Source organism: Euprymna scolopes, chromosome 1 (genome assembly GCF_053919585.1).
Source record: "Euprymna scolopes isolate OS-2025 chromosome 1, ASM5391958v1, whole genome shotgun sequence".
Lineage (NCBI taxonomy): Eukaryota > Metazoa > Mollusca > Cephalopoda > Sepiida > Sepiolidae > Euprymna > Euprymna scolopes.
In genome coordinates this window covers 170,734,787-170,790,678 of record NC_136482.1, presented here as the reverse complement: position 1 = coordinate 170,790,678, position 55,892 = coordinate 170,734,787, and the positions used below count along the sequence as shown (strand labels likewise).

General features: G+C 35.3%; 1 protein-coding gene across 1 annotated transcript; it reads left to right on the top strand.

Annotated features, from left to right (window-relative positions):
* The first annotated feature begins 39,340 nt into the window (after positions 1–39,340).
* LOC145277462 (uncharacterized) lies at positions 39,341–44,990 on the top strand. Its single transcript, XM_080128825.1, has 2 exons — positions 39,341–39,474; positions 43,618–44,990. The coding sequence occupies exon 2, from the start codon at positions 43,756–43,758 to the stop codon at positions 44,839–44,841; it is 1,086 nt and encodes a 361-aa protein (XP_079984951.1). The 5' UTR covers positions 39,341–39,474; positions 43,618–43,755; the 3' UTR covers positions 44,842–44,990.
* Positions 44,991–55,892: the final 10,902 nt, after the last annotated feature.

The following is a 55,892-nucleotide window of genomic DNA, read 5'->3' as shown; positions in this document are numbered from 1 at the left end:
AAATTATTTATGACAAGAAATGGAAGTACATAACAATTAAACGATCCAGATATAAGCGTGACACGGAAAATAACACATGCTATCATATTGATATATAGATTGGTTGTTTGTTTTTCATAATAATGAGGGGTAATGTCGCTAAATAGGGTTTAGGGTGATATGAGAAAAATAAGACATTAAAAATGTTTCTTATCTTAAAAATTATTACATGAGGAGTCATTTTGTGTAAAAAGTTAAATTAATTTTATCCATCGAAACCCGAGAAATGCACGATTAAATATGTGTAAACATTGAATGAGTAAAAAATCAACATGGCTGTCACTTGCAATTTCGTGGACCAAGTAGTAGCCTTGACCTTGTGACTAAAAACTAAGATCAAGTGAAATAGAACGAACCGAGGCAAAGCTGACTAGTCGGAACATGATAATTTAAATAACGTTTATTTTTATTTACGTAAAAAAATAAAACATGAAAAATAAGTTAAACATCTGTTAAACAATTTTTATTTTAAATTACATTTTTTTTCTATATTTTTAGAATGACAAATAATTTAAGCAACTTTTATTTTTAAGTAAAATTTAGTTTTAATTTAAAATAAAAAATAATTTACGTAAAATAAATGAACGTGATGCCGCAAAGGATTTCGCCAAAACTATTTGTGCCACTCGCTCTCTTCACATAAATTCATAAAGATATGAACTAAACAGATTCATCAAAGCCCCGTCAGTTTGTTCTGTTTCACTCGATCTTGGTTCTTGATCGTAAGTTCAAGGATGTTACTTGGTCTACGAAGTTGCAAGTGACAGCCATGTTGATAATTTTACTCATTCAATGTAATAATGTTTAAGATAAGAACCATTTTGAATGCTTTATTTTTTCCCATATCACCCGCAAACCCTATTTACTACCTAATCAAGGGCCTTATCTAGAATTCCTCTTATATCAAAAAACAAAAATAAATAAAATACAATATTTTTTTTTTCGTCACGGGTATGTACATCATACAGAATTTTCCTTATTTATTTATTTTTTTTTAATATAGGAGAAATTCTAGACAAGCACCCAATTAGTTAATTCAGTAATATGGACTTTCGTAGGTTGAACAGATAACATGGCCGACCGATGCTGACGTCTCGTTAAAATTGTGAAATGTGGATATAGGAACGAAATGCATTTTACTAATGCAATACATGAAATAAAGTATATGAAATGTAATTTAAAATAAATAAAATTAAAATAATATTTAAATGAATGAATCTCTTTTGAAAGACAGGTACTAAATGTAAAAACGAAGACGAAAAAAAAAAAAGATTTAGGTAATAAATTGTCGGTAAAATGAAAAGAACGAATCACTTTCTAAAGATTTCGGTAAAAAAATTGTTTGAAAAAGAGAAGACCAAAAAAAAGTCGATATTATTATTTTTTTTTTAAATTTATTTTTCTTTTTACTTATTTTTGTTAAAAATTGTTAAAACGCATTTTGTTCCTTTATCCATATTTCACAATTTTAATTTTCCACGTGACATCAGCATCGGTCGGTCATATTGCCTATTCAACCTTCAAAAACCCATATTGCTGTTAATTCATTTAAAGGTACTTGTTTAGCTTAATCAAGCCATTAAAAAATGAAAATATTTGAAATATATATATATATATTGTACGTACCTGTTATGGAATTAAGTTCTCATAAAAAAATTTCATTTAATTTGATCAAGTAGGTTTTCATATTTATTTTTTTTTTTTTTTTTACAGAGGAAAATCAAATTTTAATGAGATTGATCGTATCCCACCATCTTGCCTATTTTGCAGAGGAGGAGGGGGCGCCAAAGGAGATAACTCCAATCATCGCTTAAAGTTTGTCAAAATTTAACGAGATTATTTTGACACATGAGCAGAAAAAATACCTAGATAAATATTTTAGTTTTTTTTTTCACTGTCCTTTTTTTAATGCCTTTTTCATTTTGTCCTTTATTAAATTAATCCCTTTTTCATTTAAAGGCACCCGCTTCTTCGCCCGCAGAATAAGCAAGATGGTGGCATACGATCGATTTCATTAAAATTTGATTTTTCTCTGTAAAAAAAAAATCTACTTGATCAAATTGAGTGAAAGTTTTTTGTGAAAACTTAATACCATAACGGGTCCGTACAATATATATATATTTTTTCAATAGTTTCATTTATAATGTCTTGACGAGTACCCATTTAAAAATTTAAAAAAAAATACAAATTAAATTTAAATTAATATCTCCATGTTTCTTCTTTGCCCTTCAACCACTGATGACCCAGTCAGTTTGTGCTAATCCAAAAAAAGGGTTAGTTTATTGCTAATCGCCTGAGACGCCCTTACTAGGGAATGTCTACAGTATCGGAATTTTGTGGTCGTTAACAAAATTTGACTTTTGTATAACAAAGTTAAAGAAATGAAGGAAAGGGAAAAAATAAATGCAGACAAGAATGAGCGACAAATGGAAGTCAGGTTGTGATTCAATTCGGTCTTATTAACATAAAAGGGCTAGCTGCTTTTATGTCCCTAAGCAGAGTTAACAATATTAACCAAAGTAACACAAATTAAGTAAAAAACACAATTAAAAAACATAGAAGGGTTGCAAAGGAGTCCTTGAAAAAATATACCATTGTACATAACAAAAGGGGAATTATTCTTTTTTCCATTAACAAGTCCTTTGGGGCTTACTCAGCAAAGCTAAGACGATAGGTGGGGCAAACGAACAAGAAATAAAAAAGTTACATACATTAAAATTCCTTTTTTTTTATTTTTAGACGAAATCTTTCTCTCAGGACATCTATATCAGTCTTCTTCTTCACTCTTTTCTTAGAGAGTTTCCCTTTCGTTTCCGACTCTTCGACTTCTCTTCTTTAAAAGGGGTTTCTCGGAATCTTCTAGAGTTTTCCTTTGAAGTAAAAATGGTCCTTTAAAGGGTATTTTAACATAAGACTTCACCTTCTGTATAACCTTCTTGCTATTTAATTGAAGATCCCCTTCCGAAGGATAGTTTTTCTGACACTTTTAATTCTACATTTGGTTAAGACCTTTAACCTTTTAATGAAAGGGGAATAATACATTGATATTTCAACAGAGCACCCAACATCACGGCTGGTCGGCGAGGTTACCGTTCTAGGTACTGAAGAAATTGTAGTAGCAGGAATTGGAAAAAATAAAAGTGACGAGTAAAGGGAGGAAGGGGGCATGCAAAGGTCCCTCAAGTACATTATCGTCAAAAACCCCCACCTTTCCCTCACGAGAAAATGTACAAGATCCGGATAGCTAATCCCAATATTGGCAACATGTTGACCTCACCCCACCTCCGCCCAGCTTCATAAAGGAGTTAAAAGGGAATAAAACTCAAAATGGGGATGCCCAGACATTTTTTTGCAGGTCAGAGTGCCCCTCCTCAGGGGATGCTGACTTCTCAATCCCACTTTCTGACCCTGGTGTCACAGTTCTTGCAGTGGGAGAGAGCTAAATACCTTCAGTGCCTTTCTTGAGAGATCTGGATTTCCGCATTAAAAAAACGACCTTCTCTCTAATTTTGCCAAGTCATCATGGATTGTTAAAATGATCTGCAAATTACATGAAAAAAAAGTTGTATTTTTTTTTTGTTTATGCTTTTTAAAGAAATGCTCCCGACTCTTAAAAGGCAAAAATTAAATGCTCATTCCTTTATTTACATTTATTGTAAGATAAACAGGTTAAATGGCAGCGTTAAAAATGTTAATGGTGATTTATTTATTTGCAGAAATAACAAAAAAACACTCCACATTTGACATGATTATTTTTCTCGACACTCTCAGTAAGAGAAATGTTATATAATTATTACAAGGTGGAACGATAAAATTGTCATCCTAGAAAACACAACATGATTCCATTTCCATTTAATGAAAACCGTTTTTTTTTTTTTTTGTGTTGCAGACCATCTACTAGTTGGCCAGTTGTGTACAAATCCCAAGAGCGATAGGAGTACATGACACAATGTTCAACGAGCAAGATCAGAAATACCACCACTGTACAGCATGCTCTCTACTGATCCAAATTATGACAACAGGACCTGTTAAATGTTTTTGACTATAATGGGTGTATGACACCAATGATTTCGACGATTGTTTTTATAACCACCAGCTGTGCTAACCAATGAATAAAAATCTTCCAAAGTTATTATAAAAATTGTTGAATTTTGGATTCAATCAGTTTGCCATTAACTGCGTCACGTACCGCATTTGATTCTTGGTCGCCATCTTTGTTACTGGCAATTACTTTACACTCAGTATCAGGACTGCACTGCTTCTCCACCGCCATCTTTGTTCAACATAATGTCTCAACACTTAACAGGACCATTGCTAGCACTCTCAAAATGCAAATCCAGGCTTGAAGACACAGCGCAACGAAATCTCTGGCCACAGTTATGGTCTTTGGTGTAGTTTCAAGTGAGGGCCACATCATGCCACCTCACATCTTTGAAGTCGGCTTGAAAGTCAGCATCAAAGTGTACCTGGCTGTGCTGAAGAGTGTAGTGATCCCCTGGTGGAATCAGGTGGTCACTGGCAGATCCTGGGTGTGGCAGCAGGACTTCGCACCAGCCCACAAGTCCAAAGAGACACAGGTTTGGCTTCAACTTTGTACCCTTCTCTCATTGGCACCCCCTCCTTCCCTAACATGAACCCACTGGACTACTTTCTTTGGTCGTATGTCGAGAACATCACCAGCATGACCTCCCACAACACCAAAGCTAGCCTGATCGCTGTTATCCGCTGAGTATTTGCCAAGCTCCCGCTTCCAGTTCTGGACCCGTATTGAGGCGGTGATTGAGGCTGAAGGTGGCTAAATTGAATAGATGTCAGCTCTACTACATAATTAAGTTACTGAATTGATTTTTCGATAAAAGTTTTAAAATAAATATAGAATAAAATTAAAATAAAGCTTTAGTGTTGTTTTCTTTAGGGCGACAAATTTATCGTTCCACCTTATATTATCAATTGATATCAATTGTTATATTGCATCATAAAATGTTGTATCTCAACGCTTGATGTCGACAATTATAACAACAGAGGAACATATGTTAGCAAGAAAGACAGACAAGAATATTAAGTTTAAATATTTATTTAAAAAAAAAACGAAATGGTTAAGATTGTCTCTTGTTATCAGAAGGTTCCGTAAGAAAATGAAATTAGTAATGTCTCTTGTTGTGAGAGTGTGCTAGAAATAAAAGATGGAATACTGTTGCCACATCTGGGCAGGAGCTGCTAGAAAGGACTTGTCCTGCCTTGATAGAGTTCAAAATAGACTTCGTAGCCTCGTAGGAGATGTCCTTTTCTCTTCCTTGCAACCTCTATCTCACAGAAGAGATGTTGCGAGTTTGTCTCTGATGTATCGTTATTTTCATTGAAAGTGTTCGACTTAGCTTCAATCTATGGTCCCCTCTTGCCAAACTTTCACAAGAAACACTCGTCTAGCTGTACACACTATCAATAATTCCCCCCACTCTTTATCTGTGCCTAAACCTAAACGTAGATTCCATGAACAAAGTTTCTTTCTTAGAACTGCACGCCTGTGGAATTGTCTTCCGTTTTCCTGCTTTCCGGCTGACTACAATTTGGTTGTGTTCAAGTCTAACGTAAATAAGTTCTTGATGAGCCGTTCTATATAAGTTACCAAATTTTCATTACTAATGATTACTATGTTGTCCAATTTGTACTGTACACTCTTTAACCCTTATCCTTGAGTGGCCTCTTGGCCTTGATAAGTGGTGATGCCTATGTAAAAAAAAAAAAAAAAAAAGAAAATTAGTAATGTCTTTTACTTTAAGAAGCATCGAAGCCCTAAAAGAATGGAGGGTTAAAATTGTCCTTGTTGCTGTATCCTTATTGTGTATTAACCTTAGATGTCAAGTCCAGCACAAACAAGAAGAAAGTAGTATAACATGGTGATTATATGAGTCGTATACTGGTGTTGCAAGTTAGTGAGCTGCTCTTGCTATGGCATTAATGATGAAGAGAGAAAAGATAATTCACAAGACACTTTTGGTTTCCTCACTCACCGGCTGCTGCAGTCAGCTGTTAGCATCAGTATTTATACGCTTGTGCACGGATGTAGTTGCAGACAGATTGGCTTGATGGAGTGAATGCTTATCCTTATTTTCAGCGTCTTCGTTCTGTCATGTTTGACCCAATCTACATTTCCCGGAGCCTGCATTTAGCTGTATCAAATCAAACTTGTTATATCTGTGAATAGATTCAAACTAAGTTTGTCAGCCACAATATTTTTCTTTAAATTATTTTGTCAATATATGTCGTGGTCTTTTGACGAAATTGAAATGTTTTCTTTCTCGAGCTTGATTATTTTCTTGGTTATGTTGAATATTTTTTTTTTTCACCTCAAACAATTTTCACCCCAAACAAGGCACAGTGCCACTTTGAAGTAGGGGGCTACTATTGGGGACATAATTTGCGGGGGCATTATGAAGGGAGATGTTTGTTCACATTACACTTGAACTTCTGCATATCAGTACAGTTGGGAAACCAGAATCCTGGAAGGGAGTTCCACAGACTTGCAGTCCTGGGGAAGAAACTATTGGAGTAAAAGGCTTTCTTACAACTAGAGATCTCTACTGTAAAGGGGTGGGACTTAGTTGCTTGTCGGGTTTGTCAGAGGTAGTCATGTCGAGGAGGTACAAGTGCTTGCAGTTTCCTCGCTGGAATGAACTGGATATTGTAATAAAGAAGATAGTTCCTGATACTTTGACGTGTCATTAATATCCAATCCAACCGTGACTAGTCAGCACGACGATCGCCATTACTGTTAGTAATTCGTAATGTTTTTGTGTGGTTGCTGCTGCTATCATCTGCGTTTATGTTATGTTGCATCTAAGGATGAGATTTGCTATAATCTGCATTCATTAAGTTGTTTACATGGAGATATACGTCTGATAGAGATCTTATATTTCGCAATATAACAATTAGTGATGGGACGATTCCGATATAATTACCGATTCTGATTTTTTTATAAATCTCTAAATATTTAACTATATAGTTGTATTTTTTTCTCTGATTACCATAAAAACACACATGTTAAATATGCAAATATTTTCCTAAACATAAAATATACTTGTGGGGGGATGGTCTTTCGATTTTTGCTTCACTGGTGGTTTAAAATCAATCAATATTTATTATTTTATCATTATTACCAACAATGGCAGATTTAGCTTTAAACAAAATCAAATAAAAAAGACAATTATAAGAATCGGTTTTGCATCAGCAGATCGGTACAAAATCTTCCGAGTCCGATACCCTGAAATATTCTGATTTTTCTGATCCCAATTCTGATTCCGATTAATCGTCCCAACACTAATAACAATGCTACCTCAGCTCAGATCTCGATCAGGACTATAAAATGAAATCTTTGAAGCATGAGGAGAGTTGACCTCTGGTACGTTTTGCTGGTATCTTCCTGATTTTGTCAACTTGTGAGGATTGTTGAAGTTTCTCTTCGGAGTCATTTGTTGGAAGTTCCAATGGTTGTTGCTTGCAGTCATCACATAGCGGAAGTGGAAGGTCTGTTAAAGATAGGTGAGATGGACGCGGGACCAAGTGTCTGATGTGTGCCTGGTGAACCCAGGCTGTAATGCCACTCACATCCTGCATCTAACACATCATATTCTTTGATGATGATTGTATGTTCCCTACCCATGGTAGGTGAGATGATAGGGCAGTTGTTGATCGTGGCCGATTAAGTAACACCTGGTCTCCTATTTGTAACGGATCTTTGTATGACAGGCGAGTAGCTTTATTTTCCATTTTATGGTCACCTTCGTCATCGGCCAAGGTAACATCGTGACGGATTTGTCTCAACAGGGCATTGATTTGCATGTCATATGTCCCAGGATCATTGCTCCTGATATCCTATTAGATGGAGTGTCGGCAGTCCAATATTAGAGTAGCAACCTTTGATCGCATAATGTGGGAAGATGCCTGTCGCTGCATTTGTTGTGGTATTCATAGACAAAATGACACATTCGATTTGAGAACGTCTGTCCACTTACAGTGTCTGTCTTCACAAAGCATGTCTAGCGCGTTTTTTATAGTCTGGTGTTGTCTCTCGATATTTCCTGAGCTTTGTTGTCATCAGGGACAGTGGAGTTCTTGTTTAATAGATGTCTGGTTGCAGCATTGTCTGTAGATCTCTCCCGTGAAGTGTGTTCCTCTGCCTGAAGATATGATTCTTGGATGAAGGAAGAATTTATATAACCCATGAGCAGTGTCAATAGCACTGTCTTTTTGCACAGTACGGCTGTGAAGTACTGGCTGAAGCTGTCCAGTATTGTAAGGATGTATTGTTTCCCTTTTGAGTTTGGCATTGTAATGAAGTTTGGCATTGTAATGAAGTCTATGAAAATGAGTTTGAAGCATCTCATTCCTCTCTTGCAGTGGCCAATGAGCCAGTAGGTGCATCTGCCATAATTTCCCTTACACTTTTGCACAAATGTTACAAGAATTCACATAGACCAGGATGCCATGATTATTGGGCTCTCACCAATAGATGGAAAGAAGCTCTTGCATACAGGTTATGCCTGAATGGTTGCTGCCATCATGTGCTTCATATAGGTATATGGCGCTGAGCTTGTATGGCATGACCAATTTTGGTAAATGTTGTCTCATATCATTAAAATGGAGGTTCCTGGCTCCAGAAAAAAAAATGATGTGGCTTCTCCATGTACAATTTGGCTCGGTGGTCATTGGGATTGATGTGGACCGTAAGGTTTAGATGCCTGGAGGGGGCGTATGATCTTAACTAAAGTCTTGTCTTGTTGTTCATTCGCGATGGTGAGATGGTTGCAAATTCTATCCATCGGGATGGTAGAGGCGAAGTGATAAGCAAAGAATGCATCACTGATGCACTTTTGTTTCAAGAGCATTTTGTGATGTGTATGTGTTATTGACGAGTTGCAAATTTTCGTCCTGACCGAAGTGGAAATTTCAGTCCTCTATCTTCGAGGTATTATCCTCCGTGGTTGCGACTTGAACCTGTGTTTGAGTGCATGAGGAGTACTAGAATTTGCAGCTGCATCCGTAAAGACAGGGTTTACTCTTGAGGTATCTTTGGCATACTTGGCAACTTGGTGATTGCTGGCAAACTTTTTGATGCCAGCGATAGTCTCGCTTGGAGTGGCTGTTGATTCTCATCTGGTTTGGATGATGACGTCCGTTGTGATGATTATGCTAATGCAATGTTTGTGGTGTTTTTCTCTGGTTGGGCCTATGTTGTTTTGGGGAGAAAAATGTGTTGCTTCATTGCCATTTTCTGAATTGCCAATTTTGCCTATATTCATTCCGTTTCACTATATATTGATTTTTGATCGCAGGGTCAAGGCTGCTACTTGCTCTATGAAATTGCTGGTGGCAGTTATCTTGATTTTTACTCAGTGAGTGTTTACACATTTTAATCGTGCATTTTTTTTTTGACTCGAAATGATTCCTCATGTTAATGTTTAAGATAAGAAACCTTTTTAATGCCTACACAGATTTATTTTCTTATATCCCCCTCAAACCCTATTTAGTGACATTACCCATCTTTGTTCTGTAACAAATACATACATCATAATGACTTTTTTATTTTTTCTTTACTTTTAATTTAATTTAAAGAGTTACTTGAGCCAAATCACAGAGAAAAAAAAATCGTTTGTCTCAAAGTTGATTCAAGAAATAAAAGTAACTCTAAATCTTTAGTCAACGTTACCTGTAAAACAAACTTGAACTTACACACACACACACACACACACGCACACACACACACATACACACATGCAAAAATAAGTTTCATATGAATATTTCCTGTGAAGTCTCAGTAATCACTTCTAAAAAAGAAATAAATCAAAATGTAGAAAGCCACCCACTAAATGTTACCGTGGCATTTATTGGGTGGTGTCTACCACCATTTTGTTTTATTTCTTTTTTGAAGTGATTATCAAGACTTCAAAAACGTATCGAGACATCGCTGCCATTTTTTTTTTCTTGTTCTCTGGTAGCGCTGAATATTACTCATTTTCCAAACCGAATAAACATTTTACATTAAATAAAAACACTAAAAACTTATTCAGATAGGTAGAAAACTAACTTATCTTGCCTTTGATAACATTTATTTGTTATATATTTGTTTTTGACAACATTTTCATACCTCTGTGGATTGTAAAAAAAACCCATATTTTCTTTACTACTAAATTTTAAATTGCAATAGAATGGCGTCTTCTGGAAATTGAATTTCTGACTGAAAATGTGCACATATTTAAAGAATTATGAACTTTTACACAATGCTTAAAAAAGTGTCTTTACAATAATCAAAGAAATCTAATTTATAAAACTCATTATGTCTGTCTGTTTGTCTGTCTGTCTCCATATTTTCAAACTAAGCAAAGGGTCAAAATTATCGTCAAGAAACGGTTGTATGCATCAACCATTGAAAGCAGTGATTTCAAAAACAAATGAGTTCGTTTTCAAAGCCAAACTGGAAGAATGCGAAAATGAGTGGGAAGAATAATTTTAGCTAACGAGGGTGCGGGGGGGGGGGGGGTCGAAAAATAGTTTTAATTGTTGTGTAGATACTGTTGAAATATTGTTTGGGTTTTCACTCACCCAACAGGTTTTACCCAGAACTGTCATTTGCAAAATCAAATGAGGTTTTTGTTTTGAAAAAAAAAAATGGAAAAAAAATTGTTTCGTATTGTAGATGACAGCTCCGAGCAAAACCTATTGGGTGACGGAACTTGAAGATAACTCATATTTTACTATAAATATATATACTAAACATTAAAAACAATACGTTTAATCGTTTACGTGAAACTCGATAAAACATGTTGATAAGGGTGAAAAAAATAAAAAATAAAAGTGGTAGATAACTCCTTTTAAACAAAAAGGTAACATTTTGTAATGTATTGCAAATTGCTATAACCCTGAGGTAACCGAAAGCAAGGGAAAAGTTTAACAGTTTTTTTTTAAGGTAAATATAGAGTTTTGATTTATTTATATATGTGCTTGTTAAGAAAGAATCGACAGATTGATTTTTCTAAATATGTTGTTTCAAGCAGAAACAACAGTACTTACTCGTCATGTCGAAAATAGTAATATATCCAAAACTTACACAAATTCATTGAGTAGAAAATTATTTATAGTTAAAAGTAATGTTTACAGAAAATTTGGGGGAAATTGCATTTTTACTAGATGTAAACACCTTGAGGATTGCAAATAGAAGGGGCATACTTATCTCCCTTTTTGGCGCTTTAATGGCGGACTTTTTTTGAGACCATACTGATGAGCTTTATTTTAGTAAACCACGATAGCAGTTCTTCTATTCAATGAATCTCTTTGTTTGATTACCAGCCCTGAAGACCTGTCTTGCTTGATCAACTATCTTTTGTTCCATTGCATGTATTTGGCAACATCAGATTCAAATTTATCTGTGATTCTGTCAGGAGTTGTGTTTATCACTTATTTTCATGGGTGATGATATGCACTATCACACATGCATGAAGGAGGAACAATACAGCAGACAATAAAAAAATAAGTATATACTTAGTATAAGTTTTCTGAAATAATTGACCATACATTCCACTTCAATTGCCAAAACCAACATAAAGTAACATTTTGGAGGTTTTTTTTTTTTTACACAGTGATCACCACTTATCAAGGCACTGAAGCCACTCAGGGATAAGGGTTATTGCAAGTACATTACGTTAGTGTGGAGATTTGATGAAGTGTTTACTTAAGGGGGCGGTTCATTAGGAATTTGTTAACATTGGACTTGAAGACATCCAAGTTGTAGTCCGGTGGGAAGCAGGCAGACGGAACAGAGTTCCACAGGCGTGCAGTTCTAAGAAAGAACCTTTGTTCATGGAATCCACGTTTTGATCTAGGCACAGATAAAGAGTGGGGGAAATTTTTCACAGTGGATTCGGCTAGACGGGTGTTTTTCGTGAAAGATTGGCGAGGGGGGACCAGAGATTGGAGTTCAGACGAACACCTGCCATGGAAATAACGATAAAACAAGGATAGGCTCGCAACATCTCTCCTGTGGGAGAGAGGTTGCAGGGTAGAGAAAAGGGCATCCCCCACTAAGCCACGAAGTCTATTTTGTACTCTGTCAAGGCAGGATAGGCTGTTTTTTGCAGCTCCTGCCCAGATATGGCAACAGTATTCCATCCTTGGACGTACTTGGCTTTTATATAGATAGAGAATTGCATCAGTAGTGAGATATCTTCTGGAGCGGTAGTATGGAAAGAGAAGTAGGAGGTTTTATATTTTTCTTTTCTAAACTTTTTAGTTCTATGAAAAACATGGTATACATTTAAGCATATTGATAAACTGTTAATATTAGTTGGCTTTGATTTAAACATTGCTTCTCAGAGCTGAAGCAAGAACTAAAACAAAAAATGTTAGTTTATGTGAAGGTGATTAAAAACAAAGTGACAGTTTGGAAATGTGTGAGGAATAAATGTACAAACTGACTCATAGTAAGGAAAAGTTAAGCTAATTATTATTATTATTTTTTTTTTTTTTAGTGGGGATAGCAATAGTGGGACAAAAGTGTTATGACAACCAACCAATTGGAACATAATCGTCTGGATTTGGTAGTCATTGACAAGGTTTAAAAAAAAAATGGCAAATCATAGACTTTTCGGTGCTTTGGGATATGAATGTGATTAACAAGAGGAATAAGAAGTGTGGCAATTATATCCGACATTGGCCTTGGAGGTAAGACATAAGCATGAAGTTAAAACCCAAGTAGTCCAGGTGATAGTAGACATGCTAGGTGTGGTATCAAGTCGTCTGGCAGGACATTTGAAAAAACTAAGAATCCCTGATGTATTTGGTAATCTTCAGACCTCTGCTATTGTTGGTACCACCAATATCCTTAGGGAAACCCTTGATCTTTGAAGCCCCTGATTTGGAGTCTGGATTGAGTGAGAATCCTTTGAGGATGAATCCTGTCTCTTTTTAGGGTTTCGTTATCAAACGAAATCAGAATTATTTAAAGTAAACAATGATAATATAAACCAACGTTCTTTAACATAAATTAATAATAAATTAATTAATGGTTATACGATTGTGAATTACCTGCTTGCAATGATTGTTTTTTTTTTTTTAATTCAATTTTCACCCCAAACAAGGCACAGGGCTACTATCGGGGACATAAGTTGCACGGATATTATGAAGGGAGATGAGCAGCAAGATGTCTGTTCACATTGGACTTGAACTTCTGCATGTCTGTACAGTTGGGAAAGGCAGAATACCGGAAGGGAGTTCCAAAGTCTAGCAGTTCTGGGGAAGAAACTATTGGAGTAGAAGGCTTTCTTACACCTAGGGATTTCTATTGTGTAGGGGTGGGATTTAGCTGCTTGTCAGATTTATCGGTATTTACGTCGAGGGGGTACAAGTGTTTGTAGTTCGTCAGAGCATTCACCATTAAAATACTTGTAGAACAGGCAGAGGGATGCAACATTTCATTGATGGGACAGAGGCCGAATCTTAGATGGCAGTTCAGGACCTATCAGGTTGGTGACTCTCTTTTGAACCTTATCCAGGAGATAGAGACTAGTAGCAGATGCATGAGCCCAAATATGACAACAACACTCCATACATGGGCGAATGGTAGCCTTATAGAGGTACAGGATACTTTCAGGCGTAAGTAGCTTTCTAACACGGTAGAGAGAGCCCACCTTCTTCACAGCGGCCTGAGCAATGCTCTCAATGTATCTGTTCCAACTCTTTCTCACAGAAGAGATATTGCTAGTCTGTCTCTGCTTTATCGTTACTTACATGGCAAGTGCTCGTCTGAGCTCCAGTCTATGGTCCACCCTTGCCAAACTTTCATGGGAAACACTCGTCTAGCTGAAAACACTATTTATCTGTGCTTAAACCTAAACATAGATTCCATGAACAAGCTTCTTTCTTAGAACTGCACGCCTGTGGAACTGTCTTCCATTTGCCTGCTTTCCAGCTGACTACAATATGGTTGTCTTCAAGTCCAACGTAAACAAGTTCTTGATAAGCCGTTCCACTTAAGTTAACAAATTTACCGAATTTCCATTATTAACGATTACTCTATTTTCCAATTGACTACTGTTCACTCTTTAACCCTTATCCTTGAGTGGCCTCTGGGCCTTGATAAATGGTGATGCCTATGTAAAAAAAAAAAAAAAAAAAGTTACCTGATTTAGATAAAAAAAATAGTATGTACAGACATTTGTTATAAATATGCAATATATTGTAATGCTGGGACTACCGGCTATTCCAGTGTTTTATTTTAAGGAAGCATAATTATAATTATAAAACACTTGTCCCTTTGAGTTTAGCTGTATTGAAAACAAATAATAAAAAAACATCTACAATTCACTTTTCAAATAAGTTTTTCAAGTTTATTTTATTTATTTATTTTTTTCATTTGCTTTCAGAGATTTGTAGGAAAGGTTTGATAAAATTATAAAACGCTATCTCTTTGTTCATGTATATTTATAAAGATGGCACCCATCTACAATCAGAAATTATCTGCTCACAACTTTTGGGGGTAATTTACTAGAAGAATGGTTGTTAGTTATTTACCATGAAATGAATTTCCACAAACAACTTATTAAAGTAAAAAAAAATTTTTTTTTTAATTATTTTTGCTTAAAGTAAAAAAAAAAAAAAAAAAACATAAATAAGTTAGTAAGTTAACTAGTACAAGCAAAATAGTGATTAAAAACTGTTCTGAATTGAGCATTTTAATGCAGATTCCTAAATTTCTCTGAGGTGACAAAGGAGATGATATGAAATCACAATTATATAACCAAGGAGACACACACACTTTATTTTTAAAAAATCATAAAACCCATTTCACTATAAATAATTTACAACTTTAAACTATGAAATTACCTTTTGAATCTCTTAATGGCAACATGGATTGGGGTCATAAAGTATTTCTCAACATGACGTTTAGTGTCGATGTTATTTAGTTTATCTATTTTAAAGCACATAAAGTCTTCTTTTTTTCAGTTGAAAGGCAACACCTACAAAATAATTGTTCATTGAACTCAAATATCCTATGTTATCATTAAGATGGAAAAGAGTCAAGGATTCATATTTTCCTCAACAATTTTAATAAATATGTGATTATAATGGGCTTTCACATGATTTGTTAACCCCATATAATCGGATATAAAAACAAATGCATTTTAAATAAAAATACTATTTTGTAATTATGTGTCATGTTGAAATTAGTAAAAAAAAAGTAAGTAGTAAAGAAATTGTCATTTTTTTGTGCATATTTTTTGTCAATTTAGTTTTTAGTAGTAGTAGTAGTAGTAGTAGTAGTAGAATATTGCTTGTTGTCTCATACTTATTTTAATGTCAAGGGTGCTTCATGCAAAATTAGAAGCAATTCTGTTTTGGAGCTTATAGTTTGTTTTAGTTTGTTTTTAATATTGATGGGACGATTCTAAAATTCTGTCCAATCCATATACAATTATCGATTCTGTTATAAATTCTCGATACTGATACAACTACTGATTCTGATTCTTTTAACCTTTCTTAATATTCAATTAGTTTTGTTGCTTGAAAATTTTTGTTTAATTATTGTAAAAACCCCGTATGATGCCAGTATTTATTTTTGCAAAACATAAAATGGACATTGGTGAACGTATATTACATGAGTAAATCTTTCTAAATATTTTTCTCAAATGTTTTCCTTGCAATCGATTGAAAGTTGTGTGACATATAAAGATTTTTATTTCTTTTAAAACAAAGCTGGTCTGCAAGTTTTTTTTTGTTTTTCTTTTACACGGTGGTCACCACTTATCAAGGCCCGGAAGCCACTCAGAGATAAGGGTTATTGCAAGTGCAGTACGTTAGTGTGGAGATTTAATGAAGTGTTTACTTAAGAGGGCGGTTCATTAGGAATTTGTTAACGTTGGACTTGAAGACATCCAAGTTGTAGTCAGGTGGGAAGCAGGCAGATGGAACAGAGTTCCACAGACGTACAGTTCTAAGAAAGAAGCTTTGTTCATGGAATCCACGTTTTGATTTAGGCACAGATAAAGAGTGGGGGAAATTTTTCACAGTGGATTCAGCTAGACGGGTGTTTTTCGTGAAAGATTGGCGAGGGGGGACCAGAAATTGGAGTTCAGACGAGCACTCGTCATTAATAGTTAAACTAACAATTTCCGGGATAAACTCTACATCCTGTTGTCAAAACTTCCAACTCCAAAACTCAATACTCTTTTAGGTTGACTTACACATTATTACATACATAGCACACCTTCTTCCAACTCATACTGTTCACTTCATGTCCGTTTTTATTCACTTGTCTCATTTGCATAGAAACAGTGACAGTTTGTGTCGCTCATGTGTCATCAACCATAAACCCAACTGGATGTCACTATTTTAGCCTTTCATCTTGCCTTTTTTTTTTTTTTTTTTTTTTTTTTTGTACGACATGCTAGCCAAGCAAGTTACTATTTTCCCTAATTTGAATTTTTTCAATAAACAATGGAAAATACAGGTGTAGAAAGAGAATAGATTACAATGTCCTCCTCTCCATATTAAGATAATTTTCTAAATAATTATTTAGAAAACCATTATAAACATGAGAATTTCAGAGGGAGGGGAGTGAACTATTTGAACATTCCTCTGTCAAAGAATATTCATATTTTTTATTCTAATTTCTGATTAAGATTTGATTGGCTATTAGATTGATTTGTTTTATGGTAAAAAAGAAAACCATAAATCAAAGGTTTTGATAAACGCATTATGAGATTTTCATCTATGTTTTTTACTTATGCTAACAAAAATAAATAAATAAACTATGAGAAAAATGCAATAAACATGAGACCAAGCCGACGCCAGAAAAATTAAAAATAAAACTTGACTGTGAATTCTTGAAAGGTATCATATTGACTTAGGTTCTAAAATAAGAGCATTCCTAATGGAATATGGTTAAATGAACTCTTGACTATTCATATAAAATAAAATATGCATCGTGAAAAAGAAGAAAAGAAAAAAGAAAAAAAAACAACATACTGAAGATGGAGTATAGCTCTGAAATATATTTATGTTATAAATTTCAAACAAGTAAAATATTTGTTTATTTTTCTAATATTACGTTGTGATTTGTCTTTCAACGCACTGGATGCGTATTTTATTTTATTCAAATTAAATAAACATTTCTACATGGAGTTCACACCCTTGATGTCTTGATTAGTTACTTTCTTTGCCATAATTTCCCAATAAAATAATTAAATTGGACTCAGAAAGTCAATGTTAAATCTGGGAATGAAATTCCTGGTTCTGTGTCCTTTAGTTTTATGTTATAAATAAACAATCTTTTGATAAGTAAATAAAAGCATCCGTGTTTGTTTTTTGATAATTGTCAGCAAAAAAATAAAAAAATAAAATAAAAGAATCGTTTTGGAATCGAAAATGAGGTTTAAGTTTTCCTGATTCTGATACTGTCCAAAAGTTTTGATTTTTCCAATTCCCGATTCTGATTAATCATCCTAACATTAGTTTTTAATAGCAGTAGAAGTAAGATTTGTAACCCTTTATGACAAACCCGACCCCTTGAAGGGTACTTTATGCCACATTTGTTACAATTATCCTCATTAATTTTCAAAAAAGTTCAGGATAATTTATGACACCATGTTTTCTAAGAATTCTACACTCTCAAAAAGTAAAAAAAAAAAAAATCAATTGTTAACCATAAAACTAACTGGGTGTCACCATTTTAGCCTTTTGTCTTTCTTTTTTTTTTTTTTTGTTATATGACTGACCCTTTGAAGCACACACACATGCTAACCAAGCAAGTTACGATTTTCCCTAATTATTTAAATTTTTTCAATAAACAATGGAAAATACAGGTGTAGAAAGAGTCCTCTTCTCCATATTAAAATAATTTTATTTTTTGCTTGATTTTTTTTTGTTTGTTTAATGGATTTGTTGATATAAAAATAAGTATAAGGTTCTAAACTATCTTTTTTTTTTTTTAATTTTTCTTATTACTAATGGATCATCGCTTGTCAAGGCTTGCAGGTCACTCAAAAGTAAGGGTTAATGAAATTCTCAGTTGAACGATGAACAACATCATGAGAGGATTAAAAACGATAGATCAAATGGCTAGAATTTTATTATGTAAGAGGAGAGCTCAACAAGTATTTGTTAACATTGGATTTGAAAACGACCATATTGCAATCATCTAGGAAACAACCAATTTTTAGGAAAGAAACTTTGTTCATGGAAGTTTTGTTTGATTCTTATTAGAAAGAAATTGCCATTTTTGTGTATATTTTTTGTCCTTTTGGTCTTCAGTAATAGTATTAGAATGTTAGCTGCTGTTTCGCACTTATTTTAATGTCAAGAGTGCTTCATGCAAAATTAGAAACAATTCTGTTTTGGAGCTTATAGTTTGTTTTATTTAGTTTTTAATAGCAGTAGAAGAAGTAAAATTTGGATTCCTTTTATGACACACCCGGCCCTCGAAGGGTGCTTTATGCCACATTTGTTGCAATTATCCCGTTAGTTTTCAGAAAAAGATCAGGATTATTTGATTTTCTTTCCCCAAACATATATTTTTCAGAGCATAAAAAATAATACTATATGGTGCTGTGTTTTCTAAGAATTCTACACTTAAAAATTTTTTAAAAATCAAGTTTTGCTTTCTTTCTTTTTGTTTAATGGATTTGTATATAAAAATAAGCATTAAACTAACATTAAAAAAAAAAAATTATTAGTCACTAGGGCTAGGACAACAGCATATTCTTTTCAATGTTTTGACTCTCGAGTATGTATCCGTTGATATATGCTTTTATATAGAGTGATGTGGTTCTCGGTTGATTAACTGTGTCGGATATATATTCGAGAGTCAAAAACGATGAAAAGAATATGCTGTTGTCATAGTCCTAGTCATCACTTATCAAGACTTGCAGGTCACTCGAAAATAATGGTTAATGAGATTTTCAGTTGAACGATAAACATGAAGATTGAAAACGATGCATGGAATGGCTAGAATTTTATTATGTAAGAGGACGTCTGAACAAGTATTTGTTAACATTGAACTTGAAAGCCATCATGTTGTTGTCAGATGGGAAGCAGTCCTAAGATATTTCATTTTACAGATGGAAAGTTCAAGGAAAGAAACAGGAATAACCTAGATTCAAAATATCGTTTTTGCCTTCTTTTATAGCTTAGGCCATATTAACTATCAAGCATTCATCTGCATTGTCTTGTTGCTGTTGTTTTTATCTTGCAAGGTCAATCAATTAAATGAATGTTTGTATGTGGAGGTTTTATTACCAACTTGACCGATTATCCTCAAGGAAGAAAAGGAAATATGTAAATAGGTTTGAAGATCATGAGATTTAAAAAAATGCTAGTAGACCTGGTGTGCCCAGTATTCTGTAGGCAACAGCAGATGTTTTGATTAATGAGTGAAATGAAGAAATCCATTATGAAATAACTTTGAGTCTTCAATTTAAAATTATTCAGTTTTTTAAATTTATTTTCATGAGGTAAGCTGATCTACTCATTTTCTTCGTAATAATGGACTCATCCAGAAACTATAAATAAATAACTATAAATATACTTGCATTTAACATAGCACTGTAACGTCGTTGTTACATGTTAACATGCAGAGGCGGTCACAAAGGAACAAAATAAACAAAGGAAAGAAATTCAACTCAGCATTTTTTTTGAAAGTTGAAATAAAAGGCGTTTATTTATGGTACTTTCCAAATATGCCTGTATCTTGGTTAAAAGTTCCTATCAAGCTCAATGGGGTCACACGTCCATCACACGCCGGCATGCACTCTTTGTCACTCTCTCACTGCAAACATGCTTCACCGTCGCTTGCCGCCACATGCATCCTTTTTTTCTTTCTGCTTTTCTGTTCCTTCTTTTCCTTGGTTGTGACGTAAGCTCGTATACTGACAAGGTCATTTGCGTACATATCATACGGTTGCTGCTGCTAAAAATACACGTCAGCGGCTCTGTTGCATTACTAGGTAAAAAAAAAATCACAAAAGTTTGAGCATCGGCAGTGTTATGAGGTTAGCTGATATAACTATTTTAGGAATAATGAACTTGAAACATAGTATACGTTTACATATGTAGACCCAAGACATTTTGGCAGAGTATGCTGCAAGGAACATAAGACAAGTAATAACTCGACTCCATTTTTTTTTTTTGTCACAACGACATTTATTTTTCCATTCTCCTACCAGGCATGACTTCTCATTATGGGCATGACGTCACCCACGTCTCTAACTCTACAACACTAATACTTATCAAGAAACATGTTGAAAATGTTTTTTTATTTAAATGCATGTATTTTGTATATTTTTAATTACTGTCTATATTAATAAAATTATAAGACAAATTTATGTGTGTATTTTTCTTATGACTAAGTGATTTTGATAATTACACGTTGAATTATTTTTTTTTTTTAATTGTTGAAGGAAAGGATCTTGTCTTAATGAAATTCAATGTAAGCATCTATTTTTGGTTATATTCTACTACAAATTGGAGGCCACTTTCTAGGGATTCAGCCATTTCCTGTACCATCCTTGTGCCTGTTTTACAAGTATTTCAACGGCAAGTGCTCCGATGAACTACAAGCCCTTATGCCCCCTTGACGTAAATACACTCAACAAACCCGACAAGCGACAAAATCCCACTCTACACAGTAAAGATCTCTAGATCTAAGAAACCCTTCTACTCTACTCATTTCTTCCCTTGCACTGCTGCACTTTGTAATTCCCTTCCAGACCCCGGCTTCCCTGATTGTACTGACATGCAGAAATTCAAGTGTAATGTGAATAGACATCTTGCTGCCCAACTCTATAAATAGTATCTCTGCAGATCTGGTTCTAAATAGTAGCCCCTCACAACTAAGTGGCTCTGTGCCTTGTTTGGAGTGAAATAACAATAAAAAATAAAAATAATAAAAATAAATGTATGTGCAATCGCTTTGTCTGCATATTGATAATAGAGCATGTTGTTGTTAACAAATAAATCCATCTCAGACACAATTGCATCAGGGATGTTGTTTGTGAAAAGCAGGAATAATAAAGACCTAAATATCAACCCCTGGAGTATATCCCCATTAATGTGATGTTTCGATGTAGAGCCATCAAAAAGGTTTTTCATTTTCTTTTAACTGAGAAAGATCTAATTATATTAACTATATTATTATATATATTATAAAATTATATCATTTAATGAGAGTACAAAGTGGACCCTGGGGTTTACTTTCATCAGCCTCATAACTTTTGCTTCCCTTATTTTGTCCTTTAGTCCTCACATTCCATGAATGATGTTTCTGACAAAGGGATAAGAATTGTTGTGGTCGAAGTCTGTCCATTTAACACTTATCGTTGGTAAAAGTTTTTGACCTTGAACTTCAGAAATAGATTTTAGTTTTTGACCTTGAACTTCATGAAATAGATTACTGTTATTGTGAGATGTATTCAAAATGTATTGAGACTGAACTTGTATTTTCACAGACAGAAATTAACAAAATTTTAATCTTCAAAACACAAGCTGTTTAAAATATTCCGGATATTGTCTTTTGAATTATTATGGCATTACCTTTTTATCTTCTTTTGCTTATGATTATTGTTGCATTGTATTTCAATTTATAACTCTTTCTCAGGTCAGATACTCTTAAGAGGGACCACGTAAGGGTTGGCAACTTTCATAAATGAAAGTGGCGCTATAGGACCAACTGAATTCAAACTTGGTGCATCCAGATCGTCAGACTGATATCTACTTCACCATCCTTGCAATGTCAGTAAAATATTCAAAAAAGAATTCATCCTCTGCTTTCTGATGAATCTTTCACTGAGTAACCTGCACTTGGATTCAAAATAAATAGGAGAGTAGAAAATGGACACCGATTTTACTTTCAGCAGCCTCACAACTCTCGCTTTCCATATTTTGTCCTTTAGTCCTCACATTCCACAATTTTTCTGACAAATGGGGAAGAATTGCTGTTTTTTTGAGTCAAAGTTTATCCATCTAACACTTATCGTTGGCTAGTTTTTGACATTTAAGTAGTTTTTTTTTTTTTCTTGTTTAGCTCTTTACATCAAGTGCTGAGGATGTGCCAGGAATTACCTCCACTATCACATGAAAGAAGAAATAAAAAAAACTGTCTCTAGTTTCTAAATAAAAATATGAATATTTTACAATTTAAAAAGAGAGAAAAAAAAATTCAATTTAATTGTAATAAATAGAGATGTTTATCAAAATCTCTTGTGAATAAGATCGGCTCTCTCTACCGTGCTAGAAAGTTACTTACACCTGAACGTATACTGTGCCGCTACAAGGCCACCATTCGCCCATGTATTGAGTATTGTTGTCACACCTGGGTTGCTGCATCTGCTACTAGTCTCTCCCTCCTGGACAGGGCTCAATAGGGAATCGCCCACCTGATAGGTCCTGAACTGTCATCTAAGCTTCAACCTCTGTCCCATCGACGAAATGTTGCATCCCTCTGCCTGTTTTACAAGTATTTTAATGGTGAATGCTCTGACAAACTACAAGCCCTTGTATCCCCTCTACGTAAATACACACAACAAACCCGACAAGCAGCAAAATCCCACCCCTCCACAGTAAGAATCCCTAGATGTAAGAAAGCCTTCTACTCTAATAGTTTTTTTCCCCGAACTGTTAAACTTCTGGAATTCCCTTCTTGGCTCCTGCTTCCTCAACTGTACTGACGTGCAGAAGTTCAAGTGTAATGTAAAGACATCTTACTGCTCAACTCCCTACATAGTATCTCTGCAACCTTGATAGTAGCCCCTACATCAAAGTGGCACTGTCCCTTGTTTGGGGTGAAAATATAATTAAAAAAATTTTTTTTTTTAAATCAATTTTGCATTTGTCTGGTCTTTTCAACTGTTAAATTTTAAATTCTTAATATCAAGTGCTTCTCAAACAGTGGATTTCCTATTATTATTTTGAGCCATGCGTACAACCAACGCTCCACACAGTTAGCGGATATTTAAACCTCTTTCAGCCTCAATTTCCAATTTCTGACGATGTGGCAGGAGTTAAATCCACCATGATACAAAAGAGAAAAAAAAAAACTGTCTTTCTTGAAGAAAAATATTTTACTAATCGTAAATTTGAAAATATATATATATATATTCAGTTTAATTTTACTAAATAGATATGTTTTATTAAAATCAATTTTTCACTTGTCTGGCCTTTTCAACCATTAAATTCTTAATATCGAGTGCTTCTCAAACAGTAGATTTCCTGTTATTATGTATATGTTTATTTTTGTGAGAAGACCTTATCAATTGGATATATCAAATACTACCATCCTAGCTTCACTTGCCTTATTCAGTGTTTGGTATATGTGTTTTAGAGGTGACTGTTATGATATCCCAAATAGAATAGAGTTGCCGGTACACGTATACAAACGATACCCACCTCTGTATTTTTTTGTTCCAATTTTTTTCAGTCGATTATTATCAAATGGACACTAGTTTACTAGATTATCAAAAAAAAATTTTTAATATTTGTAGGGTGCTCAGTTTCTAATACAACGTTCTAGTAAATCGATCACCTATTTTAGAACCACTCAACATTTTTAAGCCAGATTTTGCAAAGTTAGCCATTTTTAAGCAGTTTAGCCTTTTTTTTTCTCTCTCTTTTTTTTAAATTTGCATTTTAATCTCAAAAAAAGGTTAAACTCGCGAAATTTGGCCTAAAAACGAATGGTTCTAAAATGGGTGGTCGATTTGCTAGAAGGTTAGAAACTGAACACTCCCTAGAAATATTTAAATATTGATTTAAAAAAAAAATTTTTTTTTGATAATCTGGATGTCTAGTGGCCATTCGATAATAATCTGCTGAAAAATAAAAATGTACAGAGGCGTACAGACATGTGCCAAATTGCCTTAATCCACACACTATTGGACAGAAAAAAGTGAATTCTGTGTTTTGATAACTTCTCATTGTTTTTAGTTTACCATATAAGGGCAATATCAGCTATGAATTTTTTCAAAGGCTAATGTAGCATCGCTTTTATTTTTTAACATGTAAATTATTATTAGGGCAATGACAACAGCATATTCTTTTCATTGTTTTGATTCAAGAGTATATATGTAGCAGAAACAAATAGAACTCTTTTCTTGTGCGTCAGTGCCTCCCCTGACTGTGCGATATGGCACATACTGACCAATCAGAGGCATAGCGCAGGGATCTTCCTTAACCCCTTAAGGAACTATAACTGCTTCCGTTCCGGAAGAGAAAAGCTCCTCCTTTTCCAGCCAGATGCCAAAGAGAGTGGACCTGTTTCCTCACTCTCTCTCTCTCTCTCTGCTTACACCGGTATTGACGATTCCCACTTGGGAATAACTACCAGGCAAAGGCAGACCTGTTTTATCCAAGTTATATCTTTTTGCCATCTTACCCTGACTCGCTTCAATAAACCTTTTCCTTGTTAAGTTTTACGAAGTTGTTTGTTCGTTTATTCAGTAGCTTGTGTCGAATAATTTATTTTATTAGGGAGTGCCTGAAAAGCACTAACTCAACTCCCTAAAATAGTGACTCGACGTGTACACAAGTTTACTGAATGGCGAGCCTGACTTCTTCCCCATTTAAACAAGGAAAAGGCGGCAAACAGAAATTCCTGTGAAATACTTTTCTCAAGAAAAGTAATACTATACGGAAAAACTTCACACCTCTGAGAAGTATATATATATATATATATAAAAAAAAAAAAATTTGTCACGGAAACATTTTTTTTCGTCACCGTATAAAAAAAAAAAAACTTTTCTCAAGGAAAGTGTAAGACGATACCGAGAGACTTCACAAAGGCATATTTAAAAAAAAAAAAAAACGAAAAAAGAAGACATTATTTCCTTCACCAGACTCTTTTGACCCGCGTGGTGGATATCCTAGGAAAAAGTACGCGAGAGACATGGATAGCAGTTCGTCGTAAATGACTTGAAAACCAAAACAAAAAAATAAATAAAAAATAAGTGACTAAAAGTTTTTTTTCCCCTCTTCATGGGGAAAACAACGCCAGAACGCACACACATGCGAACAGGAGACAAGTAATTCAAAGGACAGTTAATTCCGCAAAACAAAAGAGAGAACTTTTACTAAAACAAAAAAAAAAATTGCTTTCTTGTATCTGCCAAAATGTAAGTACCCGTTTATAGAATTCATTTACTTCCAGAAAGTCACGGCACCAATTGTAACGCCTCCCTCGAGGAGGTGGTTAGGACTCTTATTTCTCTGGATTCTCGGCACATATCGTCTAGTCTCCTCTGAGGCTGTTGCATAAAATCTGGCATGCTGAAAGCAAATATCGAAGCGGCAGGCAGGAAGAAAGACAAACGATTGTAGTCTATCTACAAAAGCTTAATTCTTATAAAATTATGTACAAAATGTTTTACAATTCTCATTCAGATTTTGTAAGTTCTTTTCAAAGTCTCAACTCTCTTCACAGACAGCGACCTATAGATGGATGAGGTGGGGAGGGGTCCTCTCTCCAGGGAACGGCGGGTTTATACGACCTGTTCTCCCCGAATTGAACGAGCAATCTGTTCAATTTTAGAGCGCATCGACCCGATGTGGGTGGGGTGGAAGTCTCCCCAGCCAATCAAATCACACTAAGCCCCAACGATCTGAGACCCCATTCATTACTAAAAATCACATAACCTCGAGGTCACCAACCATCACTCAACCAGTACAATATGTTCGTCTAACATCCTTGCATTTCCTGTTGTTGAGTTTTTCCCAAATAACAAAATGTCTCAGGTCTTCCAACCCAAAAAAAGCAAATATATCCATTTTGACAGTGAATTAAAATATATCTATATTTATCTTCTCTATCTTAATCCTTGGGTTATCTGGCATCACCCAGGAATACAAAGCTACCTCAGCGTAGTTCTAACGCTCCTCAATGGGGGATTACATTACAATAACAACTCCATTCAGAGCGTTTGAATTTTTAACTATGCGTTTCGGTTTACGTAATGCCGCTAGTACTTTTCAGCGCTTCATGGACAAAGTAGTGCGTGATTTGGACTTCGACTTTAACTATATAGACGACATTCTTGTGGCAAGTGCCTCACCTGAGGAACACATCACTCACCTCCGCCTACTGTTCGAATGGTTTCAACAATACCAGGTGAGAATTAGCCCTGGTAAATGCGTTTTCGGTGTTTCGTCACTAGTTTTCCTGGGTCACATTATCGACCCAGACGGTATATCTCTATTACCGGAAAAGGTGAAGACCTGCAACCACCTACTTCACTTTGCCAACTAAGGCACTTCCTCGGTCTGTTGAACTACTACAGACGCTTTATCCCACACTGTGTGGATCTTCTAGCTCCTCTTTCTGACCTGTTACATAACAGGAAGAAGAAAAATGAGCAATTCTCACTTAATGAGGTCCAGCTCAAAGCTTTCAATGAAGTGAAAACAAAACTAGCAACAACATCTCCATTTGCACATCCTGTACCCGATGCCCAGTTTTCACTGGTCGTTGACGCATCAGGCACAGCTATAGGTGCAGTGTTGCAACAGCAGCACCAACAACTGTTACAACCTCTCGCATACTTTTCGAGACAATTGAAACCGGCAGAACAACATTACAGCACGTTTGGCAATGAACTACTGGCAATGTACCTCGCAGTGAAACACTTCCAACATTCACTCGAGAGTCGTCAATTTGTGATCTATACTGATCACCGTTTTCTTACATACGCACTTCGTTCTAAGCCGGTCAAATATTCTCCCCACGAAACACGCCACTTGGATTTTGTTTCGCAATTTACCAGCGATATCCGACATATCTCGAGTGAGCAGAATGCAGCAGCAGACGCCTTGTCTCGCCTTCCCATTAATTCTCTGTCCTCACCATCGGATATCGATTTACAGCAGATGGCCTTAGACCAGCCTAGTCTGGACACGTTGGATCCATCGTCACCTGAATTTGCGACTTGCAAATTCACATACTTGCCTATACCTACCTCAGACACGCAGATCATCTGTGACACCTCAACGGATTCACCTCGACCATTTGTTCCAAAGACTCATCGTAGAGTTGTTTTTGATACTTTACACAACCTGGCACACCCCGGATGCAAGGCCATAGTGAAGCTAATTACAGCTAGATTTTTCTGGCTAAATATGAGGCGTGATATCACTGCCTGGACACGTTCCTGTGTATCCTGCCAAAAGTCAAAGGTACGCGAGCATATCCATGCACCCCTTGAAACATTCAGCACCCCAGACGCTCGGTTTAACCATGTTCACATAGACTTGGTTGGACCATGGCCGGTCAGTCAGGGATTTACTTATCTCCTGACCTGCATAGACCGTTTCACACGGTGGCCTGAATCTATTCCCCTAAATGACATTTCGGCTGAATCTGTAGCGCGAGCCCTTATATCAGGCTGGACATCACGTTATGGAGTTCCCACCACGATCACCACTGATCGTGGTGAACAATTCAAATCCCACCTATTCCGGGAACTGTCCAGGATCCTAGGGATCACATGCATTCGGACAACGAGCTATCACCCAGCTTCTAACAGGATGATAGAACGCTTCCATCGCCAATTGAAAGCAGCATCACGCGCTTACTCTGACTAACAGCGATGGAGTGAGTACTTACCGGTCGTCCTTCTTGGCTGACGTGCCTCAATCAAAAGGGACTTCGGATATTCTGCAGCCGAACTAGTCTATGGAGCACCTCTATCGTTGCCAGGTCAGATGCTGACTCTGATAGAGGATACGACAACTGACCCAGCTCTGTATGTCAACAGACTACGAGCATATCTCAGTAAGCTACCACCGATGCACCCTAGAGAACAGACCATAAAATCTTTGGTCCCGAAGGACATATCAACATGGACTCACGTGTTCCTTAGAAAGGACGCAGTAAAAGCTCCCCTAACTCCACCCTACACTGGCCCTTATCGCGTGCTTTCATGCACTGATAAAACTTTTATCCTTGACATTAGTGGTAAAAAAGAGAGTTTCCATAGATAGGGTAAAAAGAGCCTTTCTGGACACATTAATACATGAGCCACACATTCCTCCAACATACACACAGCATCATCATACACATGAGGACAGTTATGTGACCACTACATGTAGTGGCCGATGTGTACATTGGCCAAAGAAACTGTAAAACTGTATATTTCTGTTAAAAGAGAAACTTTTCTTTCTCTCCTTTCTACAAAAAAGAACATTTTTTTTTTCGTAAAAATAAAAAAATAACTTAAATAAATTGACATTTTTATTTAATTTTATTTTTTTTGCTATTTGTTCCGCTACCTTTTTCTCTGTCGGCTTTCAGCCTAAGCAGGGGGTTATGTAGCAGAAACAAATAGAACTCTTTTCTTGTGCGTCAGTGCCTCCCCTGACTGTGCGATATGGCACATACTGACCAATCAGAGGCATAGCGCAGAGACCTTCCTTACCCCCTAAGGAACTCTAACTGCTTCCGTTCTGAACGAGAAAAACTTCTGCTTTTCCAGCCAGACGCCAAAGAGAGAGGACCTGTTTCCTCACTCTCTCTCTCTCTCTCTCTCTCTCTGCCTACACCGGTATCAACGATTCCCACTTGGGAATAACTACCGGGTAAAAGCAGACAAGTTTTATCCTAGTTATAACTTTTGGGCATCTTACCCTGACTTGCTTCAATAAACCTTTTCCTTGTTAAGTTTTATGAAGTTGTTTGTTCGTTTATTCAGTAGCTTGTGTCGGAGAATTTATTTTATTAGGGAGTGCCCGAAAAGCACTAACTCAACTCCCTAAATATATCTGACACAGTTAATCAACTGAGAACCACATCACTCTATATAAAAGCATATAAGATATCAACAGACACGCACTCAAGAGTCAAAACAATGAAAAGAATATGCTGTTTTTCTAGCCCTAATTAATATTAAATCAAAATATTTGTCTTTACATTCCAATATATACTGAAAGTCATCATATCTGGCACTACTGGTGATTCTATATTATACAAATAATAAAAAGATACTGAATTTCAAGTGAAACAAATCGTACTTATGTAATTGCTATGTCTCAAACAGTAGCATATCCAAACATTACGAAAAATGATAGGGTAGAAAAATAATTATTAATGAAAAGCTCTTTTCGATAAAGTTTATACGGGGAATAAATTTTGTCTAGCATTTTGAATTACGTTCGTCACGTGACGTAAGCAACAGAACATAATTATCTCCCCTGTCAACTTATCTCTTTTTTTTAGAAAGCATAATACAGTGATTTTTTTTTTTTTTTTTTTTTTTTTACAAAAGAATCACCACATATCCAGGTCCAGAGGCCACTCAAGGATAAGAGTTAAAGAGTGTACAGTAGTCAATGGGAAAATATCGTAGAATTCATTAATAGTGGAAATTTGGTAAATTGGATTAGTTAAAGGGATTGCTCATCAAGAACTTGTTCACGTTGGACTTGAAGATGACCATATATTGCAGTCAGTTGCAAAGCAAGAAAACAAAACAGTTTCACAGGCGTGTACAAATTTATTTATGTTTTCATTAATAATTATTTTTCTACCTTATCGTTTTTTTGTAATTTCTGGATATGCTACTATTTGAGACCTGACAATTTTGTAGATACCATTTTTTTCACTTTAAATTTTTTTTTTTTTTCGTTTGTATAATATAGAAGCAACAGAGCTTGAATAGGTGGCTGTACCAGTCAGGAATACATTCTTAGCAATCAGCCTGACAGTGGCTCCGTTGCTGTCAGTATGAGGCATGTTTCTCTTCAGTTCTAGGAGGACCATCAACCATCCGAGGCTTTGTCTTCTTTCTGAGAAATGATTACTTTATTGCTAATCGCCTGAGACGCCCTTACCAAGAAATTCCAGTGAGGCTGCCCAGGCAAATTTTTTAAGTCAAAAAACTTTTCAAAACCAGAGCTGACCTTGTGTCTACCATCTCGGCGGGAAAGTAATAAAATACTTAGTCATCTTTTGCGATGGGTCTTATTAGTTTTGCAAGGTCAATGTAAATTAAGTCGAGTGTTTGCATTGCTTGCTTGTCAGCTAACCTATTTATAAATTGGGTCAGTTTTGCCCGTGGCCGTATCTCAATTAAATTGTTTTCTCTTTGTCACTAATTTGCATATTATAAAAATATTTTCTTTTAATTTAAGAATATCACTGACATTGCAGTGTCCCATTATGGTTTGCTAATATTTTTGTGAAAGATTTATTTTTCTTGTACAAGTTAATGTGATTAAATAACAAATTGCCAACTATTCTGTACATATGGACTTTCTCCTAAGAACATTTTTTCTAATATTAATTCTTTTCCATTCTCTGGTTAAAAAATAAATTGTTAAATTCGACACATTATTGCCAAAAACTCGCTACTCCAAATCTTGATGCTCTGCTGTCAAAACTCAACCTTAGAACACAATGCACTACTGACAACACTTGCTATTCTGGCATTCAAAGTGTAGTATCTGTTTTTCAGATGTTGCATTTCAATTTCTTGTTCTCTCTCAGTGGAGGAGAAATCCTTCACGACTGAGCCAATTTTTATTTTTGTTCCTTTTCTCCACATTAAAAAACGATCCTGGTGTCTAACTCTGTTCCATAGGGAGGCATTGTAAATAGGTACTCTGGCATCCAAATTCAAAATCAACGCAATCTCTAAAAAATCAGGCTTTTTATATCCAAGCTGAAGAATCTCATTTGCATGTTAGATGATGATATCACAAGAATATAAAGAGAAAAGGCGGACATTTTTTTTCTTTTTTCCTTCATTCTTTTTGTCTACACAAAACTCTACAGATTGGATGCAAACAGGTTTGTACTAATTTCTTTAAGTGCTTAATCACAAAAAGCAGCCTCTCTTGTCTATGGTAGCATTTTAGACCGCACCTTATTTTATTAAAAGACTCAAATCAGCAACCTTTCACGTAAAGATCCTGATATAGCCAGAAAGGTCAGCAATAAAACTGAAGAATTAGACAGTGGAAAATCAGACTGATTATTTCAATTGATGTAGTCGTATGTTTTTCTCATTAAGCACACTTTTCATATTAAAATTTTTAAATTTTCTTCATAGTTCAATTTAAAAACCAAAAATAAATACACACAATGCAATCTCTAAAAAAAAAAAAAAAAAAGAAGCAAGCTTTTCATATCCAACCGGAAGCATCTCATTTGCATGTTAGATGATAATATAACAAGCATGTAAAGAGAAAAGGCAGCCATTTTTTTTTTCTTCATTTCTTTTTTTTTTTTTTTACACAAAACTCTATAGAGAGCACACACACACACAGGTTTGTACTAATTTTTTAAGTGCTTAATTACAAAAGAGCAATTTATTTTGCCATTGGTAGCATTTTAGACCACATATTTCCCATAACCATGACATTCCTCCTTCATATTTATGGACTCTCTAACCTTTTTTTTTCTTTCAGACTCCTGGATATATTCTATTACCAACGCCTTCTCTATTATTACATGTTAATGAAGATAGTCTAATAAAGTTGTTATAAATATTAAAAATGGACTTTGTTATTTTTCTATATACATACAGCATAGTGAACTTCACTACATATGGTGGCAAGGTTAACAGCTTGTGACAAGTGTACTATTTTCAATGGATAATTCAACACACATCTTCGTATGTAAATGGTATATGTTTAATGAATTAAATATACAAATACAGTAGAACTCCGGGATACGACATTAAAAGTTAGTAACAAAATATGCATGTATATAATCAAATCATATTATAAATAACACTGTAAGGCAGGGCAAATACCGTAACCAGGGGCTGGGAAAACATTGTATTCCACATCATAACCTGAAAAAAACGTATCCTTGGGCCATCATATCCTGGAGTTCTACTGTAAATAACAAACGAACCTGATGAAACCAACGTTTTCAATTATCTTTATGATTCGTGTCTCCACTTCCATTTGTTCCTCACCGTGTTAAAAAAAGGCTTTTCTAAATAATAACGTCATTATTTAATAAAACAATTCTTAACATATGGAAGGGGGCGGGGCTTAAAAAATACTCTGTATTTTCACCTAATCTCTATTATATAAAAGGCATTTTGTCCGTGTGTCTGTGTCTATGAGATTTTGTTCCCTATGGACTCCGAAACAGCTGGGCTGATTTTATGAAATTTCACAAAAATGTACTTTATGTACCTGGCAGTGTTCTTAGATGGGTTTTGTATCAGAATGTGCTCAATAAGTATCGGTAATCGATGATCAAAAAATCCGATGCAGAAGTTATGGCTCACTTCCAAGAGTTATTAAAGAACAAAGAACAGAAAATTCTATTCAGACAAAATACTGGAGCACATATTCAAAGAATCAAAGAGAGTGAAAGTGAAAAGGATTGAGAAAGGTATCCAAACGTTCAAAATGAACACGGTAACAGGACTTGTGATAGACTTTAGTAAACTCTGCAGATGTGAGGATGAGTTGTGGGGATGGTTACTGGAAATTCATTTTGGCTGGATCCCATTTTACAACTGACATGGAATCACGATATGCATTGGTGGATGAAGAAGCTTTAATCCTGGTCTATAGGCTAGAATCACGCCGGATGTTCATACTTGAATGCCCAGACTTGTTGACAACAGTGGATCACTTACCACTAATAAAGATATTTTTAAACCAAGCCTTGGAGAATATCAAAAACTCCTGCTTGTTAAATTTCAAGCAAAAGGCACTGATGTACCAATTGTAGCCCCTGATTGTGCATCTGGAGACCCAACAGGTACCTCACCAAAAGACCAGGACCAAACGATTGACACTGCAGTTAAAGCTGCTTTCACATCGATGTACAAGTATGACCCTACATTGAAAGCTATCACATGGGAAAGAATTGTGGCTGCGACAGCCACAGATGAAGAATGCAGGACTTTGAGAGGTCTAATTCAAAATGGCTTCCCTCAATCATGCAACAATATCTCACCCATAGCTTGAGTCTTCTGGATTGTGTATGAAGAGTTATACTGCCTGGAAGGAGTTATCATCAAAAACAATAAAATCATGATACCGCAATAACTTTGCGCAGAGGTATTAGAATCCCTTCACTCAACACATCAAGGCATAACTGGTATGCTAGCAAATGCAAGACAACAATTGTTCTGGCCAGGTTTAGATGCTAACATCAGGCAAACCAGATCCCAGTGCTGCATTTGCAACGCAATCACACCATTTCAGCTTAGGGAACCTTTAATGTCCCCAAAAGACCCGGAATTTCCATTCCAATAAGTGGTGATCAACTTCATCAATATACAAGATAGAAACTGCATGGTGTATGCGAATCGATATAATGGATGGGTTGAAGTGGCCCTAATATCGTTGGGAAGTGCCAAAACAGTATGCGATACCTTGATTGTTCTTGGTTCTGTACTTATGATGCACCTGAAGAAATTTCTTTGGATGGTGGACCATTGTTTGAGTCCCAGGAGTACGAATCCTTTTTGAGGAACTGGGCTATGCAGAAATGTACCTCATCAGCCTATTATGCTCAAAGCAATGGTTCGGCAGAGTTAGCTGTTAAAACTGCAAACCGCATGCTAGCTGACCACATGGACAATTATGGACACCTATGCTACAATCGGGCTGCTCGGGCATTACTAACCCATCGAAACACTCCTGTCCAAGACCTTGATATGTCCCCAGCTGTAATGTCCCCAGCTGTAATACTATATGGTCAGGTCATTAAAGACCACCTTCCTATTTTACAGGATAAATGCCAAACTCAGAAACAGTGGAAAGAAATAGGCGAATTAAGAGAGGTGGCAATGGCTAAAAGGAATATACAAAATGAAGAATTCTACAACCAGCACTGTTGTCCACTCAGGGAACTCCAAGTAGGACATTTTTCCCAGATTCAGAACCAGAATGGTAACTACCCACATCGATGGACAAAGACTGGGAGGATTGTAGACACATGAGAACTGATGGTATCAAGTATGAGTAGATGGAACCAATAGAGTAACATTGCACAACCATCGGTTTCTCTGTGAAATATATCCAATTGTGGATGGCCCATATTACGCCACACCAAAAACTTAAACCCTGATCCCCCACAGAAACAACTTTCTGAGGAAGCAATGGAGGTTGAACAGCACATCAACATTGAATCACCCAGCGAACATGAAGAAGAAATGGAAGTTGATGATACCACGGGAGAATATACACACCCAGTAAGTCCTCTTCTGTTAAGGAAACCTTCACGTCAGAAAACTAGAGCACCAAGGAATTTATCACCACAAATGTGTGGAATGTCACAAATTTTTTTACTGCGCCAATTCGTCTTGTGGTCATGAGGGGGAAGGGCATGTATAGACTTATCTTCCCTGACAATAAGAGGCAACCAGTGATCTCCCTGGAACAGGAAGAAACTAGAATGACCTCCCCTGATTTCTATAAATACCATCATCATTTATCCTGTAAAATAGGAAGGTGGTCTTTAATGACCTGACCATATAACATTACAGCTGGGGACATTACAGCTGGGGACATATCAAGGTCTTGGACAGGAGTGTTTCGATGGGTTAGTAATGCCCGAGCAGCCCGATTGTAGCATAGGTGTCCATAATTGTCCATGTGGTCAGCTAGCATGCGGTTTGCAGTTTTAACAGCTAACTCTGCCGAAACATTGCTTTGAGCATTGAGCATAATAGGCTGATGAGGTACATTTCTGTATAGACATTGGTATTTTGTATTGAGCTCACCACAAGCCAGAAGGATACAATATCCCACTTTACTCAACTCTTATGCATACAAGCAGAAAGGCTTGCCATATAAAATCAGCAGTAGGTTCTTTGATATGGCAGGGGTGCATTCAAAATAAATGTGCTTGTTTAGAGCACAATTCAACCATGATATTTGACTTTTGCATTTATAACTTGAATTCAAGCTATTATATAAGTTTTTTTTTTATAAAATTAATAGTAGATTATCTACAGTACAACGTAGACTATAATGTATTATGGACTAAATTAGTGCAGGGAGTAATGTGAAGCTTCCTCCCCGTGTACCACAGTGAATCCCTAACTGGAGAAGACAATCAATCAATTTGATTGAAAATGAGCGATTTCACTGATTTCGATGGCAATAAACATATGGGAAGGTGAAATATTTTTTGATTCTCATTCAATCCCGGGAAACGTCAGTTCTCCTTTCTAGTAATTTAAGGAACAAAGGATACTATAAAAATTCAGTTGAAAACAAAGAAGCAACCGGAAGTGAAGTAGAGACACAAATTGTAAAAGAAACATTTTCTTTAAATTATATTCTTACCATTTTTTTTTTAAATATTTGTAGTTTAAACGTGGATAAAATTGAACCTTTATGTCAATTATTAATTGACATAAAAGTTCTTATTGTAGCCATTTTTCTTATTGACAATTTATTTTTAACTATTGTTCATTTTTTTTTTAATATTTGTAGTTTAAACGTGGATAAAATTGAACTTTTTTTTTCTTGTTGACAATTTATTTTTAATTATTGTTCATTTTTTTTATTTTAAGTTTGTTAAATTCTGCTATTAAATAAATGTTTAAGTATTAATTTGCATATGAGGGGAATATCTGCGTTAAGAAGGATGCATTGGGGAAGGGCAGCAAGTTGAGTTTTTGAACTGTTGTTCTGTTCAACATGAACTTTTGTTGACCAAGCGCACAGAATTCCTATGTTCTCAGTTTTATTTTATGTGATTGAGTGTCAGATGCTCGGCCTCTGGTACAAAGTTAAAGTGAGTCTCTCTCTTTCAGTTTCCTTGTTTAGCCTATTTTGTGGATTTTATTTTCTCTCCCTTTTAGGTGACTAGCTTTGTAGCCAGTCTTGAGCACTGTTTTTTCGTTATGATTTATTTCAGGTGTCCAACCACAAGGGTAGTCTTAAGCAGCTGGCAGGTTTAAGAGGAACTGATACTTTGATGATGGACCCTCGGACTCCAAATCTGCATGTCTTCAGCTGGGTGTTGGATGAGCGATGTGAGGAAGACCAAGCTGGGTTCTGGTTCCCAGATGAAGCTTCAGTTGAATTTGGAGGCTAGAGCAGACCAAGAAAATACGCAGAAAGGCGGAGAAAGAGGAGGACCAGTTAGAGTTCTGGTGAAAGTGCAAAGCTTGACTTGGCCTCTATGTACCAGAGTGGAGCAGGTCAGAAGATGAAGGAGCACGGTGGTTTCTCCCTAATTGGCACCTCCAGTAGTTCTAGCTCTGCTGTCCCTAGTAGCATAGGTAGTTCATGGTGAGATGTTAAAGGTAGTGTAGATAAAAGGAGGGTTAGTTCAACTAGCTCGACCCCTACACCTACAGTCTTAAAAAACACAGGCAAATATAGGTTTCTTTATTGCAATGTCCAATAAACCTTAATCTATTAAACTTTTTTCTTCCTTAGAAGGATGCTTCTAAAGAGCAGAGAAGAAGAGTGGCGATCCTGTCAGATGTGGAAAACACATCTTCTGAAGAAGAACACTGTCAGCCAACAGGAGAGTCCACTTGAAAATCCAGGCCTAGGAGAAACAAGAGAGTTGCTTACCCGATTCCAAAGGAAAAAGCAGTTGGTACCACTACCTCTGAAGGGTCACCAGCATCTCCAGCACATTGGTCAGCATTAACAACATAGTTCATGAAGTCTGGAAAACTCAGTGAATCCATTCTCACAACGCTGAAATCAGTGCCAACGATTCCTAAGTTGTTAGAGCCTGCCATTCACAAATTGAGGAGGGGGGGGGATAACTGGGCTGGCCCTGTTCGGAATTACTCTCTGGTGATGCATGAGCCAGGGTTTCAGCATATGCAGATGATGTGACAGTGCCGTAGAGAAATTCATGCAGTTATCAATGCACTGAATTGGTACGAAGAAGTGACAGGGGCTGTAGTCGACCTTAGCAAATCCAACAGCCTATGGTTGGCTGCCTGGAGGAGTGCAGCTGCACTGTGAAACCATTTCAATTAGATAGATGGCCTGGTCTGGATCCTTAGTATTTGGTTTGGCCTGAGTCTTCAGTTCGACAGCAATTGGTCAAAAGTACAGTTGAAATTCAAAGCCTCTGTGAGGATTTTGCTTTGAAGGAGACTTTTCCTTAAAGGTAAAGCGGAGACGTGTGCCGCTTCTGTCTTTCCTCTTATCCTTTAACAATTGGCTGTACTACCTCTCCATGCGAACTGCTTGGTGACCTTAATGCGTCCTCTCTTCTCGCTTCTTTGGAATGAGAGGAGGCTGCTAGTCCATAGAGAGATCTGTACCCAACCATGAGGATGTGGGAATGCAAATATGCCTAAAGATTAACTTTGATTGATAAATCTGCATGGGGCCCTGCAGTTGAAGGGGCTTTTTCCCAACCTCATCCCTGACCACTTGGTCAAATGCCATTGTAGGCCAAGAGGTTTTTCGACAGTTCTTCAATGAATGTCGAATGGTGCTTAGAGTGCTACCGGGGTCTAATAACCTTGCCTGGTCTAGGAAGGCACTATATCAGAAGTTAGTGGAGAGGGACACTTTTGATCCACTTGGAAAGCAACCAGGACTATCAGAGGAGGAGACTTGCTCTTAGTGGAATTGGGTGCCAGGCCAGGGATATTTCAACAATTCTGAGTTTCCTTTGACCTGCAAATTGGTTCATAATGCGATATGCCCTTAACAGCATGTGCTTTAGAATTTGTCTTTATATCCATGTTGCCAGAAGGATGCCATTGAAACAGTTGACCACGCATTTTTCAACTGCTCCAAGCTGCATGAATTCTGGATGTATGTAAGTCAGGTGACAGCTCGCATCGTCTCCAATCAGGTGATGTACCTGAATTTAGAATCTGTAGTCTACAACATAGCTCTGCTGTGGCCCAGGGAGGACAGATGGTGTTCCTAGCAATTTTGGTGCTTGTGCACTTATTGAACAGCGCTATTTTTAAATAGTATTTTCAAGTTAAATCAATTTTACGATATCTGTTTTTATTAAATTGTAAGGTGAAAGTACAGAATAGTTACAAAACACTCCCTCTCCCCATGTTAAGAATAGCTTTCTTAATAATAACGTTATTATTTCAGAACAGTCCAGTAAGTGGATAATAACTGCAATTTTGGCTGTAGCTAGACTAGTTGTGAGGTCTTCATGCATAGAAATAGCGCATGGGAGGGGGGGGGGCATGATAAAAGATGTGATACAAGGAAGTTGCCTCTTCCACTATTTAAACGAAGGTGGATATACAGCGATAGCTTATGTGTATTTACGTGGAACGGATTTGAGTATGTGTTTCCTGCCTAGGAATGGTGCACATTGTCTTTAAGACTTAATCAAATCAAAAGATCATCCTACAAAGGATCATTAACTTAGCTAGTAGTAAGAATGCGTCCTATGCCTTTGTCTTTATCTTAGGTGTTAGTATACCTCCAGAATGCTCTTTCCCTTAATATTATTTTATTCTTGACCTGCCCTAATGATACTTATTCTGGAGGTCACCGCACATCCTCAAAAAGATCTTATCCCAATTTCTTTTGACCCTTAGGTATTACCCAGTCCCAGTTAGGAAATGACTTTTGTTTTCGGTGAGAGCTGAAAAACATCATCTATAATATAAATCTCACCTGTCTGTTTAAATGTATGTATGTATGTATGTATGTATGTATGTATGTGCAAGGGAAAGATGGTCTTCTTCTGTCAAGAAGTGACAATCACCATGTATGTATGTATGTGTGTCTGCCTAAAACTTTTGACAGAGGCGACAAATTTTCACAAGATCGACATCATTTTGAAGCTCGACCTTTTGGAGGATAAACAACGAAAAATTTGGCTAAAACATTAATTTCTTCCCCCTTAACTGGGTACTTTCCTACAGGGAGGATCCACTTTTTTCACCGAATTTTTCGAAAGGCATCCGTTCTTTTCGATTGACTAGCCTTGATTTAAACCTTTGCCGCTTCCAGTTTGGTAATGGACGCAACGGTAAAGACGTCACTTTTTTTTTTTTTTTCACGCTCTTTTCCTCCATCGTTGTACGGGTTCGAGCCTGGCTACTACCATCTTTTTTTTTTTCTCAACACACACCTCTAAACACCCGGGCAACGCCAGGCATCCAGGATAGTTTTATATATTAGAAAAAAACGTAATTAGCATTTTATTTGGTTCATTTAGTTTGCGTTTGGTGGCTGAGAGAACATATCGGTGAAAAAGGAGTGTTGCTTTGTATTTATATTATATAAAGATTTTACTTAAATTGAAACTTAAACCAAAAATTACAGTTAAAATAAATAAATGAGGGGAGACAACTCTTTGAAATCAATTGTTATCGCTCTTCTTTATTTAAGTTGAGTTTTAGTCGTTTTATGCCCAACTAATTCCAGCTGTTTCAGAAATTAAATTTTTCGTTTAAAAGCTTCCGTTTCTAATTTCTATTTCCAGATGATTTTTTTTCTTCATATTTTACACTAAATTTAGAAACGGTGAGTTGTCCTTTTCTTCATGTTTAAACTTTATTTTTAACCACAACAAAATTGACTGAAAAGTTGCCTTTGTGTTTTGAAGTATTTTCTCACCATTTTTTTTAACTCTAACCTAAGTGTTGTTACGTTCGACAAAAGTCAATTTCGTTGTTAAAATTCTGTATAAGCACTTGTTTTAAGTATGAATTAAATTGTCTGGGGTTGCTTTAAATATTTACGAGTTTATTACAACCAGAGGATTAAGCGACTTAAAACAGGAAGTCTTATGGAGCCAGACGGTGACTGCCGAAAAATAGTCACCTGTGTATTTTAAGAAAAGTAATAAAGAATATCAGTAAAAGTTTTTAACTAATTTTTATTTAAACTAGCAGGGCTACCAGGCGTTGCGCGGGACCGTATAAAACAAAGAGAAAAATGGGTGCGTGTGCTGTTTACCAAAGACATTAAAAAACGAAAATATTGAAAAAAAAAAAACCCATATTGTACGTACAGAATAAAATTCTCATAAAAAAAATCGGGGTTTGTATTACACATAGATTCGAAAAAGTTGTCAAAAAAAACAAATATATAACAAATAAATATTATCAAAGGCAAGATAAGTTACTTTTCTACCAAACAGGATACATTTTTTGTGTTTTTATTCAATGTAATATGTTTATTCAGCTCGAAAAACATACAGTGTTTACCGATGTATTGGAAAACTCAAAATGGCGCCCAACACTCTCTTTAACATGGTAAGTTTGGGAAAAGGTGTTATAAATAATAAACTAGACAAAATACAATTAAAAAAACACCGAATATATGTCAACTTATATCACGGTAACATATATTGAGCGAGTTTCTAACAGTATTTTGTCTAGTTTATTATTTATAACATCTTTTCCTGAACTTACCGTGTTAAAGAGAAAGTCGGGCGCCATCTTGAATTTTCCAATACATCGGTAAACACTGTATGCTTTTCGAGCTGAATAAACATGTTACATTGAATAAAAACACGAAAAATATATCCAGTTAGGTAGAAAAGTAACTTATCTTGCCTTTGATAACATTTATTTGTTATATATTTGTTTTTTGACAACTTTTTCGAATCTGTGTGTACAGTAATACAAACCCAAAAATCGCTTAATTTGATGAAATAGTTTGTTTGTTTTTTTTACAGAGGAAAATCAAATTTTATCGCGGCCATCTTGGCTATTTCCGCGGACGAGGAGGAGAGAGAGCGGCTTTACACGAAAAAGGGATTAAGAAATAACAAAATGAAAAACGGATTTTAAAAAGAGAAACTGTAAAATAAGTAAAAAAAAAAAAAATTATATAGGTATTTTTTCTTCTCATGTTTCAAAATAGTCTCGTCAAATTTTGACAAACTTGAAGCGGTGATGAAGTCATCTCCCTTGGTGCCTCCCTTCACGCCCGCGGTAATAGCTAAGATGGCCACGATAGGTCGATCTCGTTAAAATTTGATTTTCCTCTGTTGATCAAATTAAGAGATTTTTTTAATGAGAACTTTATTCTATAACAGGTACGTACACTATATTTCTTTTTCAATATCTTCGTTTTTTTTTTTTTTATGTCTTTGGTAATGGTAAACTGCATAAGCACCGAAAAGGGAAGTTGAATTTGAACATAGCTGCTGAACTTAGATATTAAGAAATTTTTCATGAATTGAGAAATGAATCAAAATATGGTAAAACTTGTGGAGAATGCTCTGAACGGTTGTGAAAAATGGAACGGAAATCTAAATTTTGTTCCGTTTTAAATTCGGTATATTTTTACGTGTACCCAACTGATAGTTCACATTTGTCAAATGTCATTTGAGATGTCAATTTTTAAAGGTGTCTGGGTATGCTAACAAGGTTGGGGGGGGGGTCTATTCCGAAAGCCGTTCTTAGTACGATGAGGTTAGGAGTGTCTATTCCAAAAGCCGTTCTTAACATGGGGAGGTTGGAGTGTTTATTCGTTGTAAGCATACCCGAAATCCTATAAAAGTTAAAAGTCAACATTTCTAATGTGAAATGTATACCTAATTGACTTTTTCGTTTAAAAAATGAAATTATTTCGTTTTTGTTATTAAAATTTTATTTTTATATATATAAAAAAATCTCTCGCTCTTTTTTTTATATACCTACCTATATATATATATATATATATATAATAAGTATGATTGTTGAATGTTATTCTTTTGATTACTTTCGTTTTTTTGGGGGGGGGGCACAATAAAAACAAAAATTTTAAAAATTGGCTAAGTAATTTGGTAGAGACCATAGCTGTCAAATTTTTTAAAACTTTAACCCCAATTTTGCCCCCTTAATATTTATTGTTTTGGGCTCAAATCAAATTAAAAAAGTTTGATTCATGTCCAAGTAACCTACATCTAAAATTTCGAGTGTTTAGACCCAAAATTGGTGGAGGAGTTTGGTAGTGTTTTCAAAGATCAAACGTTGAAATTTGACCCCTTGACAGCCAAATTTCTGGCTGAAAACCGATTAAAAAGATTTTCCCAACTCTCAACTCTTATGTCAAATCTCGAGTTTGTAGACTGAAAATTGACAGAGTAGTTTGGTAGGGAAATGTGCACACACAGACACACACAATTTCACTTTTATAGATATATAGATTGCACTTATGGCTAAAATTAAAAGTGAAGAAAATACAGAAAAATCTGTATATAATGTACATACAATCACGAAACGAAGATGACATATTTAAAAAAATCATGTAATTTAATAGTGGTTTTTTTTTTTATTATTATTATTATTCAAGATAATTAAATTTTACAACTACGCGAGTTGTAGTGTTTTCGCCGGCCATAATGAAATCCGATGACATAAATAAAGGGGAGACAACTCAATTTGAAGTGTCAAGGTCAAAATTAGCCTTATGTTCAATAGTTTAGTAAAATAACTATAAATCGTAAATTAAAATATTTTTTTTAAGTTATAAAAAAAACTACTTGGTCAATTTACATAATTTTTGAATTGTTAGATTAATGTACAGAATAATTAACAGTGTAATTTTGAAAGTACAGAATAGTTAATTTATTTAACTGCACACATGCCTGAGAGACTAAACAGTGATTCTACTGGTTAGTAATGGCAGAAGTTCCTGAAATTACTCCACCCATTCCTAATTTTTTACATTCATACGAGCAGCTACTCCACCCTATGCTCCAATGGTATCTGCAAGGTATTAAAACTTCTCTGCAACCTCAATAGCTTCACCATTCAGATATATTTTCTTCACATCAGAGTTCTCATCTCCATTGTCTTATTAGATATTTGGCAGGTGCCCCAGGAAGAACGTGAAAGAAATCAAAATGGAGGACGTAGAAACCCCAGAGATTAGGTCAGTGGGATTGACTGACATTTCAAGACAATGCATAAGTGGAATGTTTTGACATCATCTGTGCCAATAAAATAGAGAGCGGTGACTACGTGCAGGATAAGTAGCACCTTTTTCTCCACTGCCAAGCATGCCGTCAGTAATGTCATAGCTGTCATTCTGAAATTGAAAAGGTTGATTTGAATAAACAAAATATTTTATAACCAGCAGTGTGTGTTTAATCTGCTGCCAAGTGTATATATCAAGACAGTGACAAAAGCTGATTTTTAGAAATTATATAGACTGAAAAACACATTGGACAATCGGCCGCAGCAAATAGATAACAGTCTTACACTTCTTGCGTATAAACTGTTTTATACTCTCTAAACCTACCAGTAATTAAAATTACACTTCTTGTGTAGCCAATGTTTACAAGTACCACAGAAAATTAAGTTGCATCAGACTCCTTTTCAATGAATGGAGCCAAGAAATTTTACTTTTTTGGGGGAATTTTCTAGCACTAATCATTACTTTGGTTTTGGTAACATTCACTCTCGGACCTTTATTTTTCATATCATTCCTCCAAGTCTTTAACTTAACAACTAGGTGCATTTGTGCTCCATAATAAAGAGAAACATGATTTGTTTCTTGGTTTATTTTTTTTAACCTCACCCAAACACTTAGGTTATAGATTTTGTTTGGCAAAAGTCGGTTTGATTCAAATTCTGTAGAAGCACCCTTGATTTTTAAAAAAAAAAATGAATGCTTAAGTAAAAGCCTTTTTAGTAAATTTTTAATGGAGTTTTCTTTTTTCTTTTGTAGATTGTTCTCATGTAGACAACCAGCAACCACATTACCGTCTTAGATTGAGATATTTCTGAATGAACAGAAGAGAAATTAGTGGCAGGCATTGCTGTTACGCTAGTGACAGACACAAAACAATTATATTCAGCACCATCCATGGTTGGTGCAACTCAGTTGGTTTCTAATATTATTACTTTACAAAAAAAAAAAAAGAAAAATTTAAACATGACAGACAGTAAAAGTAATATTGCATCCAATGCAAGTATTATTAACAGTGATACGAGTTCTGTGATAGAAGTATTGCTTTCTTTGCCAAATTCTATTCAAACAGTGAAGACAGCAGCAGCAGATGATGAAACTACCTTAAAATGTGATCAGTTTGACAACGAACTTTCTCCACGGTTAATTCGCAAATATCAGTGCAAGTATTGCTCGAAATCTTTCTCTCAGGAAGGTGACCTTCAACGACACGTAAGAATTCACACTGGTGAAAAACCTTATAAATGCCATTACTGCAACAAAGCATTCTCTCAGTCTGGAACGCTTTCAGCTCATCTCCGTCTGCACACAGGCAAACAGTATGATTGCCGTTACTGTTCTAAATCTTTTCCACTACACTCGGAGTTGTTAGATCACATCAAGTCCGAACACACAGGGGAGGCCCCATTTGAGTGTAAATTTTGTAGTAAGCTGTTCCGGTCGCCAAGCACGTTGATTATCCATGTCAGAACACATACAGGTGAAAAGCCATTTGCCTGTCACTTATGCCCAAAATCGTTCGTCCAAAAAAACGATCGGACTAAACACATACGATCACACACGGGTGAAAAACCTTATCCGTGTCCTGTTTGCCTTAAATCTTTCTCCAGATCCACAAGTCTTACAGTTCATAAAAGAATTCATACAGGGGAAATGCCCTTTAAGTGTGTCTATTGTATGCGAACGTTCTCGTGTTCGAGCCATCTCGTAAAACATACCCGAACCCATACAGGTGAGAAACCATATGTTTGTAAAATCTGTGATCAATCGTTCCGGGTATCGAACCATTTGACCCGTCACATGAAGAGACATTCAAATCTAAAAACTTCTGATAATAAATATTGTAAAAAGACTAGCAAAAGTAGTACTACTAGTAGCATCAGTAGTAGTAGTAGTACTACTACTACTGATGCTAAATCAATTTCTACAACCAAAATGATTTTAAGCAAACCACATATTAAAGAAGAGCCAAAACAACCTTAACTCACAAGCCAGTTTCATTCACTCAGTCCATTTCCGCAATCGTCTATGCAAGTTTACTTCTCTGCGCGATACAGTATTTTAAATGCTTGAACAAATGCGAATGTTACATGAAGTTGCTGAGGTGCAGGTAATTCAGGGCACACAGCCTCTTCCAGTCATGCAAGTTATGGACCTCCATTAAGCAAGAGGGAATGGAGCCTTTAATTCTGAAACTATGGATGCTACAAACAACATATTCCATGAAAATTTGAGCACATTTGTATTATGAGGATCCAAACGAAAACTCAAGTCATGTGTGGCTATTGTTCGGGCTTTCTCATTTCTGCTTCTGATAAGGATTTAATGCCTAGCCAATCATAGACTGAGACTTCTTCAGTTTCTACGACCAAAATGATTTTAAATACATCACATGATAAAGGATAGTCGAAACAAACCAATTTTATTTAATCACTCTGTCTCCAACAATCATCCATGAAAGTTTCCTTCTTGCCACAATACAGTATTTCAAATGCTTAACAAATGCAAACGTTACAAGGAGATGATTCAGACCACACAGCCTCTTCCTAGCATACAGGTTATAGACCTAGGTGTGTAAGTGGGAATAAAGCCAAACATTTCCCACATTTTTTTACTTGAAGAGCCACACAATACCTGTATGGAAGTTGCCTGTGGTTACTCTTCAATCTTTCCTATTTCTGCTTCTGATTGAGATTTAATGCTGGCCAATCATAGCTGTTCATGTAGCCAGACCTTCTTGCATGGTTCTCTGTACAGAGTCCACTTACGATCTCTTCAGCAAGATGTACCAATTATGAATATGGGTGACGATGAGCGCTTTTTTCATTATAAGTTTTCAAAGATATATGCTTGACTTTTAAGTTCAATTCTGGTGCTTGCTAAGATAGTCAACAGATGGAATTTTTTAGATATGTGGTTTTAAGTAAAAACAATAGTACTTATGTCGAAACTAGTAATATATCCCAAAATTATGAAAATTCATCGAGTAGAAAATTATTCATACTTAAAAATAATTTTTACTGAAAATTTGGGGAAATTGCATTGTTCCTAGATGTGAACACTTTGAAGATTGCGAATACAGGGGGCATACTTATCTCTCTTTTTGCCAGTTTAATGGCTGACATACTATTTTAACCCGTAGGGATAGACTTTTTTTAAACTAAAAACACAATAACAGTTGTTCTACTTGATGAATTTTCCTAGTTGTTGAATATATTACTATTTCCGACAAAGTAATGCTGTTTTTGCTTAAAACCACATATTTAAAAAATCGATCTGTCGATTCTAGTTTAACAAGCGCCTCAATTTTTCAAAGGGAGATAACTCATAATTGTTTAATATCTTTGTATAAATAAAATTATTTATAAATAAATTGTGTTGCTTTTACATAATTTTGATAAATACACTTTGATTTTTTTTTTATTTTAATTTACTATTAATTGAATATTTACTGAAATGAAAATAAAATAAGGGAAAGCTAAAACAAATTTAAAGAAAGAATCCAATTTAAAAACTAATATTTTATAGTGAGTCGAACAATAATTATAACAATGAACGCATGAGTAGAGATTTACTTGATCTTTATTAAATCATAATCAATGACCACCCAAACATGAATCCAAGGAAAGCAATTCGTATATTAAAGAGCTCTATCTTGTCACATCTGTTTTGTCAAGTTTTTTCAAATTATTTTATTTATATTTTTTGCATATATCTATTTAATTTTATTTCTTTACTAATCATAAATAATGAAGTATTTATATTTTGTTGGAGGTTTTCTTATTCTTACAGGCCGGTTTGATGATGATGACGGTTGCTTTTGTATTTTGTTAGGCTGTGTCTATAATTGTGTGTTGTATAGGCTGGGCATGTTGCCGTGTCGTATGAGTGTTTATTTCTGTCAAGTCATTACTCTGTTGGAATGGTGATGTTGGCATACTCTGTCTAATCCCCTGGGCTGGTAGATTGAAAGTGACTCCTCTCAGTGGACTGAATATTTCTTGTAAGTGTCTTCTGTTGTGTCTTAGTTTTCTATTGCTGTGCATTTTGATGATGTATCTACGCGGTTCAGTGCATTTGTATACCCCCCTCCCCCATTGCTCGCTGCCATGGGTCATTTTCTTGTAGAATAGACACTTTTGCTAGCTATCATCAATTTGGGAAAGTCTTTTGCAAATGTTGAAATATTGTTGTTGCTTCCTGTTTTTAATGCTCATCCATTCACGAATTTGGTTGTCTTTTAATGTGTCTGTATCCAACAAGGTTAGGACCCTTGTTCTTATTTCCTGTTGTATAGGATCTCTGCTGGTGATGGCAAATGATTATAAGATGGGGTTGTTCTAAAGCATAGGAGAGCCATTTGGTAATCCATCTATGACTGTTTCACGTTTTTCACTGTGTTTTTCATTGTTTGAATCATTCATTCAGTGAATCCATTCAACCGTGGGTATCTCGGACTCTATGTGATATGCATGAATTTCCATTCCACCAAGAAATTGTGGAACTCATTTGATGTGAAATACTTGGCATTGTCTGTATATAATTCAAGTTAAAAATTTATTGTTTGAAACAAGAAATTTATGGAGAAGAATTATATTTATTTCCTTAATCCATGGATTTTCAATAATGGCTCATATCATCCGAGGAAATGAAATGCAATTAGCAAAATGTTCAGCTATGAATAAACAAATATTTTGCTTTTCAGCACATATATTGAAAATGTTATTTAAAAGTTATTTAAATGGTGCTTAAAAGTCATAGAAAAAGGATATCATACAACCTGGGCAGTCCAATATCAGACTGAGTTCAATGGTTTCCGGGATATTGATGTGAATAGCGAAAATTGCTTTCAAATATTCGATAAAATTTGTACTTGTGATGTTCTTCATTGTCTTTATGAACGGCATTTTACTGTATTGGTCAGCCAGAAGTAAAATTTGTTGACCATTAAACTCAAAGATGTCACCTGCTGTTTTCTGGAATGGCCTGATTGAATGTTCTTTAATGATCATAGTGTCTTTGGTATTCTTTCTTTGGTGTTCACTGTATATTTCACATGACTTTACCATCATTTCTATGCCTTTGTTTATTCCTCTCCAATAAACACTATTTCTTGCTTTTAGCTTACATTTTTCTATCCCTTCAGGGCTCTAAATCACGAGTGAAACAGTTGCATTTGCGAGTGATTTTTTATCAAAGTGGCGACTAGAAATTATGAAACGCTTATCTTTTAGCGATTGTATTTCTTTCACCGACAATCTTCCAAAGCTCACTACTGAATGGCCTTCACTACTGGGGACGTTTGTGGCCTTCGGGCCAAGATCAAAGTGTAGCATCTGATGGCAGATACTGCACGCAAAGACCATATGTGGGGGTAACCCCATATATTAGACCTTGGTCAATGTAGGGGAAACCCTTCATACCAACTGTCACTATCCAGCTCCTATTTCCCACCCATCGGGAGCTGGTCCCCTTTTCTCCCCCCCCTCTCCACATTAAAAAACGGCCTTGTGCCTAATTTGCTCAGTGGGGAAGCGAATAAATACAGCTCACTACTGAGTCAAAAACATCTTTTCAACCTTTTTTATTTTATAAAACGAACAAAGTTAAATTATTTAAACAATAAAAGTTTAATAGAACAATATACTCTTTTTTTTTTTTTTTAATGAATGAAGGCTGTTAAAAAAAAACATCTGAAGAAATTAGAATGTTTATACCTTCAAGTATCAACATAAAATTTGTTTTATATTTAGAATTACACTTATTAAAAAAAACGCAGAAAAATCTTTATGAGGTACATACTCGTCATAGAATGATGATGTCATATTCTAAAAATCATGTGGGTTTGGCTAGTAACTTCTCTATTTGGCTAGTAAACAAAAATATTTAGTTGTCAAAGTTCAACTAAAGATAAATTTATCCGTAGAGCCCTGCCCTTTTTATGTATCATGAATTCTTTCAAGGACTATTTTTCGCTATGACTATTTGTTCGCTTTTAGTTACAACTCCATTTTGTACTCATAATCTTTCATGGACCAGTAATTTCTATAAGTTTGGGTGTATCTTTTATATTACCTAGTCATCCATTTATCATTACTTGTTTTAGCATTTTCAATTCTGTATCTTCTGTAGCTTGTAATTCTATTTGTTTCTCTACTGTTATGTTGACAGCGCCTCAATTCTTCAAAGGGAAATAACTCAAAATTGTTTAATTTATAAATATAAAAGCGAAAATGTATGTATGTTTATGTGTGTTCGCTTTTTCTGTATGTCTATAAAAGGCTTTTTTCAGAGAAGCGGTCGGTCGGTTCACAACTTTTTAAAACTTTTTATATCACTTATAAATCGTAATATCTCAGAGTTAACAACGAAGCTCGCCTGTCTATTTAATTTGCTCGACTTCGGGAAGATAAATATTCAACATTTGTCGCTCGCCGCATGGGGGTTAGTCTTTTTCCTATAACATCTTGGGAAAATAAAAATAAAAAAAAGCGTTCCCGCAGTAAATGAAATACTATCCCGCAGTCAAACTTGACCTCCTTAAGTCATTAAAACGTGCACCTGCCAAATCCAAGTAATTAAATAAATTCAAACGTGTTTCCGTTAACATCTCGTGGTGGCCCAATGGTTAAAACCGTCGCACTCTTTTTTTTCGCACTTTAATTTACAACTTTGCCTCAATGGTTCCGGTTCGATCCTTTACCTACCAAAACATATTTTTTATTTTAAGTCTCCCCCCCCCCCCGGAGTTTTCACACACACCTCCAAACACCTGGGCAACGCCGGTACCCCTCGTTAGTCTATACATATAAAAGCGAAAATGTGTGTATGTCTGCTAAAAACTTTCGACAGACACAACGAAAATTCACAAACTCGGTATCATATCGAAGCCCCATCCTTTGCTCGAAAAATTGGCCAAAACCGTTCATTTTTTCACCCAGAAATCGCCAATTTTCGACAGGGGGGGTCAACAAAAACCGTCTTCTCGTGACGACGAGCGGTTCTACGCATGTGCTAGATGACGTCATGACCTGATTTACTTTAAATAGTTGAAAAACTGAACAAATTTCATGTACGTCGCGTTAGGTCGGTTGATTAGCACATTGGTTCATTATCTAAACGTTTTGGGTTCGAATCGTGGTGTGAGATGTCTTCTTTTTTTTTTTCCGATTTTTTAAATTTAAATATTGAACCAGTGTTATTTAAGCCATTTTTCATGTAACGTTCATTTTTCTGGGGTTTTTTTTTTTACTTTGCTTATCCACCTCCAACCACACACCCAAAAACACCTGGGTACCCACCGATTTTTTAAAATTTTAATATCGAAACAGGCTTATTTAAGCCATTTTTCACGTGTTTGTTTTTCTGTTTTCATCGTTCGTTTGTCTTACGTTAGTTTTTTTGGGGTTTTTTTTCCATGTTTTGATCCCCCCCCCTCCCCGCTTAAGTTTTAACATTGTTTTCTTTTTTTACTTCGCTTATAACAAACAAACCTGGTCATTGATGTCGTTGTCATCGTCGTAACGCTCGACGACTTCTGGGCATGCACCTGTCAATTTGGTTCTTACTTAAATAAATTCAAACATCTTTCAGTAACTCATTCTGGCTAGCCGATTTTATTTTCAAACTTCGCCTAAGGGCTTCGGGTGTGTTTGAAATTGCCATCGTTTTTTTTGTTTTTTTTTTAAGCTTATTGTGATTTAATCCAATTTCTTTCATCTTGAAGTTTTTATCTTCCAAGTTGGTCAGTTCAGTTACCACTGCCACCAGGTAATACATTTTAGTGGGTCGAACAATAATTAAAACAATGAACGCATGAGTAGAGTTTGGTTTTAAATCATAATCGATATCCACCTAAACCTCAATCCAAGGGAAGTAACTCTTATATATTAAAGCGCTCTTTTTGAGGATCCAAATGAAACTTATATGAAAGTTACTTGTGATGACTCTTCAATCTTTCCTATTTCTGTTTCTGATAGATTTAATGCTAGCCAATCATAGCTGTTCATGATGTGGCCAGACCTTCTTGAATGGTTTTATGTACAGAGTCCATTTACAATCAATTTCTTCAGCAAGAGGAACCAATTATCAACATGGATGACAAAGAGCGCTTTTTTCATTATTATCAAAGATCAAAGATATATAGTTGTCCGATTTTTCAAAGGGAAATAACTCACAATTGTTTAATATCTTCGTATAAATAAAATTATCAGTCAAGATCTTGTGTGTTGCTTTTACATAATTTTGATAAATACATTTTTAATTCTTTTTTTTTTTTTTGTTTCTTAATTTATTATTAATTGAAATCAAAATAAAATAAGGGAAAACTAAAACGAATTTCCAAAAAATCCAATTTAAATAACTATTGTAAACATGATTATACATTTTGAATTATTTTTTTATAAACTCTCCACTCCATTCAGACAACTACAGGTAAATACAGTTCTTTAAAAATAACAGGACAATTTGCTCATTTGGATTTATACTGTGAGTAAGCACAAGTCTTTCTGGATTTTTTATTTTGTTGTTTTCTGATGCAAGTATTTATGTACTCTTTCTCCAAAACACATTTCCACAACAACAACAAAGAGGAGATCACTTAAAAAACCCAAAAAAACTTTCCCTCATTTATAGACATAACTCAACTGTCTTTACTCACAGATCAACATTGCTAATGTCTTCTTGTGAGAATAAGAGTACCTAAATAATAAAAAAAGCAAAACAAATTTTCATTGCAACAAGTCTTCAAATTTCAGAAGAGGCTCTCATCATCGTCAGACAATCTGCAACTTGTTCTCGACCCTTGATCCATTCAGTATGAATTTTCTTCCTAACCATCATTTCTTTCAGTCTGGCCGCATCAACATTCGGATGCTGGCCACTAATAAGATGTGATGAATTTAAAGTCTCTAACAGAGATGCATTGTCTGTTTTATAAAGAACCTCAGGCAATCTAAGTAGTTTGAATATCTCTTGAAGCATGGCGGCTTTCAATATACCAGCATCAGCTGCTTCACCTATTGCAAGAGTTTCTGAAACTAATGGACATTTTGTTACACGGTTAAGATTTTTTTTTTTTTTTTTTATATATATATATCCAACTTATTGGAGTCATCCCGTTCATTTTGCCACAAACATATAATGTCACCTTGTGAAGCTTCATCCTCCAAACTAGCATAGATGACATCTGAATAACAAACAATATTCACATCTGAAGGTTTCTCGAAGAAAAGATATCAAACCTGCCTTTGATTTTAACTTTATTAGTGACTTGCTTGCTTGACTTGCTTGCCTGAAAGAGCAGCTTCACCTTTTGGGATTTTCCAATATTACTCATTCTACACACATCAAATGATACATCAAATCGAGTTTGGATGGATACCCACATCATTTGATCTATCAATCTCTTTAGCTCAGTCTTCGTGTCCTCACTCAATTCATCACCCTTAATTATCTCCCTTTCTTTATATCTATTGGGGCAATAAATGAAGCATATAGATTTTCAGCGATTATAATCCCATTTTTTGTTTGCTTAATATTTCATTCCAAAAATTTAAATCTATTGCAATCATACTTTCTAATTTTAAATCTCTTCTTCAATTCTCCAATCACATTTTTCTGAAATAGATAATCTCCTCTGAATATGAAATCATCTACATAATTGTCAGAATGCCTATCAAGTCACCAGTGGCATTGTGCCAAAGAAACAGTGCGCTGTCGTATGTACTCACCATTTCCTTCAAACGAGTTAACTCATGTAGTGCGGCAGATTGCTGAAACACTCTTTCACTTGGTGCTTGTATCACTAAGTGAAAGATTCTTATGGAATACTGAGATAACCTGCCGCACTAATGATTAATTCGCTTGAACCATGAACGAGATGGATCATTTTAAACCATAAATGCATTTTTTCAGCTTCCATATGTGATTCTGGACACACATCAGATGGTGGTCTAAGGAATACTTCCCTCTCCAACATATTACCTTGTAGAAATGCAATGGTAAAATCAAGAGTCTCCACCTACTACATTATAACCGAGGCCATAAATAATATGAGACGCATGGCCTCATGGCTGCGTGATAGAGAATCCGCTTTTTAAAGTAATGAGAATCTTCTTCATAACCACATGCAACAAGACGAGCCTTCATTATCTTTTTGTCATTTATAAATTTTTCTGTTATCACCCATTTTGTTGATATATATTTTTGCTCCATTTCAGGGACACATTCTTATAGTTTGTGAACTTTGATATTTTCCAATTCCTTTTTCTTTTTGTGAATACTACCCAGTCCTCTATCCAGGACCTCTATCCAGTCATGGCTGATGGAACAAGCGCATGCTAGCCCCACGAAGTAAATAAAGGGTTCTGTTTGAAATTCCGTTCAAATTTCCGAGTTTGACAGCAACATTCTCAAGTTCGATAAGATACGCTTGAAGAAGGATGGAGGTTACATCAACCAAAACGTTGTGAAAATGACACTCGAGAGGAGAACAGTTGTCTGAAGAATCCAAATAATACGAATAACCAATCCTCCTCTCAAAAATACAGAAATACAAATCGAATTTGTTCCACAGATCCAAATCCCCTATAAATCAAGTTTCAAGTCTGTAAACCAGAAATTGGCAATAGTTTTGTAGAGACCGTTACCCACACAGACAAAGTCACTTATATATATAATGGACCAATATTTTTATGAGTGAAAAGTTAAGACATATTTCCAAGAAAAAAAAAAACAACCTTATATCTATATATATATACAGTAGTAGCGTTCATGTGTGTCTGTGTGTACAACTCTCCTACAACCTACACCACTAGACTGATCATGTTCAAACCTGGCATGATGATGGTCCCCCACCTAGGGATGGTGCACACCATTTTCCAAGGTAAAGGTCAGGGTCAAATATCAAGGTCGGGAAACATAAGACTGGTTGAATTTTTATTAATGCATGAAGTTTTCATTATTCACTGCCTGTAGATAATTTTTTTAATATTGTAGTACAAATGAATAAACATTTTTTTCCAGTGAGAAAATAACAAAAAAAAAACTATTGTCATTAAAACTCAAATACTTCTAATATAGAGTTTTGGGAATTTTGTAGAAACTCAATATTAGAAACTCTGGAATTGTAAATATACTTAAATGGCACCATTGGTGACTAACTCAATTTTAATTTTTTTTAGTGATTGAATTTTTCAAAGTTTGCGAAAAAAACTGTGTAAGATTTGCTCTAAAACTTGTTTTGAATAAACAGACAATCTTAAATAATTGAAAGAAAAAAAAAATTGTTTAAAAAATGTACTTAGAAATCAAACTTGAATAATTTTTTCTACTGAGATGATGCAGTAATATGTTCGCTCTTCACTGATAAAAATCGTAGCATTACTCATGTTGCATAAGTTGGCATTATTAGAGAGAGTCGGATGGGGACATTCATATTTACTAGAGACAGCGGGCATATATATTGATGAGGGGGAGAAGAGAGAAGGAGTGAGAGTGACATTTCTATATTTTACAGTCTATACATACATATAAACATATTTTTTAGAGAGGAGGGTTATCAGTTCTTATGACACAGGAGGGGACGGTCATTACTTAGATGGAGAGGGGGACACATTTCTTGGATGCGTTATACACAAAGTTCATTATAAAGATGCTTGGGAACAAGTTCATATAAATACGATGAGAGGACACAAAGTTCATATTAACAATTATTTCACATTACCTTCTGTTGTAGAATGAAGACACAAGACGGCAGTTACAAAATACGATGTGTTCTTTTATTACATTGGACCTGTTGAAATGATGAGGATGTCCAAGGAATTCAAGTCAACTACATGATTAAAACTTTCTAACCCTTCGCTTCCAAAGGGGGACCTTCTTCTGACCAATGTCAGCTCTGTCTCCCGTCTGTCCAACTCTGTCTAATCTCCTAAAACTAGCAAACTATATTGAGAATACATTTTCTGCTATGACATCATGTATGGCTTCAAACACGTGCCACACACATGAGAAACTCACATGGCTTTAACATACATTTCCAAAACACACTTCTGCCAATAAAGAATTCTCCTAACGTATTTTTCGACCTAACTTATTTTTCAATATTAAAAATTTTCTATTGTTCGTTCTTCTAACTGACCTTATTTTAATTCCGTTTTCATAAGAGAATTGAACAATGAACATATCTAAACTATTTTATGTGAAAACTGAACAATCGAAATTCTACATTCCATTTCTGACCCTATTTCTGAACCTTGTTCTGAACCTATTTCCAAACCTTGCTTACAAGGTTCGAATCTCGGTGTATCCTAATCTCATTTTCACTTATCTAATGTTTTTCTTACAAGAAAAGGGAGACCTTTCTTGTAACACTCATTTGTTTTGTCAGAACAAAAATATAATTTCTAAACCTAGTAACTGAAAAGATTTTTACTTAAGAGTTAATTAAATTTCGGCATGTTTTACAATCTGTTAATATTAAATAAAAATGTGACTAAAAAAAATTCATGTGAATTCATAAATCCATACAAAAATTTTGAACTGAAAATAAGTTTCTGAAAGTTAATTTAAGGATTTAGTAAAAAGTTTCAAAAATAGCTTAGTTTTAGGAATCAAAAATTAATATTTACTAGAATAAAGAGGAACTTAATAAAATAATCTAAATATTACTTTTTTTCGGGCTACAAACCATATTGAAAATTAATAATAAAAGAAATTCTGTCAGTTAACGGGTTCCATATCCAACCGGAAGTGAATTATTTTAGGTGTTGTCTGCTAAAATATGAATTTTTTCTGGATATACATGCGTGTATATGTTTTTTTCATAATATTTTAAGCTAAAGGTATGACTTTTGGCACGGTCCAAAAAATGAGGAACAAAAAAAATGTTGTTCTTTTTTAAAACAAATTAAAATCTATTAAAATCCATTATTCTTGAGCAACTTTTTTTTCCAGAAAGATATAAGCCTGAATTTTATCACATGGAAAGCAGAATAATATAAAACTTTTTCTTCTATTTTTAATAGAAGTTA

What these genes read in the sequence shown, in the direction of transcription:
- LOC145277462 (XM_080128825.1), top strand. Translation starts at nt 43,756, where the DNA reads ATGGTTGGTGCAACTCAGTTGGTTTCTAATATTATTACTTTACAAAAA.